This window comes from Macaca mulatta, chromosome 3, assembly GCF_049350105.2.
Source record: "Macaca mulatta isolate MMU2019108-1 chromosome 3, T2T-MMU8v2.0, whole genome shotgun sequence".
NCBI lineage: Eukaryota > Metazoa > Chordata > Mammalia > Primates > Cercopithecidae > Macaca > Macaca mulatta.
Genome location: NC_133408.1, coordinates 47,191,935 through 47,262,803, shown reverse-complemented (window position 1 = coordinate 47,262,803; position 70,869 = coordinate 47,191,935). Strand labels below are relative to the sequence as shown.

Here is a 70,869-nt window from a genome sequence, read left to right as displayed (position 1 = left end):
TGTAACCTCCTTCAACTTCAGGAGTAATATCATTCTCTCTGCCCCTGGATATTAAAAACAATATCAAAGTTGCCGTGTACAACCCCTGTGATATTAGGGTAATATCATCCTCTCCTCCCCCGGGTATTAGGAACAGTGTCAGAGGGGAGTGTACACCCCCTGTGATATTGGGAGAAATATCATCCTCTTCCCAACTGGATATTAGGAATAATATCACAGTGGGGGGAGGGTGTACAACTTTGATGATATTGGGAGTAACATCATCCTTCCCCACGCTGGATATTAGGAACAGTATCACTCTGGAGTGTAAACTTGCAGCGATATTGGGAATAATATCATCCTCTCTCAGTCTAAATATTAGGAACAATATCACAGTGGGGGTGCACAAACCCTGCCAGGTTGAGAGTCATATCGTCCTCTCCTGCTTTGAATATTAGGAACAATATCACGAGGGGATGTACACAACCTGAAATTTTGGGAGTAGTATCATTTTCTTCCCTCCTGGATATTAGAAAAAAATATTACAGACAGGAATACACCTTCTGCGATATTGGGAGCAATATCATCCTCATTTCCCCTGGATATTAGGAACAATATCACAGTGGGGGGTGGACACCTCTGTGACATTGGGAGTAACATTATCCTCTGCCCCGCTGGATATTAGAAAAAATATAACAGAGGAAGTGTACACCCCCTGCTATATTGGAAGTGATAACATCCTCTTTCCCCATGGATGTCAGAAACAGTATCACTGCGGGGGCGTGTGTACATCCCCTGCGACATTGGGAGTAATATCATGCTCTCCCCTTCTCGGTATTAGGAACAATATCAAAAGGAAGTGTGTACACCCTTTGTGATATTGGGAGTCATATCATCCTTTTTGCCCCTGTATATTAGGAACAATATCACGGGGGGGTGTACACAATATCATGGGGGGGTGTACACACCCTGTGATATGGGAAGTAATATTATCCTCTCCCCCTCTGGATATTACAAACAGTATCACAGGGGGGGTGTTCACCCCCTGCGATATTGGAAGTAATATCATCCTATCCCCCCTGGATATTAGGAAGAATATCACAGGGAGTGTACACCGCCTGCGATATTGGAAGTAGTATCATACCCTCCCACCCTTGATTTTACGAACAGTATCACAGGGTTGTGTACACTCCCTGCGATATTGGGTGTAATATATCCTCTCCCCCCCTGGATATTATGAACAAAATCACAGGGGAGTGTACACACAGGATGTTTACGATATTGAAATTAATGTTATCCTCTCCCCGCTGGATATTTTGAACAATATCACAGGTGGGTGTACACCTCCTGCGATATTTGGATTAATGTCATCCTCTCCTCCCCTGGATATTACAAACGATATTACAGAGGGGTGTGCACATCCTGCGATATGGGAAGTAATATCATCCTCTCCCTTTCTGGATACTACGAACAATATCACAGAGAGGCGATAGCATCCTCTTCACCCCCCCTGGATATTACGAACAATATCACAAGGGAATGTATACCTTGTTGCGATATGTGGAATAATATCATCCTCTCCCCTTCTGGATGTTTCGAACAATATTACAAGGGGGGTGTACACCCCCTGCCATATGGGGAGTAATGTCATCTTCTCCCTCCCCCGGATATTACGAACAATATCACAGGAGGATGTATTCCCACCGCAATATGGGGAGTAATACCTTCCTTTCCCTTCCTGAATATTACGGACAATATCCCAGGGGTGTGTGCACCCTCTGTGATGTGGGGAGTAATGTCATTTTTTCCCCTTCTGGATATTACAAACAATATCATAGAGGGGTTACACACCCTGCGACATGGGAAGTAATATCCTCTCTCTCTCTGGATGTTACAAATAATATCACAGAAGGGCGTACACCCCATGCTATGTAAGGAGTAATATCATCCTCTCTTCCATTAAATATTATGAACAGTATCACAGGGGGGTGTACACCTCCTGCAATATGGGGATCAATATCATCTCTCCCCCTGGATATTACAAACAACATCACAAGAGGGTGTTACAGGGTGCGATACGGGGAGTAATATTACCTTCCTCCTCCCCTGGATATCACAAATAGTATCACAGGGAAGGGTACACCCCCTGCGATATGGGAAGTAATATTATCCCCTCCCCACAGGATATTACAAATAATATCACAGGAGCCTGTACCCCCTTTGTGATATGGAAAGTAATATTATCTTCTCCCTTTCTGGATATTACGATAATATCACAGAGGGATGTACACCTTCTGTAACATGGGGAGTAATATCATCCTCTTTTCTCCTGGATATAATGAACAATATCAAGGGGAGTCTACACACTTTGCGATATGAGGAGTAATATTATTTCACCCTCTCCTGGATATTACGAACACTATCATAGTCGGGTGTACACCCCCTGTGATATAAGCAGTTTTATCATCCTCTCTCCCCCTGGATATTATGAACAATATCAAAGGGGATGTACATCCCCTGCGATATTGGGAGTAAAATCGTTCTCTCCCCTCCTGGATATTACTAACAATATCACAGACGGTGTACACACAGGGTGTTTACCATATTGGGAATAATATCATCTCCCTTCCTGGAGATTACGAACAAAATCACAAGGGGGTGTAGACTCCTTGCGATATTGGGAGTAATATCATCTCCTCGCTCCTGGATATCATGAACAATATCGCAGGGGATGTACACCCCCTGAGATATTGGGAGTAATATTATCCTCTTCCCTCCTGGATATTACGAACAATATTAAAGAAGAGTGTACACCCTCTGCGATATTGGGAGCAATATCACCCTCTCCCTTTCTGAATATATTGAACAATATCACAGAGAATAACATCATCCTCTTCCCTCCTGGATATTATGAATAATATCACAGGAAGGTGTACAGTCCTTGCAATATGGGATATGGGGAGTAATATCCTCTTTCCCCTGGATATTACCAACAATATCACAGGGGGTTTACCCCATCTGCGATATAAGACGTAATGTCATCCTCTCCCTTCCAGGATATTATGAACAATATCACAGGGGGGTGTGCCTCCTCTGCCATATAAGGAGTAGTGTCATCCTCTCATTCCCTGGATACTAGAAACAATATCACAGGGGATGTACATACCTTGCGATATGGGGAGTAATATTATCCTCTCCCCCCCCCCCAAATATTATGAACTTTATCATGGGAGGGGGGTGTGTACACCCTCTGCCATATGGGAAATAATATCGTCCTGACCCTCATTGGAAATATTGGAGAATATGACATGTGGGTGTGCACGTCCTGCAATATGGGCAGTAATGTCATCCTCTACCCTTCTGGATATTACAAACAATATCACGGGGTGGTGTATACTCCCTGCGATATGGGGAGTAAAATTATCCTCCCCCCCAGAATATTACAAACAATATCACAGAGGGGTGTACACCTCCTGCGATACTGGGAGTAACATCATCCTCTCCCCCAGTGGATATTATGAACAATATCACACGGGGGTGTGCACCCCCTGTGATGTTGGGAGTAATATCATTTACTCTTCTGTTGAATATTACAAACAATATAACATGGGGTGTACAAAGTGACATGCTATTTTAAAGTGACTGAGAAATTATTAAAGGAGATCATTTTCCTCTCTGCTCCTGAAAACTATAAAGGATATCACAGGGGAGTGTACACTCCCTGTGATATTGGGAGTCATATGATCATCTCTGCCCCTTAATATTATGGACAATATCACTGGGGCTATTACGAACAATTTTACAAACCATATCACACCCCCTGTAATATTGCTCGTAATATTCACGGGAAGAGAGGATGATATTACTCCCAGTGTTGCAGGGGGTGTACATTCACCTGTGATATTGTTTGTACTAGTTAGGGAAGGAGAAGATGATCCTACTCCCAATATCGCAGGGGATGAACCACCTCCCGCAATATTGTTCGTAATATTCAGGAGCGAGAGAATAATATTCCTTTTTTCTCTTAATATTACGAACAATATCACAGGGGCATGTACACCCCCCGCGATATTGGGAGTAATATTATTGTTTCCCCCCATGGATATTTTGAAAAATATCACATGAGGGGTGTACACTCCCTGCGATATTGGGAGTAATATAACCTTCTTTCCCCGTGGATATTATGAAAACTATCACGGCGGGGTGTATACCCCACTGCAATATTGGAAGTAGTATCATCCTCTTTCCCCCTGGAGATTAGGAACAATATCACAGGGGAGTGTACACCTCCTGAGATATTGGGAGTAATATAATCCTCTCTTCTGTTGAATATTATGAACAATATAACATGGGGTATACAAAGTGACATGCTATTCTAAGGTGACTGAGAAATTATTAAAGGAGATCATTTTTGGCAATGAGACTTTTTGGGTTGGGGCCTCCTCAATTTGCACTTGGATGTGGTCCAGCCTGTGGGAGAATCTGTTGGTGGTCCTCCTTTGGTGGAGCAAGCAGTGACCGTCGAAGGACCCACATCTGGTTCTCTGGACTCCTTTATCATCCCTGATGCCTAGTCTATGCTCATGGCCCAGCCCTATCCCCAGGTCACCTCCCTTGTCAGGCTCCTGTGTTCCCCACACCCACAAGCTGTTTCATGCTGACCTGATTAGAAACACTTTTTTTTTTTTTTTTTTTTTTTAGATGGAGTCTTGCTCTGTCACCCAGGCTGGAGTGCGGTGGCGTGATCTCGGCTCACTGAAACCTCCATCTTCTGAGTTCAAGTAATTCTCCTGCCTCAGCTTTGTGAGTAGCTGAGATACGGGTGCCTGCCACCACGCCCAGCTAATTTCTTTATTTTTAGTAGAGTTGGGGTTTCGTCATGTTGGCCAGGCTGGTCTCAAACTCCTGACCTCAGGTGATCCACCAGCCTCAGCCTCCCAAAGTGCTGGGATTACAGTAGTGACCCACCTTCCCTGGCAGAAACACTCTTTTGACCTCCTCTTGGCAAGCTCTTAGGTCTTCACATCTCCGATGCATCATTCCCTGCAGGGGTTTTTCTCTGGATGTCTCAGTGGCTCTGTGCCCCTCTCCCCCTCTCTGACACCTGTCCAGGACTTTGGTTTTCTGAGGTTTCCTCCCCCTTGTCCACCCCACTCCTCTCTGTTGTTACAGATGAGGCCAGATCCCACTTTTCAGTGTTCTTTAGCCCTGACCTGCTCACATGAGCTTTTGGTTTCCTTATTGACCTATGCTGTTTATTCTTTATCCTTTGATTTGTTGAGGGTGTCTCCTATTCTAAATTGAAAAATACAGTTGCGGTATTTTTCCCTCTTGATTGAGCTTTATTTCCTGGGGCTGTCTGTGTTCAGATAGGACTTTTTGCTCCAGAAAAGGAAATGTGGATTTCATTAGGCTAAAGAAGTAATTTCTCAGCTTTGATTTCCAAGTTGGAGCCAAAGTATTACGAAAACAAACAAACAAACAAACAAAAACAGAGGGTTGGGTGGGGAGGATAGCCTTCAAATTTAGGCTTTCCAAAAAGATGAGATGTTTGACTCATGATTCTGAAGGCTGGGAATGATTCCTTAAGGAACCTAACTTGGAGGATGGACTTTGGAATAATCCAGAGTGGGAGGCTGAGGACAGGATGTAAAGAAAGTTCTTGTCACACGGGAACGAAAAGCACAGACACAGGCAGGTGAAGCTTCATGAGAAGGTCAAGGTGAGAGCTCTGCTGTGTCTTTTGGGGTTGAAACCTGTGCATGGCGGTTGGTGACTCATTTGAGGAAACTCACTCCCTGGGACTTGGAGGGGATCTGAGAACCCCAAGGCCAATTCCTGTATCCTCGAGCTGTGCCCTGGAGAGCTGAGGGCTCTCAAATAAGCTCTGGCTGTGTGGGCCAAGACCAACATGGTGTGGAGACGTGGAGCGGCTGGAGTGGAGGGCTGGGTCTCCCAGGGAGCCAAGGGGTCTGGGGAAACAGGCACAGAAGAGGCTTGGTTTTGTGTAAAAGAGTTTTCAGGCCACGCGCTGTAGCTCACACCTGTATTCCAGCACTTTGGGAGGCTGAGGTGTGTGGATCACCTGAGGTCAGGAGTTCAAGACCAGCCTGGCCAACATGGTGAAATTCCATCTCTACTAAACATACAAAAATCAGCCAGGTGTGGTGGCATGCACCTGTAATCCCAGCTACTTGGGAGGCTGAGGCAGAGGTTGCAGTGAGCCGAGATCGTGCCACCACACTCCAGCCTGGGTGACAGAGCAAGACTCCATCTCAAAATAAATAAGTAAATAAAAAAGAGTTTGTAGAATTCTGAGTAGCTCTGTGCCCCATTGCTCCCCCTCCACACCTGGTCAAGACTTGGATCTTCTGAGGTTTCCTCCTCTTCTTCTACCCCGACCTGTCTCTCCTGTTGTGAGGCCAGAGCTCACGTGCAAATCTTCCTTTGCCCTGGCCTGCTCATGTTTCCTTTTGCTTTTCAAAAAAAAAAAAAAAATTGAAATGTTCCTCCTGTCATGCGCTATTCTTTATTTGCTCAAAGTATTAGGACTGGGTGATTTCCTCCTGAGGGATTTGGCTTATCTTCTCTGACTAAATGGAATAAACCTGTTCAAGTCAGTATTTCTACATATTGCTCATCTAATATTGTATAGGAAAAATAAGAATATGGGGCTAGGCATAGTCAGCTCATGCCTATAATGCCAGTACTTTGGAAGGCCAAGGTGAGAGGATCACTTGAGTCCAGGAGTTTGAGACCAGCCTGGACAACATAGTGAAACTCCCGTCTCTACAAAAGCAAACCAACAAAAAAAGAACTGGGCATGGTGTGGTGCATTCCTGTAGTCCCTGCTACTCAGTAGGCTAAGGTGGAAGGATTGCTTGAACCCAGGAGCTCGAGGTTGTAGTGAGCTATGATCACACCATTGCACTGCACTGCAGCCTGGAATGGCATGAATTTCCTGTTTAGAGTTTTTGTGAACCAAATACTACACAACTGTAGTCATGATCTCCTTGGCTGGAGAGAGGCTGGCTGTCACCCAGGGCCACAGGGTGATTAGGTAGAATGAAAGGAGAGTCACCAACTCAAGACAGTAGCACAGTGTCCTTGTGGTTTTGGCTGGTGTAGTCTAAAATCTGAATTACACAAAGTGTATTCGATCTTGCATCACATCAGGAAAAAGCCCAGTAATCTATTTCATCACGGGGTGTGGAGAAGTTACTAGAACCATTTCTAGACACAGACTTTGGTTCTCTAGAGGCCAGCAAGTTAGCTTCACTGAGCTTTGGGGCCCACAGTGGGAAAAGATGTCTCGCTGAGGCTTAGTGTTGACTTCCCTCTTGTGGAGCAAAGGTGTAGGAACTAAGGGCTCTATGCTAATTAAAAGATGAGGCCAAGTGCAATGTAGTAGGGTTATACCTGTAGTAGGGTCTTGCTATGTTGCCCAGGCTGGTCTTGAACTCCTGGGTTCAAGCCATCCTCCCACCTCAGCCTCCTGAATCCCTGGGATTAAAAATGTGACCCACTGTGCCCAGCCCCCCTTTTAATAGAATTGATGTTTAATCCACAGCTCTCCTGTCAGCCCACAATTCTTGAATTTTGGCCTCTTTTATCTCCACTTGAATGTAAATATACTTCAAAATTCCCACCCAGAATCTTTGGAATCTAATTCCTTCAATCCCTTTATTTTAGAGTCATTTTTAGGGTAAATGAATCTACCTGGTTCTCAACTTGACACCCTCTCTAAATGTGAATGAGTTCAAATCATATTCGTTCCTAAGGAATCACACTCAAGCATAGTACAAATCTGTGGGATATGCCATTACAACTCTAGAAATCATGTTCTTAAGATAAAAGCCTTTAAGAAAAGCCGTTTTGATATATCATGTAAGCGTGACAATGGAATACTAAATCAACATAGCTAAGATTTTCCTTATGTCCTATGCTTTTAAATGATCAGTCCTACAGTCCTGGAACCAACTTTTTGGTTATCAATACCTCCATTTTTTATAACTATCTCAGGTATCATATTCCTTCTTCTTTTTTTTTTGAGATGAGCCTTGCACTGTTGCCCAGCCTGGAGTGCAGTGGTGCAATCTCGGCTCACTGCAAGCTCTACCTCCTTGGTTCACTCCGTTCTCCTGCCTCAGCCTCCGGAGTAACTGGGACTACAGGCGCCCACCACGACCCCCAGCTAATTTTTTGTATTTTCAGTAGTGCCGGGGTTTCACTGTGCTGGCCAGGATGGTTTGGATCTCCTGACCTTGTGATTGACCTGCCTTGGCTCCCAAAGTGCTGGGATTAACACACTCAGCCCTATCCCTGGTTATTCTTATTTAATACAATTTGCAAACTACTAGGAAGAAAGGATTTTGAAAACAAAACTCTTTTTTAAAACTTTTAGTTTAGGTTTGGGGTACATGTGAAGATTTGTTACATAGCTAAACATGTGTCATGGTGGTTTGTTGTATATATTATTTCATCACCCAGGTATTAAGCCCATAGTTGTCTTTTCTGCTCCTCTCCCTCTTCCCACCCTCACCCTCAAGTAGACCCCAGTGTCTGTTGTTTCCTTCTTTGTGTTCATAAGTTCTCATTATTTAGCTTCCACTTATAAGTGAGAACATGTGGTATTTGGTGTTCTGTTGCTGCATTAGTTTGCTAAGGATTATAGACTCCAGCTTCATCCATATGCCCTCAAAAGACATAATCTTGTTCTTTTTTATGGCTGCATAATATTTCATGGTGTATATGTACCACATTTTCTTTCTTTCTTTTTTTTTTTTTTTTTGGAGACGGAGTCTGGCTCTGTCGCCCAGGCTGGAGTGCAGTGGCCAGATCTCAGCTCACTGCAAGCTCCGCCTCCCGGGTTTACGCCATTCTCCTGCCTCAGCCTCCTGAGTAGCTGGGACTACAGGCGCCCGCCACCTCGCCCGGCTAGTTTTTTGTATTTTTTTAGTAGAGACGGGATTGCACTGTGTTAGCCAGGATGGTCTTGATCTCCTGACCTCGTGATCCGCCCGTCTCGGCCTCCCAAAGTGCTGGGATTACAGGCTTGAGCCACCGCGCCCGGCCGTACCACATTTTCTTTATCCAATCTGACATTGATGGGCATTTAAGTTGGTTCCATGTCTTCACTATTGTAAATAGTGCTGCAATGAACATTCGTGTAGATGTGTCTTTTTTGTTTTTTTTTTGAGGTGGAGTCTAGCTCTGTCACCCAGGCTGGAGTGCAGTGGTGCAATCTCGGCTCACTAAAACCTCTGCCTGCCGGGTTTAAATGATTCTCCTGCCTGGGCCTCCTGAGTAGCTGTGATTACAGGTGTGAGCCACTGTGCCCAGCTAATTTTTGTATTTTTAGTAGAGATGGGGTTTCACCATGTTGGCCAGGCTGGTCTTGAACTCCTGACCTCAGGTGATCTGCCTGCCTTGGCCTCCCAGAGTGCTGGGATGACAGGCATGAGCCACCACGCTCGGGCGGAGGTGTCTTTATGGTAGAATGCTTTATATTCCTCTGGGTATATACCCAGTAATGGGACTGCTGGGTCGAATAGTAGTTCTGCTTTTAGCTCTTTGAGGAATCGTCATACTGCTTCCCACAATGATTGAACTAATTTACACTCCCAGCAACAATATGCAAATGTTCCCTTTTCTCTGCAACCTTGCCAGCATCTGTCATTTTTTGGCTTTTTTTTTTTTTTTTTTTTTTTGAGACAGAGTCTCGCTCTGTAGCCCAGGCTGGAGTGCAGTGGCCGGATCTCAGCTCACTGCAAGCTCCGCCTCCCGGGTTTACGCCATTCTCCTGCCTCAGCCTCCCGAGTAGCTGGGACTACAGGCGCCCGCCACCTCGCCCGGCTAGTTTTTTGTATTTTTTAGTAGAGACGGGGTTTCACCGTTTTAGCCAGGATGGTCTCGATCTGACCTCGTGATCCACCCGTCTCGGCCTCCCAAAGTGCTGGGATTACAGGCTTGAGCCACCGCACCTGGCCTTTTTTGACTTTTTAGTAATAGCCACTCTGACTGGCATGAGATGGTATCTCACTGTGGTTTTGATTTGCATTTCCCTAATGACCAGTGATGTCGAGTTTTTTCATATGCTTGTTGGCCGCATATATGTCTTCTTTTGAGAAGTGTCTGTTCCTGTCCGGGTTGTTTGTTTTTCTCTTGTAAATTTGTTTAAGTTCCTTGTAGATGCTAGCTATTAGACCTTTGTCAGATGCATAGTTTGCAAATAAAACAAAACTCTCAATGTCTTCACTTACCAGACATTTAGGCTTAGGTTGGTGTTTGAGTCTTAGGAGTAATACCGTATTTTGCCACAAGAAAGAGCCTATGAGTGGGCTGGAAGAGAAAAATCAGATTTGCAGTCACTGAAGTCAGTAAACAGTTCTTTGGATATCTTGTAAATAGTAAGAGAACCAGACATGGCAACACTCATAAGTGTTCCAAAACCAAGTAAAAAATATTTTAAAGCTCTAACTTTTTGCAACCGTTCTTCCCATCTAAGAGTTCATCTGCCCAGTCTAATGATTGTAGAATGATTACCTTTTTTTTTTTTTTTTTTTTTTTTTGAGACGGAGTCTCGCTCTGTCACCCAGGCTGGAGTACAGTGGCGCAATCTCTGCTCACTGCAAGCTCTGCCTCCCGGGTTTACGCCATTCTCCTGCCTCAGCCTCCCGAGTAGCTGGGACTACAGGCGCCCACCACCATGCCCACCTAATTTTTTGTATTTTTAGTAGAGATGGGGTTTCACCATGTTAGCCAGGATGGTCTCGATCTCCTGACCTCGTGATCTGCCCGTCTCAGCCTCCTACAGAGCTGGGATTACAGGTGTGAGCCACTGCGCCCAGCCAGAATGATTACTTCTAATCCTTTCTTGTGTGGTTTTTTTTTTTTTTTTTTTCTTTTTTTTCAGATGGAGTTTCCCTGTTGTTGCCCAGACTGCAGTGCAGCAGTGCCATCTTGGCTCACTGCAACCTCTGCTTCCTGGGTTCAAGCCATTCTCTTGCCTCAGCCTCCCAAGTAGCTGCAATTTCAGGTATGTGCCACCACGCCCGGCAAATTTTGTATTTTTAGTAGAGGCGGGGGTTTTTCCATGTTGGTCAGGCTGGTCTCGGACTTCAGACCTCAGGTGATCTACCCGCCTCGGCCTCCTAAAGTGCTGGGATTACAGGTGTGAGCCACCATGCCTGGCCATCTTTTATCTTACTTTTAGCATCCTTATCCCAAATTCCTGGTGTTCCCATCTCTACTATCCATTTTAAATAATTCTCCATTGTTGTCCTCTCCTTGAATCCCACTTTCTGAGATCAGTGCAACCTTCATTTAGGGCTTCAACCTCCTCCATCTGATTATTTAAAAGAGTAACTCCTAACAAGGATTTTACCTAATATAGTAAGCATTATGATTAATGACGCTGACTGTACAAAAAATAATTTAAAAATATTAGTTGGGTGTGGTGGCTCATGCCTGTAGTCCCAGATACTCAGGCTGAGGTGGGAGGATTGCTTGAGCCCAGGAGTTGGAGACCACAGTGAGCTGTATTGCATCATTGCATTCCAGCCTGGGCTTGAGTGAGACCCTGTTTCTAAAACAATTAAGGTAAAATAAAAGAGATAACATGTACCTGGCACACAGTACTTAATAAACCCCATCTACTGTAAATACCCAGTGCCCATCATCCCTGTAACTCATAACTTCTTTCCCAGTTCCCCGTGCTTTAATTACTCCTGCTTAGGAGACAGCCCAGGATACCTTCTTATCTCTCTTCCTGGAGCCAGATTCTCAGCATTTTGTCCTCTAATTCCACCCTTTACTCCTTATTGCATGCCTTGGTATCCACGCTTTGCCTGGTCTGAGGAACCAGTGTCTAGTCTTACCCTGTGTCTGGCAGTCCATATGGCCTGTACATATCACTTAGTCTGAGTCAGTTTCCGCATGGGTCAGCTGGGTTAGTAGCTCCTTAGGGTTCCATGTAGCTCTCACAGACTATGGCAAGTAAAACAACAATTTGTGAGTAGCTAGCATGGACTGCAAACTATGAACTCTATTTACCAAGCAAGTTCTAAATGCCGAACGTTGTCTTCGGCAAAGGGGTTTCAGGGCAGTTCGAGAGCCACACCTTCCCTGTCCTCAGGAAACCCATATAGGCTGGTTTTGCTACACTGAATTCTCACAACTCATTGATGCAATGCAGCCTAGATAATTAAGTTAATTGCTCATTGTCAAACAGGTAGTGAGAAGCAGGGCTACCATTCTGATTCTTTCTTTTTTTCTTTTTTTTTTTGAGACAAGGTTTTGCTCTGTCACTCAGGCTGGAGTGCAGTGGTGACATCATAGCTCACTGCAGTCTCACTCCTGGGCTCAAGTGATCTTCTCGCCTCAGCCTCCTAAATAGCAGGGACTACAGGTGTACACCACCATGCCCAGCTAAGTTTTAAATTTTTGTAGAGATGGAGTCTTGCTTTGTTGCCCAGGCTGGTCTGGAACTCCTGGCCTCAAGCATCCTTCTGCCTCGTCTTCCCAAAGCACTGCAATTACAGGCATGAGCCACCATGTCTGGCCCTAAGTCTGATACCTTCTAAGAGGGATCATCCTCAGATGAGTCGGTGTGGAGGTGAGAGGTCGGGGTGCCTGGATAAGAAGTGACTCTGCTATCACTTCCTGTGTGAGCTGAGGCCTGGAGAGAAGATGAGGGAATGATGGGGAAGGAGGAAGCAGATGTGTTGTAGGGTGGGGGAATGGGGAAATGTCTGTGCATTTCTACTTTTACCTTTGATTTCTCCTTTAGGGCTTTGATATTTTCTTCCTGAGAATCCTCCTTTTCACACCTGCTTGGGGCTGCCCCATGAGCTTGTGAAAACAGCATGTTTCTACCTTCCAATCACAGTCCTCAGTGCACTGGCCCTCTCTCTCCTTGGCAGAGTCTACGATGTCTTTCAAAGTCACCATGAAGATTTCTTTCTTTTCTATTTAATTTTAATTTTATGTTTTTTGAGATGGAGTTTCGTTCTTGTTGCTCAGGCTGGAGCGCAATGGCACGGTCTCAGCTCACTGCAACCTCCGCCTCCGGGGTTCAAGCTATTCTCGTGTCTCAGCCTCCCGAGTAGCTGGGATCACAGGCGCCCGCCACTGCACCTGGCTAATTTTGTATTTTTAGTAGAGACAGAGTTTCTCCATGTTGGTCAGGATAGTCTTGAACTCCTGACCTCAGGTGAGCCACCCGCCTTGGCCTCCCAAAGTGCTGGGATTACAGACATGAGCCACTGTGCCCAGCTTTATTTTAAGTTCCTGGGTACAAGTGTAGGATGTACAGGTTTGCTACATAGGTAAACGTGTGCCATGATGCTTTGCTGCACCTATCAACCCATCACCTAGGTGTTAAACCCTGCATGAATTAGCTCTTTCTCCTAATGCTCTCTCCCAACCTCTGCTCTCGCCTGACAGGCCCCAGTGTGTGTTGTTCCCCTCCCTGTGTCCATGTGTCCTCATTGTTCGGCTCCCAGTTATAAGTGAGAACATGCAGTGTTTGGTTTTCTATTCCTGCATTAGTTTTCTGGAGATAATGGCTTACAGCTTCATCCATGTCCTTGCAAAGGACATGGACTCATTCTTTATTATGGCTACATAGTATTCCATCGTGTATATGTAGCATATTTTCTTTATTCAGCATATCCTTGAAGGGCACTTGGGTTGATTCTATGTCTTTGCTATTGTGAGTAGTGCTGCAATGAACATATATGTGCATGTATCTTTATAACAGAATTATTTATATTCCTTTGAGGTATATACCCAGTAATGGGATTGCTGGGTCAAATGGAATTTCTGGTTCTAAATCTTTGAGAAATCACCACACTGTCTTTTACAACGGTTGAATTAATTCACATTCCCACAAGATTTCTTTCCTGACTTTCTGAACTTGGATCTTCTCCTATCCTCCATCCCTACCACCTGGCTCCAGGATCCCAGAGGCTCAGGCTTTCTGCATTCAAAACCATAGTGGAAGAAGGCCTGATTGTTGGGGTGGGTATTGGCCTGAAACCTGGGGAGGACTTCACTGGGCCTAAACATTCTGGTGTAGAGACAGTCACTAAGTAAGGACTTGAAAATGTAGAGGACTCTAAGGTGGCGGTCAACTGCAGAGTCCCACTGTGGGGCAGCAAGGAGTCAAGAAGGAGGACCTGGCAATTGGGGTCAAGAGCTGCCCACACTCTCTTCACATCCAGCCTTTTTCTCCTATCAGCCTTCTAGTGTTGCATGCTCACATGGGCAGAAAGACTTGCCTTTATATGCTAGAAAGTACATGGAGGAGTCCGAGTGTGGTGGCTCACTCCTGTAATCCCAGCACTTCGGGAAGCTGAGGTGGGTGGATCACCTGAGGTCAGGAGTTCAAGACCAGCCTGGCCAATGTGGTGAAACCCCATCTCTACTAAAATACAAAAATTAGCTGGGCGTGGTGGCAGGCACCTGTAATCCCAGCTACTTGGGAGGCTGAGGTAGGAGAATCACCTGAACCTGGGAGGCAGAGGTTGCAGTAAGCTGAGATTGTACCACTGCACTCCAGCCTGGGTGACAGAGCTAGACCCCGTCTCCAAAAAAAAAAAAAAAAAAAAGAAAGTACAGGAAGGAAAATTTGTTAGAAAATTCAGACAGCCTGGGCAACATAGTGAGACCACGGCACTAGAAAAGAATAAAAAAAAAAAAAAAAAAAAAATTAGCCAAGCATGGTGGTGTGTGCCTTATTTAAAACCTGTGTACTCTTAAGACCTCACCAGTTTATAGTTTTGTTTGTTCCAGATTTCTGGGTAATGATGGGCCCAAGGCTGGCTTTGCTCCCTTTTCTAGGTCACACAGTATCCCAGGCCCTGTGCTGATATATCTGACTCTGCGGAAGATGCTTTGTTTTTAGTTCTGAGCCTTTCTTCTGCTGATTCCTTCTCAACCTGGGTTCCTTGTGTCGCGCACTCTCCCCCAAACCAGGTAGATGCACCTAGCTGCGGAAAAGAGGGAGAGAGAAGAAAGATCCCTTCTATCATTGATACAGGAGCTAGAAAGAAATTATTTAGGCAGATAGTGAGGGTAAGAGAGTCTGCGGTAAGATTACCCTTTAACAAAAAGCAGCTCCCAAATAATTTCTTTTCTGACAAAAAGCAGACTGAAAAATCAAGCTGCAGGCATAGATAAGCAAGCTAAAATCTTGCATAGGTAAATGCCAGCAGCTGTGCCAATAGAAAAAGGATACCTGGAAGCCAGGTATATTCAACGCGGAGGTTCCCTCTTCCTTTTCCTTTGTCGCCACGTGTACAGTAAAAAAGCAGGCAACATGGCGCTGGCCAAGTGGAGATCTCACCCGCATAATAAAATATTAGTGTGAGATGGCCAACTTCTTGGCGCGCTATGCAAATGAAACACCTGGTCCGACCAATCTCTCGGGCCCTATGTAAATCAGACACTGCTTCCTCGAGCTTGTCTATAAAACCCTTGTGCATTTCACCACAAAACCGGAAGACCCACTCGGGAGTCCCTCTCTCTCTGCAGGAGAGAGAGCTTTTCTCTTTTCTCTTTCTTTTGCCTATTAAACCTCCAGTCTTAAACTCCTCCTTGTGTGTCTCCGCCTTCTTGATTTCCTAGGCGTGAGGCAACGAATCTTGGGTATTACCCCAGACAAATGACGCCACTTCATCATCGTTCTTGAGGCACAGAGGTGCTGAGCTTCCACATTTCTCTCCACTCCCTACTCTTGGGTGATCCCTTCACCCTGGGTGCCCTGTTGCCCTAGGCCTTGGCACGTGTTGTCGATGTATGGCTGTGGGAGGAGGCTGGTCTTGTGTGGTGGGAAGGAGAGGAACAAGGAGGGCATTGTTGGTAGAATAAAGAAGTGGAATGAGAGCTCCCTTTACCCTTGGGGGCTTCTTTTCTGGCATTAATCTTCAGAAAATAATTGTGAAAGAAAAGTTTGTCTTTGCGCTTTAGGGTGCTGTCAGAAGCTTAGAAATAATTAGGCAGAATCCCCATCCCCCCAATCCCCATTACCAACTCTAGTCTCCTCCCCTGATACCCACACTGACCTGGGGTTAGGGACATTTATAAATGGAGCCATTGAGCAATCAGGAGAAACTCATGCAACTGAAAAATGTCCCCTATTTCCTGGGTCCTAGGCAGCTCCCCACTTTCCACTCCCGCTTCAGAATTTAGACAAGGACTTTGGTCACTCTGGCTAGACCATCTGTGTAACCCAGAATGGTGGGGTCACAGCTCTTGGTTTCCAAGGATATGATCACGTGTTGTGAGCAAAAATGTGCTGAGCACACCTGACTCTGACTCTGTGGCTCCTTCTTTTTTTTTTTTTTTTGAGACGGAGTCTTGCTCTGTCGCCCAGGCTGGAGTGCAGTGGTGCGATCTCGGCTCGCTGCAAGCTCCGCCTCCCAGGTTCACGCCATTGTCCTGCCTCAGCCTCCCGAGTAGCTGGGACTACAGGCGCCCTCCACTACGCCCGGCTATTTTTTTGTACTTTTTTAGTAGAGACGGGGTTTCACTGCGTTAGCCAGGATGGTCTCGATCTCCTGACCTCGTGATCCGCCCGCCTCGGCCTCCCAAAGTGCTGGGATTACAGGCGTGAGCCACCGCACCAGGCCTGTGGCTCCTTCTTGAGAAGTGATTTTGCAGAGCGGAGAAGGGTTGACTCTGGAAATGTTTCATTTGTCTACTGGCAACTATTGTCTATTACCACTCTTCATACATTATAAGAACCTTACAGTATACTCCCATTTCTTCCATCCTGGCTTTTATATAATTGTTACCATATATCTTACCTCAATATATGCTATGAACCCCATAATACATTGTTATCTTTTTGCTTTAAGCAATTATCTTTAAAGCAATTTAAATAATAACAAAAATTATCTTTATAATTACCCTCATAAACACTTTTGTGAAGTGCCTTTTCACGATTTTCATCTATATTCTCTTAGGTTTATCCTTGTTATTGATTTGTAGTTCTTTATATATCCCTGAAAACAAGGCTTGTTTTTTCATGTTCTTTATAATTTTTTTTTTTTTAGTGAAGTGTAACATACAAAAATCTGCACACAAAGTGTAAAATGTGATGTTTTGACACACACACACATATATATATGCACTGAAACCATGACTATTAATTCCATTATGATCAAAGAATATATTTTGTATCATTTAAATCCTTTTACATGTATCAAGACTTGTTTTATGGTGTAGAATATGATCTATCTTGGTAGATGTTCTGTGTGCCCTTGACAACAATGTGTTGTTGCGTAGAATGTTGTATTGTCAATTTTGTTGATTAGGTCAATTTGGCTTATAGTGTTGTTCAAGCCTTCTATTTGTTTACTGATTTTCTGTCTACTTGTCCTATCAATTTTTGAGAGATGGGTTTTGGCTCCTTAACTATTTTGTGAATTTGTCTATTTCTCCATGTAGTTCTATTAGTTTTTGCTGTATGTATTTTAAAGCTCTGTTATTAGGTGTGTAAACATTTAGGATTTGATAAAAGGACTCATTTGTAACAATCAAATATCTTCTTTATCTCTGGTAATATTTTTTGCTCTGAAATCTACTTTGATATTAATATCGTCACTGTAGGTTACTTTTGATTAGTGTTAGCATGGTCTATTTTTCCATTATTTTACTTTTAACCTTGTACCTTTATAATTAAAGTGAGTTATCTTTGGGCAGTATATAGTTAGGTCTTGCTTTGAAAGTGAATACGTTAATCTCTGCCTATAAATTGGAACGGTTAGATCATTTATATTTAATGTGATGAGTTGTATGGTTAGGTTTAAACCTCTCAACGTTCCTATTTGCTTTCTATTTGTGCCATCTGCTTGATCTGTTCCCTCTTTCCTCTTTTTCTACCTTCTATTGGATTGAGCATATATTTTTATATAATTCTATTTTTATCTCCGTGTTTGCCTTATTAACTATAGCCCTTTTTGGGTTATATTAGGGCTTATGGTTTATATCTTCATGTTATTAGTCTACTTCAATTGATATTATACCACTCTTCACACATTATAAGAACCTTACAGTATACTCCCATTTCTTCCGTCCCAGCTTTTATATAATTGTTACCATATATCTTACCTCAATATATGCTATGAACCCCATAATACATTGTTATCTTTTTGCTTTAAGCAAGCAATTATCTTTAAAACAATTTAAATAACAAAAATAATCTTTATATTTACCCTCATAGTTACCACTTCTGGTGTTCTTTATTCTCTAACGTAGATCCAGGTTTCTATGTGGTATCAAATTCTTCTAGCTCAAAGGACTTCCTTTACCATATATCATGGTGCATATATTTTTTTCATTCACTCTGGAGATGAACTCTTCCAACTGTTATATATCTTAAAGAGTTTTAATTTTGCCTCAACTTTTGGAAAAAAAATATTTTTGAGATAGGGTCTCCTTCTGTCACCCAGGCTGGAATGCAGTGGTGTGATCATAGCTCACTGCAACCTCCACCTCCCAGGCTCAAGATGTCCTCCCACCTCAGCCTCCCAAGCAGCTGGGACTACAGGCATGTGCCACCACACCTGTATTTTTATTTATTTATTTTTTTTGTGGAGACAGTGTTTCACCATGTTGCCCAGGCTGGTCTTGAATTCCTGAGCTCAAGCAATCTGCCCACCTCAGCCTCCCAAAGTGCTAGGATTACAGGTGTATGTCACCGTGCCTGGCCTGAAGAATGTTTTTGCTGGGTATATAATTCTACATTGGCAATTTATTCCTTTGATTACTTTAAACATGTTTTTCCACTGTCTTCTAGCTTGTATTGTTTCCAACAAGAAAGCTACTGTCATTCTTATCTACTGTTGGTGCCCTGCCTAGATGTCCTTCTCTGGGCTGGCATGCCCACTCACAAGCTGTTGTTAATGTTGGCTACTATTGGCTCATGAACTCTCTCCTTTTCTAAAGGGATGGTTTCACCTGGGGTAATATGATTCTTCCTCTCCCCCATGGCATCCCAATGCCAATGACTGAATGATATTGGCGTACAAAAGACCAGCCCTTTTACCTCAAGTGGATAAAATCTGTGGTATGATTTATGCTTCAGGGCCCCCTGTGGATAAGATCAAGTTCAAACCTTACCTGAGATCACATCTTTCCACAGTTTTTTTTTTTTTTTTTTTTTTAACATTACCTTTTCTGCTTCCTATATATTTCCTTAGAGATTTTTACTGGTGAGTCCAGCCTAAAAAAATCACATGTATTCAAATCTCTTTTAAGTTCTGCTTCTAAGGAATCAAACCTAAGACAGCGGGCACCAGGAGTGGTCCTAGGAAGCAAAATATGAGGATGGGATTCTAGGGCTGGGTCACCTGTCAGTCCTCTAGCAATGGGGACAGCCATGTTGACGGCAGGAATAGTTTCTGACTTGCTTTAGCAGTGCAACTGTTAAGACTTTTACTCGGAATAACCTGGCTAGGACACGGGTGGAATTAGATTCACTGGCTGATGCAGTGTGTCTGGCATTTAAGAGATATAAGACAAATTGCAAGGATAAGGACTATGGAGCCTGACTTGGTGGCTCATGCTTGTAATCCTAGCACTTTGGGAGGCTGAGGCGGGCGGATCACCTGAGGTCAGGAGTTCAAGACCAGCCTGGCCAACATGGTGAAACCCTGTCTCTACTAAAAAGTAAAAAATTAGCCGGGTATGGTGGCGGGCACCTGGAATCCCAGCTATTCGAGAGGCCAGGGCAGGAGAATCACTTGGACCTGGGAGGCGGAGGTTGCAGTGAGCTGAGATGGCGCCATTGCACTCCAGCCTGGGTGACAAGAGCGAGACTCTGTCTCAAAAATAAAATAAAATAAAATGAAATAAAATAAACATAAAATAAAATAAAATGAAGGACTATGGAATTAGGTGGTTATTATTGAGCTTCAGTGATGCCTTAAAGAGAAAAAAATGAAAGGCTCAGAACAACAAGTAATCAATTTAAAGCAAAATATAAGAGTTACAATGCCTCCTTGGCAACATTTAAAGAGATCCTTATCTCTTGTTGCCTGAAGGCAGAGAGGCCAGGCTGAATATTTAACTTTAAGAGTGGCATAACTACAGAGAAGTTCACATTTTTCAGCCTAGGGAAGTTTCTAGTACCAAAACCAGGATCCCAATAGGAAAGAATAAGATCCTGAGACTTGGGATGGTGATATTAGGTAGATGCCCTTTGAGGTCCTTGGATCATCAGATTATTCTGGACCATTTGGACCTGCAGATGTGGCTCACACTTTTTATTGGAAGATAGAGGCCCACTCTTGCTTGAAAACCATACAAAAGTCTTACACTAGACAAATCCATTGTAAGAAAATGCTGGCTCCCCTCAGGATATGTTGTACCTCCCCCTTTGACCACTAGACCCATAACAAAAATCAAATCGTAGCATGGCCCAATTGGGGAAGTACTTGACTTACTAGGGAGAGAGATGGATTAGATACTAAAGGAGCTGCAAGACTTGGACAACATGTGTCATCAGGAGCAAGGAAAGTAAATCAGAGAGAAGATTCTGAAGATCCCGGATCAAAGGGAAGGGACTAAAAATAGAAAGCTGGATGTAGGAGTTTGTCAATATAGGGCATTCTTATGGGACACAGGATTTAACACCCTAGCAAGTTTATTCTTAAGAGGTTGATATGAAATGATACCGGGGTGGCTTTTTGAAAGCTGGAAAAAAATAAGAGCTTCTATTAATAAAGTTGAGATGTCAGAACTCATATGGAAAATTGTGAGTAAAGGGTTCACAGTTGTTAGAGAAATGGATGTGGGAGAATTGATCCATAACAAAAGACTGGAAAATCCACCACCAGACTCTATTCCTTGGGAAGTTCTGGATAATACTCATTTTCACCAAAGCAATAATGAATGTGCTGGTGATGAGGAGTTTAATAGCTATAAGAATCTCAGTAGTGTTCATCCTCTGTAGACGAAGGCTGACAGCAGATGCTCTTATATACTGGATATACTGGTTCCCTAATAGCAATAGGAATGATAGGATCCTAAATCAGCAGAAGCTATTTGGCAGCACTTAATAATCAGAAGCAAAGTAGTTATAATTATTATAATAATCAGGAAGGTTGAAATTATGGCCAAAGGGCCTTGACCTTCAGGGATCTGTGGAGATGGCTAATGGAAAATAGTGTTTCCATGGAGAAGATATACAGTTGCAAATGCATCACATTTGCTAAAATGATTGATCAATATATTTAAGAATATCAACAAACTCCAAGTAGGATAAACTCAAAGACATTCACACTTAGGTACGTGATGATCAAACTGTCAAAAGCTAAAGACCAGATAAAACAACAACAACAACAACTTAAGAGAGAATCTTGAAAGTGGCAAGAGAAAAGCAACTCATTCAGGATAGAGGATCCTCAATAAGTTTAACAGCTGATGTCTCCTCAAAACCATGGAGGCCAGAAGACAGTGGAATGATATACTCAAAATGCAGAAAGAAATCGGCTGTCAGTCAAAGATTCTACATCCAGCAAAAGTATCCTTCAAAAATGAAGGATGAATTGAGACAATTCTAGATAATAAAAACTGAGAGAATTTATTGTTAGCATAACTGCCTTACAGAAAATACTAAGAGAAGTCCTACAGACTGAAATGAAAGAATACTAGTAAGAGTCCATATGAAGACATAAAGAACAGTGGCAAAGGTAATGATATAGGTAAACATAAAAGACATATACAAAACTGAAAGCTTTCCTCCTAAAAGAAAGAACAAGAGAAGGATGTGTGATCTTATCATGCCTATTCAACAACACCTAGCTAGTACTGGTGGTTCTGTTTAAAGCAATTAGGCAAGAAAAAAGACATCGAGATTAGAAAGGAAGAAATAAAACTTTGTTTGAAAATGACATAATCTTGTGTAGAGAAAATCCTAAGAAACCCACAGTAACTAACTAAAATTAGTAAATTAGTTCAGCCACATCACAGGATACAAGATTAATATACTAAAATCAATTCTATTTCCATACACTAGCAATAAATAATACAAAAAGAGATTAAGAAAACGATTGAGTTTACAATAGCATAAAGAAGAACAAAATACTTAGAAATAAATGTAATCGGCCGGGCCCGGTGGCTCACGCCTGTAATCCCAGCACTTTGAGAGGCCGAGGCGGGCGGATGACGAGGTCAGGAGATCGAGACCATCCTGGCTAACACGGTGAAACCCTGTCTCTACTAAAAATACAAAAAAATTAGCTGGGCATGGTGGTGGGTGCCTGTAGTCCCAGCTATTTGGAGGCTGAGGCAGGAGAATGGCGTGAACCCGGGAGGCAGAGCTTGCAGTGAGCTGAGATTGCGCCACTGCACTCCAGCCTGGGCGACAGAGCAAGACTCCATCTCAAAAAAAAAAAAAAAAAAGAAATAAATGTAATCAAAGAAGTGCCAGGCTTCTACACAGAAAACTTCAGGACATTGCTGAAAGAAATTAAAGAAAATCTAAATAATATATATTCCATGCTTATGGATTAGAAGATTTAATGTTGTTAACATGGTGGTGCTCTCAAATTGATAAAAGATTCATTGCAATCCTTATAAAAATTCCAGCTTCCTTTTTTGAAGAAATTGACAAACGGATCCTAAAATTCAAACAGAATTACAAAAGACTCAAACTAAATTAAAAATATTGAAAAAGAAGAGCAATATACATAAACATAAATTCAATCTGTGGAATAGAATTGAAAGCTGGGAAGCAAATTCTTAAATTTATGGCCAATTTATTTTTCATAAGAGTGTCAAGATAATTCAGTTGGGAAAGAACAGTCATTTCAACAAATTGTGCTGGGACAACTGGATATGCATATGCGAAAGAATGAGATTACCTCACAACATACACAGAAATTAACTCAAGGCTGGGCATGGTGGCTCACACTTGTAATCCCAGCACTTTGGGAGGTCAAGGTGGGCAGATCGCTTGAGGCCAGGAGTTCTAGACAAGCCTGAGTAATGTGGAGAAACCCTGTCTCTATGAAAACTACAAAACTTAGCTGGGCATGATGGTGCATGCCTGTAGTCTCAGTTATTTGGGGGACTGAGATGGGAGGATCACTTGAGCCTGGAAATCAAAGCTGCAGTGAGCCGTGTTCATACCACTGCTCTCCAGCTGGGTGACAAAGTGAGACCCTCTCTCAAAAAAAAAAAAAAAAAAAAAAAAATCCATTATTTATTAAGCATTGAATAATGTTAGTCAAACAGGATGTTAAACTGGACATTTTGATTGGGATTTTGAGATGTAATGTTTAGGAAATAAAACTCATATCACATTCCAAAGTGATTTGCTGGTCTGAGATGCAACATTTCAAAGGAAAAGCAAATAAATAAATAAATAATGGTTAAGCTACTCTTAAAACCTACACTCACATCAAAGTTGTATAAAATGGCAGAGTTCTTGGAAATCACAGGGAGAGAGAATTAACTTTGGAGAGAAGATATCTTTGTTTGTTTTTTTTAAAATTTATTTTCTTTTTTTAGGCTCGTGGAGTGAAGCAGTGGGAGTAGAGAAGGAACAAAGAAATTTGTAACTGGTTGTGATAAATTGGTTGAAAACACCACTGCACTCTGACCAGCCAAGAGAGAAGATATTTTTGGAGAGAGGTGTGCTATGCGTTCTCCCCAAGAGCAAGGGCTGAGGGTGCTGCTCTTTGAATCTTAAGACCACCAGCAGATGAACAGAAGATGTTGGAATTGGCCTGCATGCCCAGGTTATACAGTGTGATACAGCCAGGCGCGGTGGCTCAGCCTGTAATCCCAGCACTTTGGGAAGCTGAGGCGAGTAGGTTACTTGAGGCCAAGAGTTTGAGACCAGCCTGGCCAACATAGTGAAACCCCATCTTTACTAAAAATACAAGAATTAGCCAGGCATGGTGGCATGTGCCTATAGTCCCAGCTACTCAGGAGGCTGGGACAGGAGAATCGCTTGAACCTGGGAGGTGGAGGTCACAGTGAGCTGAGATTGTGCCACTGCACTCCAGCTTGGGTGACAGAGCAAGTTTCTGTTTCCAAAAAAAAAAAAAAACAACAAACAGTGTGATATGATCACTTTACACCAAACTAGTCTGTGACAAGTGGATAAAATTAGTAGTTCATTGCTATTTTACTATTTCTTTGATTCCTACCTGGACTAAACATTTACAGGCTTTGCATGACCTTTTCTATGAATGGTCTTTTCATGTCTTTGCTAAGTTTACATATCAGTGCACTTACAATTATCTTATAATTTGTATAAGCTCTCAACATAATTTTAGTAAGATGCTTTTTTGATATATGCTATTTTGTGCTGATTTTTTCCTTTGCTTTAGAGAGAGGTGCCAAGAAGTTTTCTCTTTGGACCTTAGTTTCTCTTAGGATGCTGTGCAGGCTGCTCCATTCTGGGAATCATGAGAAATCATAGGAAGGTTGCAAGGTTTCCCAGAGGCACTTAGGCTAGCCCCCCTTCAGTCAAGAAGCTTCACTGGCTGGAGAATGTTCTCAAGACCCCCTCTTTGAATCCCTGGAGAGCACTAGAGAATTAGGACATCTCAGTTGCTGCAGGGACCACAGTCCTGCAGAGCCAATGGCTGGCAGCAGATATTTTGGACAAGAAGGTACCAGAGTCCTGAGAGGGTCTGAGGAAAGGAAGGCCATCTGGGAATAGGATTTTGGGTGGTGGACGTCTGCTTCAGTCCTGGGTTATGAGGATGCTTTGCACCCAGGAAGTGGTTGTTCTCATGAATGGAGAGGACTGTTGTGACTGAGCCTCATGCCTTAGCGAGGGGCAGTATCTGGAACTGAGGTGACATGGTTTGGCTGTGTCCCCACCCAAATCTCATCATGAATTCCCACATGTAGTGGGAGGGACCTGGTGGGAAGTAATTGAATCATGGGGGCAGGTCTTTCCTGTGCTGTTCTTGTGATAGTGAGTAAGTCTCATGAGATCTGATGGTTTCATAAGAGCACAAGCTCTCTCTTTGCCTGCTGCCATCCACGTGAGACATGACTTGCTGCTCCTCCTTGCCTTCCCCATGATTGTGAGGCTTCCTCAGCCATGTGGAACTGTAAGTCTTCTTTTTTTTTTTTTTTTTTTTGAGATGGAGTCTCGCTTTGTCGCCCAGGCTGGAGTGCAGTGGCGCGATCTCGGCTCACTGCAAGCTCCGCCTCCCGGGTTCACACCATTCTCCTACCTCAGCCTCCAAGTAGCTGGGACTACAGGCGCCCGCCACCGCGCCCGGCTAATTTTTTGTATTTTTAGTAGAGACGGGGTTTCACTGTGTTAGCCAGGATGGTCTCGATCTCCTGACCTCGTGATCTGCCCGCCTTGGCCTCCCAAAGTGCTAGGATTACAGGCGTGAGCCACCGCACCCGGCCTCACTGAACGTCTTTCTTTCGTAAATTGCCCAGTCTCAGGTATGTCTTCATTAGCAGCGTGAAAACGGACTAATACATGAGGTTACCTCTGGCATCTCCTCTGTGAAGAGTCCAGCATTGACCCTGATGGTTGTCACCTTGAACACAGGAGACCAGTCCCTCCCTGCACACTCCCTCAGCCCTGTGAGTTACTCTCCTCACTTTGCTGCTTCCCATTCTTGGCGGTATCTCTGGAGAGAATCCTGGCTCTAGCAATGGGGCTAGGAATGGCCATGGGGACAGGCGTCGCGGTTCTTCCTGGGCCTGATGGAGAGGGGTCTGGGTTCTCTGGATTCCTGAAGGGATGTGGAGCAGATTCTCATCATGCTGTGGCGGGGAGCCTGTGCTATTCTGCCAGCCAAGAGGAGAGGACATCCTGAGATCACCGCAAATTCTGGGATGCGGGCTGCCTGAGGAAATGAAGCAAACACACACAAATACACAAAGACATACAAATACACACACACACTTACACATACGTGCACACACACATCCTTCTGTGGGTGAACTCGTGCTTTGGGTACTTTGGGCATGAGAGCAGGGGCGTTTTATTCTATCTGTCATTGCCTGCACGCCCCAAGGCTGGAAACACACTGGTCATTTCTTCCCCTTCAGATAATCTGAAAATCCCTGTTTCAGTTCATTTCGAAAATACCCCTCACCCTCAACAACAGAGGGTTATTCTGCAGAACTCATTCTTTAACAGCAGGCCCGCTGCTGCTCCAGCTGCAATTCTTTACCCCTTCATGAAGGCTGCCAGGAATGAAAAGGGGAGGAAAAAGAAGTGGGTGGTGGCAGGGGGCTGGGCCAGGGAAGAGTGGGACCCTGCAGGCTCCAGCCTGAGGACTCCTCTCTCCGCCTCTCTCCCCTGTTGTGAATGCTTCTGCTGAAAGCCGCTGGGTGAGTGCAGGGACAGAGAGCCGCAGGGCTGGCTCAGCGCCTGGTGGTGGTGGTGGGGGGGCTGCTCTGGGTTCTCTAGAGGCATCTCCAACTCTGATGTGCACACGATCATACCTGGGGATATTATCAAAATTCAGATATGACTTAGGAGGCCTGGCATATGGCCCGAGATTCTGCATGCCTGGTGATGCCAGCGTTGCTGCTCTGTGGCCACACTGGATAAAAGCATCTAGAAGGGTTTCCAGGTCAGATGGGGTGGGCATTCCCTCCCTCATACCTTGGCTCTTCAACATGGATTCTGCCACCAACAGAATCCTGGACATTTTCTCCCAAGAGATGATAAGAAAAATTCATACCAAAATCATGATGGAATTTCAAAACTCTGTTCGGATATTAGAAAATTTCTCCAAACTCTGGCCTTTCCTTCCTCTCCCAACTCTTGAGCTCACAGGTGTTGCTTCGCTGACTAAAATCCTGACAGAGCTCCGATTCTACTACCTCCCAGACAACTTTATTTGCAAGCTGTTTCTCTACTCTTAGAAACAGGGGTGTCCCTTCAGCCGAGCTTTTCCAACAATGCTGAGCTGAGGGCTTTGGTACATCTCCCCCTCCTTCTCAGCCTCAGCTCTCTAGGCCCTGAAGTTTGACCTGGGGGCCCTGTCCACTGTGGGGCAAAGCTGCAGATTTGTTGGTGACAGGAGGATGTAGACCTTAGAAAAAGAGAAAGGTGAGCTGGGGACACCTGGACCAGATCGGAGAGACCACAGGGTCCCAGAAAAGCAGGGGGTAAGGGGGTAGAAGGCTATCATATAGGGAGGTCCCTTTGATATGCAGACTTTGGGAGAGAAAGGACACTTTTGTCTGAAGCCTCCAGGAGGCCCTGAAAGCATGGGACATAAGCATTGTTTTGGCGATAACAGCTGCAGGTGAAGGCAGGTGAATGACAAGGAAGGGTGCTTAGGGTTAGACATGAGAGCTCCAAACCAAGGGGCCCTAGGCAAGACCTTTTGTTCTACTCTTGCCCCTCTCTCCTTTCCAAAATCCCAAAGCTCTGTGGTGAGCTCTGGAGACTTCAGCTTGGTTCTGAGAGACTCTGAGAGGATTTAGGTGTCTCTTCACGGGCCTGGGGTGGGCACGGGAGAGACAGAAAGAAAGGAGACACTAGATAGGGCCTCTGGAAATGATTTGAATCTCTGGCCCTTGAAATATGTCAGAGCCACCCTGTGTTAAATTCCAGGTCTGCTGGAAATGTGCTAGAAATGTGTTTAGAGGGTAGTGGACCTGCACTTCGAAATAAAACAAGGCTGACAGCAAGACTTGAGAATTTACCTAATGATCATCTAGTCTGATAACTCTCAAGAGAGGAAGGACAGAAACCCTCAGAGCCCTGGGGATGCTTTCCCTAAATCCAGGGACCCCCTAGACTTACAAGGCAGGGCAGGGCTGCAGGTATCCTCACAGATGGGGCCGATTGAGGGAGGATGCGTGACCAACCTAGATGAACTCAAACTGTGACTCTTAATGGCTCAAAATATAGTGTCTTGCAGTTGGTAGATGATGACATATTTCTCTGGTCAATTGAGACCCTTAGAATTGTCCCTGGGATGCATCTCAACCCATCCTTCTGACTGAGACCACAGGGCAAGTCCGAATTACAGGGAAGATAATTTGGGGAACAAATCCTTGAAGAAGCAGGAAAGGTGAGACCCAAGGACACAAATTTGGAAGGGATGGTAGAGTTGGGTAACTGTAGGTCCACTTCTTTCTTGCGATGTTAGACAAGGAAGTAAATATTAAGACAAGAGAAAGCAGTATATGTGGGGTTTCACATCAGTGTCTCTATTTTCTCTTTGGAGTAAGAGGTTTTCATGGTGTCTTAGTCTGTTTGGGCGGCTATAACAAAATACTTTATAGAGTGGGTAATTCATAAACAAGAGATATTTATTTCTCAGAGTTCTGGAGGCCGAGAAGTCCATGATCCAGGCACCAGCAGATTCAGTGTCTGGCAAGGGCTTGCTCCTCTTAGATAGCACCTCCTGTGTATCCTCACACAGTGGGAAGGGGTGGAGGGCCTCCCTGGAGCATCTTTTATAAGAGCACTAATCCCATTCATGAAGGTTCTTCCTTCAAGGCTTAATCACCTCTTGCTATGGTTTGATATGGTTTGTTTGTTCCCACCAAATCTCATGTTGAAATTTAATCCCTATAGTTTGATGGTGTTGGGAGGCGGGGTCTGGGGGGGTGTTTGGGTCCTGGGGGCAGATTCCTCATGAATGACTTGGCGCCATTCTTGTGGCAGTGAGTGGGTTATTGCTCCTGTGAAACTGGATTCATTCTCGAGGGAATGGATTAGTTTCCTCAAGAGTGGGTTGTTGTAAAGCCAGGATGTCCCTCGGGTTTGGTCCCTCTTCCCGTTTGACCTTCCCTGCCATGTTTTGACATAGTATAGAAGCCCTCCACAGAAGCTAAGCAGATGTACAGCCTGCAGAACTGTGAGCCAAATAAACCTCTTTATAAATCACCCAGCCTCAGGTACTCCTTTGTGGCAACACAAAATGGACTAAGACACCTGGTAAAGGCTCCATCTCTTAATACCATCATAGTGAGTACAGCAGTTCCACCTTATCTGTGGGAGATATGTTCCAAGACGTCCAGTGGATGCCTGAAATTGTGGATAGTACCAAATATATATACTATGGTTTTTTTCCCCATATGTACATCTCTATGATAAAGTTTAATTACAAATTAGCACAGTAAGAGATTAACAACAATAACTACTAATAAAATAGAACAATTGTGGCCAGGCGTGGTGGTTCACACCTGTAATCCCAGCACTTTGGGAGGCCAAGGCAGGTGGATCATAAGGTCAGGAGATCGAGACCATCCTGGCCAACATGGTGAAACCCTGTTTCTACTAAAATACAAAAAATTAGTCCAGCGTGGTGGTATGTCCCTATAGTCTTAGACACTTAGGAGGCTGAGGCAGCAGAATCGCTTGAACCCGGGAGGTAGAGATTGCAGTGAGCCGAGATTGCACCACTGCACTCTAGCCTGGTGACAGAGCGAGACTCTGTCTCAAAAAAAAAAAAAAATTGTAACAATATGCTGGCATCACTACTCTTGCTCTTTGGGGCTATTCTTAAGTAAAATAATGGTTACTTGAACACAAGTACTGATAGACGATCTGATAACCAAAATGGCGATTAAGTCACAAACCTGCAAGGAGCGTCTACAGCGTGGATAACCTGGACAAAGGGATGATTTGTGAATCCTGGGTGGGATGGTGTGAGATTTCATCGTGCTACTCAGAACAGCACACAATTTAAAACGTTAATTTTGTATTTCTGGAATTTTCCATTTAATATTTTTGGACCTCGGTTGACTGTAGGTAACTGAAACTGTAGAAAGTGAAACCGCAGATAAGGGGGGGACTACTGTACTAGGTTCTAACATATGAATCTTGATCATCATTCAGACCATACCACATGGTCTTCTGGGTGTGAGGGTAAGCAGATGAGTGAGAATTTAGGCTAAATGGGGACGGTTTGAAACAGCCGCTGGGCATTGAGGAAGGCAGCTGATTAGGACAAATATGGAGATGGTGAACTTGGGCTTGTAGCCTTGTGGTATTTTGGCTGGGGAACAGAGGGATTTCTGAAACCTATTCTTGATCATGGTCACCTGTCACCATGAGGGAGATATATGCCCAAGGAACAATGGCAAGTGGGGGTCAAAATCTGAATTTCTATCTTGTCAGTTCTGTCTCTGGCCCCAAATCCTATAGTATAGAATTCTGGTAAATTCTGCTGGGTTACCTTCCAAATGTTCTCTCCTTCCTCAGCTTGTAAGGCCTAAGAGCCTCAGACTAAAGCGAGCCTCGATGCTTGCTCTGTTCATTTCATCCATCACATCTAGCCCCATAACCTAACTACCTCTCAACTTTACCACTGTGTTGGGAGGAGAGGACATCCAGACACACCTGTGATAATCCAAGGGCATGGAGACAGAGAAAAGAAGACAGCAAGAGAATGCACATTCCCTCTCAGCATCAGCACTGATTTGCTTAAGATGATGCTGTTAGTAGCACCAGGCCTGGCAGCCATCAGCTAGGGAAGCAATAGCTTTCAAAGGAAAATTAACGAAACATCCCAGTCTACTCTCTTAACGTTTAGCCTTTGGGAAAGGGAGAGAGGGAGGGAAGGAGGGAAAGAGAGAGATGAAGATGTATCCTGATCTCTCCAACCTGAGAATTCCTCTCCACTCCAGCAGTACAGAAGGGGAGGGCAGAAGAGACAGCCACACCACACACACTCACTATTATTATTTCATAGATGATTTCATTAAGTAGTAAAGAGGTGCGATCAGAGTCTTGGTGTTTAATCAGTCAGATACTTGGAGAGGAATAAAAAATCTTGCCTTCAGTGATCCTTGGATTAGAAGTAACAAGGTGGACTGGCGCTCCCCCTGCAGGACAGTGAGCAACACTGATTCCTTGTCCTCTGCTCCAAAACAGGATGTGTGGCAGGTTCCTGTGGCGGCTGCTGGCGGAGGAGAGCCGGCACTCTACCCCCGTGGGGCGCCTCCTGCTTCCCGTGCTCCTGGGATTCCGCCTTGTGCTGCTGGCTGCCAGTGGGCCTGGAGTCTATGGCGATGAGCAGAGTGAATTCGTGTGTCACACTCAGCAACCGGGCTGCAAGGCCGCCTGCTTTGATGCCTTCCACCCCCTCTCCCCGCTGCGTTTCTGGGTCTTCCAGGTCATCTTGGTGGCTGTACCCAGCGCCCTCTACATGGGTTTCACTCTGTATCACGTGATCTGGCACTGGGAATTATCAGGAAATGGGAAGGAGGAGGAGACCCTGATCCAGGGAGGGGAGGGCAACACAGATGTCCCAGGGGCTGGAAGCCTCAGGCTGCTCTGGGCTTATGTGGCTCAGCTCGGGGCTCGGCTTGTCCTGGAGGGGACAGCCCTGGGGTTGCAGTACCACTTGTATGGGTTCCAGATGCCCAGCTCCTTTGCATGTCGCCGAGAGCCTTGCCTTGGTAGTATAACCTGCCATCTGTCTCGCCCCTCTGAGAAGACCATTTTCCTGAAGACTATGTTTGGAGTCAGTGGGTTCTGTCTCTTGTTTACTTTTCTGGAACTTGTGCTTCTGGGTTTGGGGAGATGGTGGAGGACCTGGAAGCACAAACCTTCCTCTTCTAAATACTTCCCAACTTCAGAGAGCACCAGAAGACACAAGGAAGCAACTGATAGCCTCCCAGTGGTGGAAACCAAAGAGCAGTTTCAAGAGGCAGGTGAGAAGGACACCCTCTCTTCCTGTCACTGATGTCTGTGTCCTGATGATCTCCTCCCGGGGCAGGTCCCTCACCTTTCTGGGAAGTACAACTTCTGCATGTTACAAAGTAGGTAACCAGGTTCTAGGCACATGTGTTCTGACCGCCACTCCCAACCTTTTTCTTTGTTCTCTCTTGCTCTCAAAATCTATCCCAATGTCCATCCCCATCAGCTTGATGGTTCCTTCCAGTGAACAAGGAACCATCCGTTTTCCCTCCTGAACTTCCATTTAGGTCTCTCTCCACTTAGGAAAAATCTCAGCTTCTTCTCGATTCTCTACTTTGTGGAGTTATAAAGACACCCAGCTTGCCTGAAGGAAACCCTATGATTGAATCTTCTTCCCAACATCCAGTGAGTGGGGATTCACGTCTGTGACAAATTAGAGGCTGTTGAAGGATCTCTAAGGGCCCCGTGGGCCACGTAGTCTAAAGCATTTCCTGACTGTGCCTTTTCACTGGAATTTTCTGGTGTCAGCATCACAATTTTTATGGGCTTGGTTCAAGAGTCAGCCAGCAGAAGCCTCCCTGAACTGTGTCTCTCCTCTGCCCTGCTTAATAAATATTGATGAGTATTCCTCATCAATATTTGATGTTGCTTCCTGTTGACATTCCTGTTGCTGAAGATAATATCCCTTCCTGTCTCGGTGGCTTCATTTACCTCTTTTCTGTTTTTCCACATTCTCTGCTCCCCTTATCATCAAAGTTTTGTAAATGAATGCCCCTCAGACCTGCAGCATATGTCATAAGCCAGAAACTCTGGGCTTCAAGCATATATAAGTCAGTGTCCTTTTATATCTACAGATTTATTCAAATGACCAGCCATATCCTTAAGGAAGATTACTGTGAATTCAGGGGCTTAGGCCCCTTTGATCACTGATAGTTTGATTTCTGCTCAATTCTCATTCTTCATTTCTGCAGTTCTCATTGCAGCTGTTAGAATTGTCTCCAGCACAGCAGCAACTCATATGCTGGACCAGGTTCCTACTTTTTAAGTTCATAACCCTCAATGCCACACAGAAAAGGCAGTAGAGTTCTACTGCTGATTTGGGAGTAACAGCAGGGGAGGCTGACATCACAGTGTGATTCGGCAGATAATTGCAATCTGAGTATCAGCCTTCTCGAGTCTCTTAAGTCGTTTCTGTTGGACAGTGTTCTATCCTTTTTTTTTCTTTTTCTTCTTCTTCTTTTTTTTAAACAGAACGCTGCCCCCTTTTCTTAGTTTTCTCTTGCCCTGAAATTCTCAACAAAAGCAGTTATCTAGTTTTTTTTTTTTTTTCCTCTTTCTGAATCCCAAGTTATTCCTAAGTAAGTTAGGGGTTCCCAAGGGATGCTTTGGCAATAACTAGGAAAATTTTTTTTTCTTCCTGCTACACAACTTCTTCAGAAGAATCCCTCATCCACTGTAGCCACAGCCCAGCCAAAGTGACCAAGGAAAAACACAAATGGTATCATTTGGAATTCTTCCTTATACCACCCCTTTTAAAACAGCTTTATTGAGATATAATTCATACACCATATAATTTATCCACTTAAAGTGAGGCAGAATAGGATCTGGAGGCAAGGAACCTAAGGCTATTTCACACCGACTTCCTAGGACAAAACCGAAAGGAAAACCCTAACTTTCCATGCCTAAGTAACAAAAGGACCAGAGGCTACTCCCTTTGCACCCCCCCTCCACAACCTTTTCTGGTGGAAGGAATCACAGCAGATGGGAAATTGCCTGTCCCCAACAAATCAGGCTGTTTGCAGATAAATCTTCCTTTGCAACTTTGTAATTTCACCCTAGCCTATGATTGGTTGCTTTCTGCAAAGCATGAACTGGCCAATGGGAAACTTCTAGTGGGTATTTGGAGCCAAGAAGATCCTGTAACCGGGCCCTTGAGCCGCTGCTCGGGTTGCTCCCACACTGTGGAGTGTACTTTGGTTTTCAATAAATCCCTGCTTCATTCTTTCTTTGCTTTGCTAGGCATTTTGTCCAATTCCTTGTTCAAAATGCCAAGAACCTGGGCAACTTGCAGTTATGACCCTCTACCGGAGACAAAAGTATACAATTAAATAATCTTCAGTATATTCAGAGTTGTATATCCATCAGCACTACCAATTTAATAACATTTTCATCAACTTAAAAAAACCCTAACCCCTCATGTTACTCTCAACCTCTTGTCACCCAAAATATGCAACCATCATATGGTTTTGTCTCTATTGGTTTTCCTACTCTTTCATACAAATGGAATCATGCAATATGTGGTCTTTCATGTCTGGCTTCTTTCACTGAGCATAACTTGAGGTTTATTCATGTTGTGGCATGTTTCGGTATTACATTCCTTTATATGGTTGAATGTTATTCCATTGTTAGAACATACCACATTTTGTTTAAGGATAGGCCACATTTTGTTTATACACTCTTCAGTTTCTGGACATTTGGGTTGTTTCCATTTTTTGGCTCTTATGACCACCGTTGCTGTGAACATATGTGTACCAATTTTTTTTTTTTTTGGATGGAGTCTCACTCTGTCACCCAGACTGGAGTGCAGTGGTGTGATCTTGGCTCACTGCAACCTCCACTTCCTGGGTTCAAGCGATTCTCCTGCTTCAGCCTCTTGAGTAGCTGGGACTACAGGCGTACACCACCACACCCAGCTGATTTTTGTATTTGTTGTAGAGACAGGGTTTTGCCATGTTGGCCAGGTTGGTCTCAAACTCCTGACCTCAGGTGATCTGCCTGCCTCAGCCTCCCAAAGTGCTTGGACAACAGTCCTGAACCACCACACCTGGACTCAGTTTTAGTGTTGTGTGAACACATGTTTTCAGTTCTCTTGGATAAATACCCAGGAATAGAATGTTTGGGTCATAAGGAAACTCCACGTTTCAACTTTTGAGGAACTGACAAACTGTTTTCCACAGCAGCTGCACTATTTTTACATTCCTATCAGCAATGTGGGTACACTTTTTATTTATCTATTAAATTCTAGCCATCCTAGTGGGTGTGAAGTGGTATCTCATTGTAGTTTTGATTTGCACTTGCCTAATGGCTAATGACATTGAACATTTTCCATGTGCTTAGTGGTTATTTGTATATCTTCTTTGGAGAAATGTCTATTCAAATCCTTTCCCCATTTATAAATAGGGCTTGTTTTTTGATATTTTTGTTGTTGCATTGTAAGAGCTCTTTATATATTGTGGGTATTAGATACTTATTGTATGTATGATTTCCAAATATTTTCTCCCATTCTATGATTGTCTTTCACTTTCTTGATAGTGATGCACAAAAGTTTTAAATTTTGATGAAGTCTAACATCCATTTTTTCTTTTGTTGCTTATGATTTTTGTGTACTACCTAAGAAACGATTGCCTAATTCACAGCCATAAAGATTTATGCCTATGTTTCCATAAGAGTTTTATAGTTTCAGCTTTTACATTTAGGTCTCTGGTTGGTTTTCAGTTAGTTTTTGTGTATGGTGTAAGATAAATGTCAAACTTTATCTTTTGCATGTGGATATTCAGTTGTCTCAGCATTATTTCTTTTTTAAAAACTTTTTTTATTTTAATGGGCACATAGTAGGTTATATATTTATGGGGTATACAAGGTATTTTGATACAGGTATGCAATGTGTAATAATCACATCAGGTTAAATGGGGTATCTATCACCTCAAGCCTTTAGCCTCTGTTATAAACAATCCAATTATACTAGCTATTTTATAATGTGCAATTATTTTTGACTATAATCACCCTGTTGTGCTATCAACTACTAATTCTTATTCATTCTTTCTATTTTTTGTACCCATTAACCATCTCCACTTTCCCCCCCTACCCTTCCCATCCTTGGTAATCATCAAAGAAGATATATAGATAATAAGAAAGCATATGAAAAGATGTTTAACATCATTTATCATTAGAGAAATGCGAATTATTGACGTTAGGGTTAGGGAAGAGAAATACAAGATAATACTGGAGAATTTTGTAGCGGTAGAAAAGAAAGAAAGTGCTACTCCCTTTTCCCCACAAAATGACAGGAGTTCGTCAAAGGGACACAGGTGTCAACTGAAAAAGCTCCCAGTGGCCTACACAGGAATAATCTCAGCAGTAAAATAAACAACATAGTATTGGATTATAACCCAAAGTATAAAACAAGAATCAATGAGTTCATAATATAAATAATAAATAGGAGATAACTGACAAATTTCTCATACAGAAGAATGTAGATACTCCACCGCAAGGAGGTGAAATATAACTACTCACTTTTTTTTTTTTTCATTTGAGATGCAGTTTTGCTCTTGTCACCCAGGCTGGAGTGCAATGGCAGGATCACTGCAATCTCTGCCTCCCAGGTTCAAGCAGTTTTCCTGCCTCAGCCTCCTGAGTAGCTGGGATTACAGGTGTGTGCCACCATGCCTGGCTAATTTTTGTGTTTTTAGTAGAGACGGGGTTTCACCACGTTGGCCAGGCTGGTCTCGAACTCCTGACCTCAGGTGATCCACCCATCTCAGCCTCCCAAAGTGCTGGGATTACAGGTGTGAGCCACCGTGCCCACCAGCTACTCCCTTTTTAGGCATGGGCTGCACATAGTGACTTCCTGCTAAACAGTAAAATAGGGGGAAAGGGGGAAGAATAACTTTACAGGCGAGAAACCCGTCAAATACTACCTCAGCTGGGTGATCAAGGTGATTGCTTAACATCAACAGTGATAAGCAATATTGACAGCATGTACCCTGGATATGATGTGATGATGGTTTTTGTTATTTTCCTGTTCTAAAATTTCCATGGGGCTATTCTTTATATTTTCTATTACTTCTCTGAGACTTTTTAACTTTCCATTTGAATAGCTGCTTTATAGCCTTGATAATTTCAACATGTGTGGCAACTTACATTCTGCATCTGTTACTTTTTTATCCAACGTGAGTTGGGATTTTCATGGTTCTTCACATGCCAATTAATTTCGATTGTATCCTGGACATTTTGAATGTCATTAGGATGCTCTGGGTCTTGGTTAAGTTTGGTGGAGGATCTTGATATTTATGTTTTAAAAGGTAATTAACCCATTTGGGTTCAAGTCATAAGTTTTGACCAGCCTTCTGAGGGTTGTGGTTCCAATGTCAGTTCAGTTTTCAAAGCCTTTGTAGTACTCTTCCGACAGGTCCCACATGAGTGCCACCTAAAGTATAACCCAGGGTCCTTGGGTTTTTGGGTATGCATGGTGAAAAAGTTACCCACTTGTAACTGTTATATCTTGAATTTTTGTTTTAAAAAGTTCCAGGAAGAAGCTCAGCCCAGGAAAAACAAAGACCAGTTGGACCCAGAGATGCCTGAGTTGGAGATGAACTTTGGCCAACTTTCCTCATCACGATACTAAAAATCCTGCCCAAGGAGGAGCTTAACCATTTTCTATACATGTGACATATGTAGAAGCATGACCGACAACTGGGACTGCACTGCCTTGACTCCACCTGTACATACAGTGACTCAGCTAACCAGACTAATAAAAGCCATGTTTGCACCGTTGCTCAGGGAGGCAATGCTTTGGGGAATTATTCCCAGTGTCCTCCTTACTTATTGCAAGTAATAAAATCCCCCTGGGAAATCCTCCTTGGTTGTGATCATTGGACTGTCACCTGCCAAGCAATTTAACCCATTCATTGTGTGGGTAATGAAAGGCCAGTCTGGGACATGAGAACTGGGCCCATAGTTTAGTTCTCAAAGTCTTTGGCATGCAATTTAGGATGAGATTCATCATACCTAAAAAGGGAGATAGTCTCAACAGAATTCTAAAATTACTTAAACATCAGAGGCAGTGTAGAGAAGGCGTACTTGGTGGTATGGTAGGTTTTCTGACAGGAAACAAAAGATGGAGGTAAAATGGAACCAGTCCTTTCTTTCTGAGAATACTGCAACATTGACCATAGCATGAAGCCAAGGCTATACGGTGAATAAGCTCCTCCTTGGGCAGGATTTTTAGTATAGTGATGAGGAAAGTTGACCAAAGTTCCTCTCTCTGAGGTAAGAAATGTAATAAAGGAAACTTTCAGAAATAATAGATCATCTGGAGATGTTGGGCTGTGTATTTGGTAAGTTATAACTACCAGGTATCAATACAATAAGCTTAGTTTGAATACAATAAGCTTAGTTTCTTTTTAAAGAATTTATCCTGCTCAGTGTGTTCTCTGAGATCCTTGGATTGGTTTGGTGTCTCACAGATTTTGGAAATTCTCAGCCATTATTTCTTGATTTGATATTGACATTTTCCCATCAGTCTTGGATGCTGTGTTCTGTTTCTGTGACTCTTTTGTGTGTGTGTGTGTTTCAGGAATTTCTATTTACCTACCTTCAAGTTTGATGTTTTCCTCAACTGTGTTGAGTCTCCTAATGGGCCTATGGAAGGAATTCTTCAACTCTATATAATTCTTTCTTTTTTTTTTTTTGAGATGGAGTCTTGCTCTGTAGCCCAGGCTGGAGTGCAGTGGTGCAATCTTGGCTCACTGCAAGCTCCACCTCTCGGGTTCATGCCATTCTCCTGCCTCAGCCTCCCAAGTAGCTGGGACTACAGGCGCCCATCAACACGGCTGGCTAATTTTTTTGTATTTTTAGTAAAGACGGGGTTTCACCGTGTTAACCAGGATGGTCTTGATCTCCTGACCTAGTGATCTGCCTGTCTCAGCCTCCCAAAGTGCTAGGATTACAGGCATGAGCCACCGTGCCCGGCCTTATATTATTTTTATAGTTTCCATTTTATTTTTCCTTATAATTTCCATCTATTTGCTAAAATCACCCATCTGAGCTTGCATTTTGTTTAACTTTCCCCTTAGGGCCTTCATCACATTAATCATAGTTATTTAAAATTATCTGACAGTTCTAATGTCTATGTCTTATGAGTCTGGTTCTAATGATTGTTTTATCTCTTTGAACTGTGTTTTTTTCTTGCTTTTCCGTATGTGTCTTTTCTTTTCTTTTTTTTTTTTTTTTGAGACGGAGTCTTGCTCTGTCACCCAGGCTGGAGTGCAGTGGCCGGATCTCAGCTCACTGCAAGCTCCGCCTCCCGGGTTCACGCCATTCTCCTGCCTCAGCCTCCCGAGTAGCTGGGACTACAGGCGCCCGCCACCTCGCCCGGCTAGTTTTTTTTTTTTGTATTTTTTTAGTAGAGACGGGGTTTCACCGTGTTAGCCAGGATGGTCTCGATCTCCTGACCTCGTGATCCGCCCGTCTCGGCCTCCCAAAGTGCTGGGATTACAGGCTTGAGCCACCGCGCCCGGCCCGTATGTGTCTTTTCTTCTTTCTGTTAAAAGTTGGACATGTTATATATTTTTTTGCTTATTTTTTCAATTCCCTCTTCATAGTATGAAGTAAAAAAAATTTTTTTTTATGCTTGGAGATGAGTGTGTCTTTCCTTCTGCTAGGACTTTGGTGCTCTTGAGTGCATAGCGGTGGTTTGGTGGTATCAATCTAGTCAGAAATTGGGCTAGGTTTACAGTTTGTTGTTGTGGTTATCCTCAGTGCACAAGAGACTTCAAATTTCTCCAGAGATAGCTTATGTGTAGGGTGTGGGCTTTATTTTGAAAGTATGTTTTAAGGAGGGCTGTATTTATGTCAACTCGACACAGAGTGGACAGTGGTAATTTTGTAATATCTCAACTTTGCTAAGCTAAACTATGTTTCCCAGAATTTCCTTTCCTTTTGTTTCTGGTTAGAATAGCCCAGAAAAGACATGGTTGTGTAAGTCCTGAAGGGCAGAACCGAAGCATCCCTCCAGTTTTATAGTTGAAACGGTGGTGCAGGGACACTAGGTGCTACTGCAGCTCATGCACTTTGTCACCAATCAGCTGGTTCTCCTTGTTGGGATGGGGCAGAAGCCTTCCCCTGAGTCATCTTCAGCTTTTTTGATTCCTGAGCCATGTGTGTGTCTAGTCCTGTGGCAAAGAGTGTCAGCTCCTCTAGCAAGGATACTCGTATCTTTAAAGTTGGAGACAGTGAAAGAATGACCAACTCGTGTCTTAGGTTACAATTCATTCTTGCTCTTCCCTACTTTATGTTCATCTTCCCTTCTTAATTGCTTGCCCTGCGAACATGAAGAAACATAGTGATTCCACTTCTCTGATTGAACCTTGGCTGGTACACAGACTTATAGACATTTTGTGATGGAGAAAAATTGTGAATTAGGGAGACTCACTAAAGAAGGAAGGTAATCTCTGGTATGGCAAGAATTAAGACATAAGGATTTTAAGGAATTTACCTGAAAATATTTAAATGACCACAGTAAGGGGAATAAATACTTTGCAGGAATGCTGAAACTTTTCATGCAATACTTAGGTAGACATACAGACACACAGATGCCATAAACACTCATGGTAAATATCAGTAACTGTTAAGAGCATTCCTTTCTGCTTGGTCCCTATTAAAGAACCAGATTCCTTCTCCACAGAGTATTCCAATTTACAAAGAAAATCCATTCATTAGTTGTCTAATTTAAATTGTTTTAGAAATATTCAGTAGAACTTTTAGCAATAACCCTAAAACAGATATCTCAAGAACCCCTTTTTCTAATAAGAAAAATTATTATGGGAAAGGCAGTATTTGATATTGGGACATAAGAAGAATGAAAAATCTGTTAAATAAGCAAAAGCCCATTAGCCTGAGGCTGTCTTGGTACTTGAGTTCTTATATAACAAAATACAACGTGACTTAGTATGTAAACGAACTGAAGTCTGACTTACTCTCTCTCTCTATATATATGTATTTTTTTTTTTTTTTTTTGAGACAGAGTCTTGCTCTGTTGCCCAGGCTGGAGTGCAGTGGCGCAATCTCGGCTCACTGCAAGCTCTGCCTCCTGGGTCCACACCATTCTCCTGCTTCAGCCTCCAGAGTAGCTGGGACTACAGGCACCTGCCACCATGCCTGGCTAATTTTTTGCATTTTTAGTAGAGACAGGGTTTCACCGTGTTAGCCAGGATGGTCTCGATCTCCTGACTTTGTGATCCGCCTGCCTCCGCCTCCCAAAGTGCTGGGATTACAGGCGTGAGCCACCACGCCCGACCAACTTACTATATTTTTATAGCAAATAGCTGGGTTTCAGCCAATCACAGCCAACCTTCAGCCAATGACAGACAACCAACTGATCAGACCATACCCCAATAAGGCAAATGCCTCATCATATCATTGCGAAATAAGGCAGACACCTAGATGTTAACTAATCAGGTGATTTCTCTATTTTGCTTCCTACAAAAGCTAGTAGCTCATACTGCTGGGCAGAGCTCTCTGAACCTCTTTTGGTTCTGAGAGCTGCCCAATTCATGAATTGTTCTTTGTGCAAATAACTTCTACTAAATTTGTCAGTCCAGAGTTTTTATTTTTTTTTTAAACAAATATCATTCACAAGAAAAGGAAGAAAGTGGGAAGAATAAAAAGCAAAGCACCTCAGAAACACAAGATCAAAAATCCACTTAAGGGATATAGATAATTCCCTGAAACAGGCAAGCATATTATTTGTTGAAAGCCTCCATGGATGTTCTTTGGGATAGCAAAATGGTTGCTACTTTTCAAATTGGATACCAAAAAGGCAATCTCTGAATCCAAATCATCCCCACGTTAGCCAAACTCCAGGCCTACCAACACAGATCCTTCAAGTCTTCCTGGCATTCCAGGCCCCTAGGCTGCAGCTCGCCCAGAACTCCTGGGACTCTAGAAGTTAAATCAGTCTAACTAGGAGACAAACACAGACCTGAACGCTCAAACTTGGAAAGAAAGGCCAAGATTAGAGGCACCTCCCCGGTTGGCTCCACCAGGGGTCACAACGTCCAGCCCTAATGTCTTGCCCAAGTCCTCTCTAGCCTTCCACGGGCATTTCAGGGTCTCTATACCTGTTTGGAGGAGCCGCTCAACGGTTCCGTCCGGCCCCGCGCCTAGGCCTGGGCCAACCCTCGCGCGCTTCCGGCGCGGATACCCAGCAGCTTCCGGTCTTGCGCGCTCAGGCCGGGCAATGTGCGCGTTCCTTTTGGGTCCTGAACCCCGGAAGAGACACTGCGCAGTACCCTCTTACGTGAGGCGGTGGCGGTTTTTCGGAAGTCGTCTGGTCTCTCCGCGGCAGTTCGCAGCTTGCTGGCCTCTCCCTCGCCTCACGTCGGACTGCGGCTCCGCGGCAGGGAAGCAGCATGGAAGCTGAGGACCTCCAGGAGGAGTTGACCTGCCCCATCTGCCTGGAGTATTTCCAGGACCCGGTGTCCATCGAGTGCGGCCACAACTTTTGCCGCGGCTGCCTGCACCGCAGTTGGGCGCCGGGCGGAGGCCCGTTCCCCTGCCCCGAATGCCGGCACCCATCAGCGCCCGCTGCGCTGCGACCCAACTGGGCCCTGGCCAGGCTGACGGAGAAGACGCGGCGCCGGCGCCTGGGCCCCGTGCCCCCGGGCCTTTGCAGCCGCCACTGGGAGCCGCTGCGGCTCTTCTGCGAGGACGACCAGCGACCCGTGTGCCTGGTATGCAGGGAGTCCCAGGAGCACCAGACCCACGCCATGGCGCCCATCGACGAGGCCTTCGAGAGCTACCGGGTGAGCTGGCTGTCGCGGTGACGATGACGGGGCTGCCAGTATTGCCCAATAAAGTTTACTTAATTCTCCTGAAAGAGCCACGAAGTGGCCGTCATTCCTATTGGATGGCATGAAAAGCCCCTGAAACTCAGAGAAGTTAAGCAACACACAAATTTCAGAGCTGGGGTTAAAACTGGAATGAGAGGAGGGGAGGTGCGAGCCCCTCAGCAATCATTGTGCAGAATTTTCAAGAAACTGGCCCTTGGGGAGCTCCTAATAAAGAAAAACATACTGAGAGGGTGTATGCCGCTGCTGTCCAATAGAAACCACATATGTAATTTAAAATCTTTCTAGTAAGATAAGGAAACGAGGTGACATTAATTTTAATAATATATTTTATTTAATCTGATTACCCCAAATATTCAAAGTTGGGATGAAAATTATCAATGAGTTTTTTTTTTTTTTTTGAGACGGAGTCTCAACTTTGTTGCCCAGGCTGGAGCACAGTGGTGCGATCTTGGCTCACTGCTGCATCCGCCTCCGGGTTTCAAGCAATTCTCCTGTCTCAGCCTCCCGAGTAGCTGGGATTAGAGGCACACACCACCACACCCGGTTAATTTTTGTTTTTTTAGTAGAGAGGGGTTTCACCATGTTGGCCAGGCTGATCTCGAACTCCTGACCTCAAGTGATCCGCCCGGCTTGGCCTCTCATAGTGCTGAGATTATAGGTGTAAGCCACTGTGCCCGGCCTCAATGAGATATTTTATACTCCTTTTTCATAATAGGCCTGAAATTGGTGTGTATTTTACGTTTTCAACACATAGCAGTTTGGAATATCCACATTTCAAGTGCTTGTATGGCTAAATGGATACTGCATTGGACAGTGCCTGTCTGTATCTGTGAATGTGATAGACAACTGATGATTTGGGAAAAGCCTGGCTTGTAATGATGAGCCTGGCTTGTTACTAGCTTCGTTCATCAGTTGGGAAAATCATGTAACATTTGAATTTGGGGATTATCTGTCCTATCTATCTCATGGGTTAAGAATCTTCAGTTAAATAAGTCACTTTACCTTACTCTGCTTCAGCCATACTGGCTTTCTTGCTTTTGTTTCAAGTCTGTTCTCTTTCTCTACCCACATCTATCCTTTAGATCCTTTTAGCTTTTAGCTCGAAGACCTTCCCTGATCATCCTTTCCAGAGTAGCCCCACCCCCTCCCATTACTGATGGTGTAACTCCAGTGGTCTCCAGCAGAATTGATATGCAGTAAGTACATGAACACACGAATTTATTTATTTATTTTATTATTATTGTTTTTGAGACGGAGTTTCGCTCTTGTTACCCAGGCTGGAGTGCAGTGGTGTGATCTCAACTCACTGCAACCTCTGCCTCCCAGGTTCAAGTGATTCTCCTGCCTCAGCCTCCCGAGTAGCTGGGATTACAGGCACCCGCCACCATGCCCGGCTAATTTTGTATTTTTAGTAAAGATAGGGTTTCACTATGTTGGTCAGGCTGGTCTCAAACTCCTGACCTCAGGTGATCCACCCACCTTGGCCTCCCGAAGTGCTGGGATTATAGGCGTGAGCCACCTTGCCTGGCCAGACACATGAATTTAATGACATAGTGAAAATGTTTGGAAACTGTAAAATACTGTACAGTTGTACCAGCTGATTATGAACAGGAAACATGCAAAGCTGGACTAGAAAGTGTACCTTCATTCCTTTACTCAGTGACCTTTATTGATGCTTACTATTTGCCAAACATTGTTTTAGCATCTGGACATAAATGGATGAGAAAGACATGGGCCTTATAAAGAACTTAAGCGTGTAGAACATTAATTTCAGTGTGTGTGAGAGTTGCTGAAGTATTTACCAAGTATACAGAAGGTCTGAGGTCAGAGTGATCACTGAGGAGTGAGGAAAGGCTCCATTGAGGAGTTGAATGTGTTAGCTCTTGAAGGATGAGTAGAGGTAGGAGAGAGGGTATTTCAGGCCAAAGAAACACCATATTCCAAATGTGGCGGAGTGGAATAGCATGTGATGTGTGAGAGGACGAGGTTGCTCAGTACTTCTGGAGCATGGAGCATGGGAGGGAGGATGGTGGGCCACCAGCTTGAAGAAAAAGGCAGGGCCTTATCACGAAGGATCTTGTTTGCTATAGTAAAAAGATTGAACTTTCTCTTTCAGGCAATGGGAAGTTATTAAAGGGTTTTAAGGCAGGGAATGATATGATCAGTTTTTTTGTTTTAGTCAGATAACTTTGACATCCACGAAGACTAATTAGGCTGCTGTTGTACCATTTTAAGCAGGAGGTAATAAGGACCTGAATTAGTTTGGGGCAGGGATGATGGAGAGGGAGGGATGGAGTGATTATGAGCTGGAGTTGAATGACTTGGTGATCAGTTAGACTTGGTGGGTGTGAGAGAGAGAGGAGTCTTGGATGGTAGTCCAGGTTTCTGCTTCAGATGGCAGGTAGATGACTGTCAGGTTAACCGAGTTCAGGTACACAGGAGGAAGCATAGTCTTAGGACAGAAGATCCCATGCTCGTTGTGGAATGTACTGAGTGTAAAATAACTGTGACAGGAAGTCCAAGGAAGAGGGACAGGAGGTGGGGTGCCTTGGAGGCTAGAGATAATATTTTAGAATCCTCAGCCTATTCTTGAAGTCATGGAAGAAGTAAGAAGATGAGATTCTCCTAGGGGGACCACATAGAGGGTAAAAAAAAAGGCACAAAGAGAAGCTTGGGAAACACCAATGGTTAGTAGCCAGCAAAAGACATAGAGAGGACCCATCAGATAAATGGAAGGGAAAATATACTTGTGGGTGGTGGCTGAGGGAAATATAAGTGTATGGGTATGAAAGGGGAACACAGCCCTTAAATCTTCCATCTTCAGCAATAATAGCTATCAGTGTTCATTACTTCTTATGTACCACCCACAGTTCTAAGCATTTTTCATATTGTAATTCTTTAATCCTCATAGACATCCTGTTAGGTGGATTCTGTTATCCCCTTTTTGAAGATGAGGCAACTATGCCACAGAGATGTGAGGTTACATGCCCCCAAGGTCACAGAGCTAGGAAATGGCTACGCTTGAACTGAGGTCCTCTAACCCCCTAATCCTTTACACTTTTCACTCTGCCACAACTAATCTGAGAAGTCTTCTTAGAAGAGATGGGATTTCAGGATTAAATACAAGGCCCAACAGGACAGGAGTGGATGGGTAAGGGTTACACTGGGATGAGCTGAATGTCACAAGATTGACTGGGTAGGTGTTCAGGAGCCAGGTCACTGGGCAGAATTCCCTAATACCCGCCCATCTCTCTATCGTCCTCTGCTTAGTCACTGCCCTATTCAACCACCTTTCATTCCATCCCCACCCCAAGTTAGTTAGAAAAACATACACTGCCCCTGGATAAAGCTGCCCTATTTCCAAGCATCCCATTCTCAGCATATACTCAGATGGATGGACTATGTTTTAAAAGTTGGACAGCTGGAAGTTCCCTAAATCCATGGAAAATATCCCCATCCTATACCCGTTTTGGTGAGGGGAGAAAAAGAGAAAGAGAAATAGCTTCATAAATCTCTGGATGCAAATGGTTTGCATGGAAAAGGCCTCTAAGCGCAGCTCTTTTTTCCTTCATGCCTGACTCTAGGAGCTAATCCTTCCATTCTGTTAATTAATTTAAGATGTTTCTTGAGCACTGGTTTTGTGTCAGATGCTGTGGCACTGCACCAGAGGCAGCGCTGGGAATCCAGTGGTGAGCAAGACAGGTAAAGGCTTTCCATGGAGCTCACAGTCCAGTTGGGCTGAGGGTGGGAGGTAGACGACAGACAGACAAATAAATGAAATAATCACAGATGGTGATGGCCTGCTGGGAAAGAAAAAGAAAGTGCCATCCCAGGCCAGGCGCGGTGGCTCACGCCTGTAATCCCAGCACTTTGGGAGGCTGAGGCACAAGGATCACTTGAGGTCAGGAGTTTGAGACCAGCCTGGCCAACATGATGAAGCCCTGTCTTTACTAAAAATACAAAAATCAGCTAGGTGCGGCGGTGGTTGCTTGTAATCCCAGCTAGTCGGGAGGCTGAGGCAGGAGAATTGCTTGAATCCGGGAGGCAGATGTTGCAGTGAGCTGAGATCATGTCACTGCACTTCAGCCTGGGTAACAAAGCAAGACTCCATCTCAAAAAAAAAAAAAAAAAAAAAAACAAACAAAAACAGAAAGAAAGTGCTATGCCAGAGGGTTTCAATCAGGTGAGCAGTCTTCTCTTAGGAGGTGACATTGCAGCTGAAACTTGCTGGATGCGGAGTCTGCCGTCTGAGGAACCGTGGGAAGAGGCCCTGAGGCTGGGGAGAGCTGGATATGTTTATGGGACAGGGAGAAGGTCTTTGCGCCTGGAGGACCAGGAGCAAGGGGAAAGGTGGCATGAGATGTGACACGAGATGTAGGCAGTGGTCAGCTTATGTTGGGCCACAATGAAGTGTTCAAATTTTCTTGGTGAAGAGGAAAGCCAGTGAAGAATCTTGAGCAGGAGAGTGACAATATCTGATTATTTTTTAGAAAAGTTATTCTAAGACCAGGTGTGGTGGCTCATGCCTGTGATCCCAGCACTTTGGGAGGCAGAGGCAGGAGGATCATTTGAGTCCAGGAGTTCAAGACCAGCCTAGGCAACTGTGAGATCCCATCTCTACAAAAAATAGAAAAATTAGCTGGATGTGGTGATGCACATCTGTTAGTCCCAGCTACTCGGGAGGCTGAGGCTAGAGGATCGCTTGCACTCAGGAGTTTGAGGCTGCAGTGAGCTATAATGGTGTCACTGCAGCTGCCTTGTGGATATTGTATGAGAGAAGGACATGACTAAGTAGGGAGAGCAGTCGGGAGGTTATTGTAATTCAGACAAAAGACGATGGTGACTAAACTAGTGGTGGCAGTGGGGTTGGCACGCAGGTAGAGTTGAGGTGTATTTCCGAGGTAGACCTACCAGCTTGGATCGATTGCAAAAGTTACAGTGACTGAAATTCATAGAACTCAGGAGCTGGGATGGTATTTAAGAGACATTTAGTCCAATTGTCTTCATTTCATAGGTAAGGAAGCTTTGATCCAGGAAATAAGTGAGGCTGACTTGCTCACAGACGTACAGCTGGTTTGAAGGTCTAGAGTGAAACTAAGATCTTTGGAAGTTTAATGTTGTCTGAGCTACATGATCACAAGTCAGTAAATGTCTTCATTCTATAAAAGTATGCTCTTTTATTATACTTGTGTTTTCATATAGGTACAATTTTCTGGTGCTAAATGAAGAGAAAATGGTTTTTAAAAAAATATTATTTTTATTTATTTATTTATTTTTCTGAGATAGAGTCTCACTCTGTTGCCCAGGCTGGAGTGCAGTGGCGCGATCTCGGCTCATTGCAACCTCCACCTCCTGGATTCAAGCGATTTTCCTGCCTCAGCTTCCTGAGTAGCTGGGATTACAGGCGTGTGCCACCATGCCCGGCTAATTTTTTTTTGTATTTTTAATAGAGATGGGGTTTCACCATGTTGGTCAGGCTGCTCTGGAACTCCTGACCTCGTGATCTGCCCACCTTGGCCTCCCAAAGTGCTGGGATTCCAGGCGTGAGTCACCGCGCCTGGCTGAGAAAGTGATTTTTTAAATTTCTGGTATTTCTAACCCAGATTGAAATGCTTGGTGTTGCACTCCTGCCACCTCCTGGCAGTTTCTGTTGTTGCAGGGAAGGTGTTTTGTAATTTCCCCCGAGGTTGTCAAGTTAACTCTCTCATATGAGAGAATTCATGCATAATGACTTGTTAAGTCTTTTTAAGACATAGAAAATCTCTATTTAGTAGATTATTATTTTTTCATTATCAAGCAAAAGTGAAAACTTTCAAAAAAGCTTGGTCCTATTTGAAGGAGCTAATGTATATATCATTACAAACCTCATATACATCAAATTTGACAGTGACCACAAAGTGGCAGTTTTAATTGAATAAAGAAGTGAAATTATATGAGTGAGTAGCAGGGTTATGTGCCTATTAAAGCTAACCACTAGAGATAGTAAATGGTTTATATAATGTTAAGAAACATCATGGTAGAAACAAAATAGCACAGATGGTATTGTGCCATTTAGCAGAACTGTATAAATCCCTTTTATAATTTAATTTTATGTTTTCCTATTTCATTTTACCATGAAAATTTCAAGCATACATCAAAGTTGGAAGAATTTTGTAATAACACCAGTGTACCCACATCTATATTCTACCATTAACATTTGACTGTTTTATCACACCGCTGTCCATTTTTCTGTATCTCTGAATACATCAATTCTTATCTTGTTTTGATGCCTTTAAAATTCAATTGCAAACAAAATACTTTAGCAGGTATATCATTAATCAGATTTAACATTTGTTTATGTTTTTCTTTTTTTTTTTTAATATGTGGAGTCTCATTCTGTTATGTAGGCTGGAGTGCAGTGGTATGATCTCGGCTCACTGCAGCCTTTGCCTCTGGGTTCAAGCGATTCTCATGCCTCAGCCTCCCAAGTAGCTGGATTACAGGCTTGTGCCACCACACCTGGCTATTTCTTTTGTATTTTAGTAAAGACAGGATTTTACCATGTTGGCCAGGCTGATCTCGAACTCTTGGCCTCAAGCGATCCACCTGCCTTGGCCTCCCAAAATGCTGGGGTGAGTCACTGCGCCTGGTCTATGGTATTTTTTGAGGTAAAATTTAATACAATGAAAAACACAAATCTTAGTTGTACATTTGCTGAGTTTTGACAAATGCCCTTCTCAAGATAAAGGATATTACCATCCAGAGAATTCCTTCATGCCCTTTCCCAGTTATTCTCTTCCCCCTTCCCCTACCAGGGCAACCACCATTCTGATTTTTTTTTCAAACACAAATTAGGTTTTGCCTGTTCCGGAACTTCATATAAATGGAATTCCATTGTCTCTATTCTTGTGTAGGATCCTTTTGCTCAGCATATTGATTTTGAGATTCATCCATTTTGTATAGGTTGGTGCAAATGCAATTGCGGTTTTTGCTATTATTTATCCACCTTCCTATCAGTGAATACCTGGGCTGTTTCCAGCTTCTAGCTATTGTGAATAAAGCTGCAATGAATATTTGCAGTGAATATTCTTGTACAGGTCTATTTATGGGTACATGTTTTCCTTTTTCCTGGGTCTAGGAGTAGAATTGCTGTATCCTAGGATTAATGTACGTTTAGTTTTACACCAAACCTTTTTCCAAAATGGTGGTAGCATTTCATTTGCCTACTGATGTTGTGTAAGAGTTCCAGTTGCTCCATATCCTTGCCAACTTTGATGTTATCAGCCTTGTCAGTTATTTAACTTGATTTTAATCATTGTCCCTTGTAAATGATTGGATGAAAAGTTATACCTATGAGTAAGAGTTAGTTTTCTAGGGAACAATTTAAAAAGTTGTACAGATTATTTTTTAGTTCTCGTCATTTCTTGTTTTTTCTTTTAGTTTTATTTACATTTTTTAAATTTTATTTTAACATATATTCAGACTTACAGAAAGTTGTCCCAGGCCACCCTCCAGCATTTGACACTATTCCCTAGTTTTGTAGTTTAAATGATCTCTTCCTTCGGCATAGGAGAAACCATTCTCTCTTGGTTTTTCACCAACTGCTCACCTTAGCTTCTTTGCAGGATTTTATTCTCTGCATACGGCTTAAATGCAGTTGTTGCCTTGATCCTCTTACTCTATAGAATCTTACTGGCTGATTTTACGCTCACTCGAGGCTCTAGCTGCCACCTGGGCTTTAATCCCGAAATCTGCTTCTGCAGCATACATCTCCTTCCCAACTCTAATTGCTAACATATCCACTTGGATGTCCCATAGGCATCTCAGACTCGATTTATTTAGGTGAAATTTATTTTCCTTCCTCCCATTTACACACTGCTCATCTTCCTATATTTTCTAATTTGATAAATAACTTACAGTCCATCCAGTTACTTAAACCAGAACCGAGGGGCTAAATCTGGACCTTTTCCTCCTGCAGCCATTTGGTCATCAGTTCCTGTGGGTTTTTCTCTTGTGTGTTTCTCTAACCTTTCTGCTTCCATCTCTGCACTCGCAGCTGGCATTCTGCTATTATTGGGTGCTGCCCCTCAGCCCAATTTGTCAATGTTGATTGACTTGCTTTAGTTTTTAATAACTTACTTGGGTTTTTGAATTACAAAAATGGCATATGCCACTTGTAGAAATTAAAGCAAAAATGTATGAAATTTCTAGTACCCCACCTCCAAATTTGTAAGCGATTCTTTTTCCTCGGAAATCACCAATGTTAATACTTGGGTATAAATCCTTCCAGATTTCCCTTGCCTTCACATACAAATCCACACACATAAATAAACACATATGCGCATACACACATTTATTCTTTTCAAAACAGAATTATACGATACATATTGTCTTACGGCTTGCTTTCAACTTATTGTGTATTTCATGTCAATATATAGACAGCTACCTGAAATTGATGCAAAGTATCAATATAGCATAATTTATTTAATAATTCCTAATTAGTGGACAATGAATAATGCTATAGTGACCATTTCTTTACATATTGGTTATTTTTGCTAGTGTTGTGTTGCATAGATTATTAGAAGTAGCATTATACACATTTAAAATTTTGTTAAATACTGCCAGTTGTCTATCAAAAAATGGCACCTTTTTGACCTCCTGTGGTGCCAGACGCCTTCTCCCTGCCAGTAGTAGACATTTGCTAATCTAACAGCTTTTAGTTTTGCCAACTTACCAGGAAAACTCAATATAGTGTTGTGATGATTTCAGACCAGAATAATTCTTACCATAGGCCTGTGTGACCATCTTCAGTATTTTTTCAATCTCATTCTCTGTTTTGATTAGGTGACTTTTAGCTCTTAAAAAATGAAGTTGCCAGGCATGGTGGCTCATGCCTGTAATCCCAGCACTTTGGGAGGCTGAGGTGAGAGGATCTGTTGAGCCCAGGAGTTCGAGACCAACCTGGGCAACATAGGGAGACTTTGTCTCTACGAAACATAAAAAAATTAGTTGGACCTGATGGAGCATGCCTGTAGTCCCAGCTATTTGGGAGGCTGAGGTGGGTGGATCACTTGAGCTCAGGAGGCTGAGGCTGCAGTAAGCCATGATCAGGCCACTGCAGTCCCACCTGGGTGACAAAGTGAGACTTTGTCTCCAAAAAAAAAAAAAAAAAGAAAAAAGAAGAAGATGATGGTTGAAGAGATGTTTTCTTACCCGTGTGTGTTTCTGCCGGCAGGAGAAACTTCTTAAGTCTCAGCGTAATCTCGTGTCCAAAATGAAGAAAGTCATGCATTTACAGGATGTAGAAGTGAAGAACGCTACACAGTGGAAGGTAATAGCAGAAGTGGTTGGATATTTCTTGCTCCTGAGGTCCTTTTGGTCTGGGACATTTCTCGCTCCTGAGGTCCTTTTGGTCATGGGGTTATGCAGTTCACATAGGGTCTTGGATGCCTCAGAAGCTCTGTTTCCTCCATATAGTGACTGAAAGAAGAACTTTCTGGGTGTCAGTTCAGTTGTCAGGCCCCTTATAGATTCAGGGATAGGAGAGGAAGTAGCTGTCCCTGCTGCTAGTGGCTTTTGGTGATATGAGTTCCACACACTTCATCCCCATCTCTCTACTTTAAGGTAGCACCCCTCTCCTTCCTACTTTTTCCTAAATATACTCCCTAGGTTGGAGTTGGTTTGGGCCCATGGCATTGTGGAAGGAGGCAGATGAATGGACTTTGCTTTCGGGGAGGCTAATTGTAGTTGGGAGGTACGCATGTGCACACACACACACACTCATACTCCTAAAGATTTAACAAAACTCAATGAGTGTTCTGAGGGCTAAACTAAGTAGTAGATGTGCAAGTTTGTTTTAGTTTAAAACTTGTCAGTAGTAGAGACTGAAATGTTAGGAAGAATGAATGAATACTATAATGACTAGTATAGAGCTATCAAGTAAGTATAAATAAAGGAGTAATGGAAATTTTAGGGGAGTGGACAGGAGCTTTTCAAGAGGGGTTGCTTAGGATTGACTGTGGATTACTGGGGAATTGTGTAAGGAATTTAGTAGCTGGGGTCAGGCAGGAAAAAAGAGTGAACAAATCTCATGTGGCCTTAGGATAAGATAAAGAGTCAGCGAATGAGAATCAGCACAGAGTTTTCAAAGCTGCACAACTTCCTGGTTGAAGAAGAGGACCTGTTTCTTCAGAGACTGAACAAAGAAGAAGAAGAGTCAAAGAAGAAGCTGAATGAGAACACATTAAAACTCAATCAAATGATCGCTTCATTGAAGAAGCTCATCTTAGAGGTGGGGGAGAAGAGCCAGGCCCCCACCCTGGAGCTGCTTCAGGTGAGACAGTTACAGGCGGGGATAATCTCGTCTTCACTAACTGAACTCCCTCTTGTCTTTAGAGCTGAATATCCTTCCTGGTGAGTGGGTTTCATAGACATGTCTTATCTCTTGCTAGTTCTGTGCTGTCACACAACCAAAATGCCAAAGATTCACCATTCAAAGGAAATTAATGTGAAACTTAGGTAGGCTGAGCTCAGGTCATATGAGCTCAGTTGATTCACATGGTCTCACAGTTCATCTAGGATCTGAGACTTAGCACATGTAAGACTTTTTCATTCATCTTATGTGTACATTTATAATTCTTTATTTAAATGATAAAGCAAGCATAAAACTCCCAAGTACATAATCGTATCAACAGTGAAGAGACGCTTATGTTTCTCGCTTGTTTTTAATCATTACAATCACAGCTTGATAAAACTTTTTTCTTATCCCTATATTTTGAGTGGTACTTTCATTTAAATAATTTCCAATGTCTAGCAACCTTTAAAAGATTGTAATTCTAACTCAGCACTTAAGTCTGGGTCTTTAGGCCAGTTTGTTATCAAAAGCCCCTCCTTTGAGTTGATCTTTACCTTTATATCCTCTGTAGTTCTGAAGAGTCCTTATAGCTTCTTTTAGTTTTTGGCTAGGGTCCTACATTTGTGACTTTGTTTTTTCTTTTTGCTGAAATAATTCATGCTGAGTCTTGGATGCCTCAGAACCTCTCTCTCCTCCATTTCATGTGAGTGAAGATGAAAGGATCTCTAAAAGGTGTTCTCAAGAACATTTTCTGTCTACCATTACTATTTTTTTTTTCATAAGGAAGAGACAACATTCTCTTCTACTCTTAAGGAATTCAGAAACCTGGACCGACCCTCTAGTTATTATCAATAAGAAATTGCTAGCTAGGTTTTATATGATAGATATAACCTAACATTTAATATTAAGTGTAATGACTTCCAAGAATTATGTAAAAGTTTTACAACATGCTTAAGCAATGAAGTTCCTAGTACATATCCGAATGTGTGTCATAAAAGAATCTCTGAAATAACACATTTAAAATACAGGCTTAACGTCTAATTAGAATCTGAAACCTCTAAGATACGTGTGAACCAGCAGAATGCTTACAAAAAGTTGTATCAGCAAACAGAAATGCAGAGTTAGGGAAACGATTAAAAAAGATGAAACTGGGGCTGGGTGCAGTGGCTCACGCCCGTAATCCCAACACTTTGGGAGGTTGAAGTGGGCGGATCACCTGAGGTCAGGAGTTTGAGACCAGACTGGCCAACATGGCGAAACCCTCTCTACTGAAAATTAGCTGGGGGCGGTGGCACATGCCTGTAATCTTAGCTACTTGGGAGGCTGAGGTAGGAGAATCGCTTGAACCCGGGAGACAGAGATTGCAGTGAGCTGATATCGTGCCTCTGCACTCCAGCTTGGGCCACAGAGCGAGACTCCATACCAAAAAAACAAAACAAAACAAACAGATGAAACTGGAACATAGAATCTCAGAGCCTGAGAGAACTTACTGTACTTATCTATCTATCCATCCATCCATTTAAAAAATTGATTTCCTTCACTTTTACCCCATGACCCACTTCTAATATACATCTTCCACATTTTACCTGTTTCTTTCTCCAGTGATGACTACCCGGGTTGCCTCCAACACCATCACCACTACAAATAATGCTGCAGTGAAACCATTAATATCTGCTCTTTATTGTTTATTTTTATTTATTTTATTTAGGTTTTGAGACAGGGTCTTGCTTTGTTGCTCAGACTGGAGTGCAGTGGTGTGCTCATAGCTCACTGCACCCTCGAGCTGCTGGGCTCAAGTAATTTTTCCGCCTTGATCTCCCAAAGTGTTGGAGGATTACAGGTGTGATCCACTGCCCCCAGCTGTTTTTTTTAAATTGGTCCTTGGGTTTCTTCTCTAGCTGTTTTCTCAACTTCTTGAGTTGGAATGCTTGGCTCATTTATATTTACCCTTTTGTTTGCTGGTAAATTTAAGTTATGCTCTTACCTTTAAGTATTGCTCTGTATTCCACAGATTTTGACAAGTTGTCATATTTATTGTCATAATAAACATTAAAACACATTTTAAGGCCAGGTGCAGTGGCTCACACCTGTAATCCCAGCATTTTGGGAAGCTGAGGTGGGAGGATATCTTGAGCTCAGGAGTTTGCACTAGCCTGGGCAGCTTAGCAAGACCTTGCCTCTATTTAAAAAAAAAAAAAAAAAAAAGTATGACACCCGTGGAGAAAAATGTATAAATCATAAGCTTGACAGATTATCACAAAGTGAGCACTCATGTAACTACTATCCAAGTGAAAAAAATAGAACATACATAGCATTCTAGAAGCTTCCTCATGTCACCAGTCGGTACTTCTTCCCTTCTCCTCAAAGGGTAGCCTCCCTCTGGACTTCTCAGACTCTTGTTTTTTTTTTTACCTTTTTTTTTTTTTTTTTTTTTTTTTTTGAGATGGAGTGTTGCTGTGTTGCCAAGGCTGGAGTGCAGTGGAGCGATCTCGGCTCACTGCAACCTCTGCCTCCCGGGTTCAAGTGATTCTGCTGGGATTTGCAGGCTTGTGCCACCACACCTGGCTAATTTTTGTATTTTTGGTAGAGACGGGGTTTTGCCACGTTGGCCAGACTGGTCTCGAACTCCTGACCTCGAGGGATCTGCCTGCCTTGGCTTCGCAAAGTGCTGGGATTGCATGTGTGAGCCACCACGGCTGGCACTTGTGCTTATTTTTGAGTGAGTATGTTTCAGGATGCTCTATTTTGTACTGGCTTCTTTTGCTCACATTACGTTTGTGAGATGAATCCATGCAGTAGGTATTTGTTTTCATTGCTATACACCAGTGTTTTGAATCAGGGTGATTTTGCTCCCTCCGAGGGCAAAATCTGATATTATATAGAGACATTTTTGGTTGTCACTACTCAAGGGTGGTTACTACCAGCATCTCTTGTGTGTAGGATGCTGCCAAACATTCTGTAATGCACAGGACATGCCTGCCTTCAACTCCCAGCAAAGACTTATCCATCCCAAAATGTCAGTAGTGCCTGCTGTGTAGTACTGTCGTATTCCATTTTATTAATATACCAAAGCATATTATTCATTTTTCTTTTGAGGAAAATTTGGATGATTTATGTTTCTGTTGTTATTAAAACACAGGAATATGTGAGAACATATCTTTTTGGGTGCACATTTGTATACATTTCTATTAGTTGTATACCTGTAAGAACAATTCCTGGTCATAGGACATATATGTGTGTTCAGCTTTAGTAGATGATTCCAAACCATTTTCAAACTGGTAGAAAGTGATTGTTCCGGTTTACACTATTGTTACCAGTGTGTAAAGTTAGAGTTCCAGTTGCTCTGTATCCTCACCAATACTTAGATTTGTCAGTTCTTTAATTTTAGCCACCCTGAAAGGTGCAAAATGGCATCTTCTGCCCTCAGTCGGCACCCCTTTCCTCTTCCTAAAGGTATATGGATATATGTGTGTGTGTGTGTGTGTGTGTGTGTGTGTGTGTATATATATATATATATAAAGCTATTTTCTTTCTTTTTTCTTTTTTTTTTTCTTTTTTAGACAGGGTCTTGCTTGCTCTGTAACCCAGACTGGAGTGCAGTGGTACCATCTTGGCTTACTGCAACTTCCACCCCCCAGGTTCAAGCATTTCTTGTGCTTCAGCCTCCCGAGTAGCTGGGATTACAGACACCCGCCATCACGCCTATCTAATTTTTGTATTTTTAGTAGAGATGGGGTTTCATCTTGTTGGCCAGACTGGTCTTGAACTCCTGACCTCAAGTGATACCCCCACCTCAGCCTCCCAAAGTGCTGGGATTACAGGCATGAGCCACTGCACCCATCTAGATAAAGCTATTTTCCTGATAACTAGTGAGATTGAGCACTTTTCCTGTGGTAATTAACCATTTTCTTTTTTTTAAATGAACAATTTAGGTTTACAAAAAAGTTAAGAAGATGGGACAGAGTTCCCACATACCCCTTCCCCCAGTTTCCCCTATCGTCAACATCTAGCGTTAATACGGTTCATTTGTTACAATTAATGAACCAGTGATACAGTTTACTAACTAGAGTTCATAGGTTATTTCCATTTCCTCAGTTTTTACCTAGTGTTCATTTTCCAGAACCGTGCCTAGGATACCAGATGACATTTGGTTGCCATTGTCTCTCCTTAGGTGCCTCTTGGTTGTGACATTTGCTGAGACTTTTCTGGTTTTTGATGATCTTGACAGTTTTGAGGAGTGCTGGTCAGGTATTTTGTAGGATGCCTCCCTATTGGAATTTGTCTGTTTTTCTCTTGATTAGGCTGAGTTACAAGTTTTTGGAGGAGCTCTATTTTTTAAGTACATGTTGCCATTGGTTACCTGATATGTTACTTAGAATTTTTGCATCTATGTCTTTAAGTAAAATGGGTCTATATATATTTTTTTCTAGTATTTCATTTCATGGCTTAAGGAACAAGGTTATAATAGTCTCTGAAAAATCAGTTGGGAAAATTTCTATTTTTCTCTTTTCTGCTACAACTTAGGGTATTTTCAGTTCCATAAAGTTTAGCAAAATTCACCTGTAGAAAATATTCTTTGGATTTGGACATGATAAAATATCCCTTGCGATTATAATTTAAAAGCCATCTTGTAAAACAACGGGAAGGAGAAAAGTGGAAGCTCAAAGCTAGAGCTGCTGAGGACCTACCAAAAGGCAGGCAAAGGAGCAGGCTCTGTGATTGAGACTAGTTGGGGAGGCCGGCGGGAAGCCAGGAGCCAGTTCATGTTATGGTGCCAAAGGAGAAAGAGTAGGGGCACGGGCAGCATTGTCGAATAGTGCAGAGGGGCCACGTGAAAGAAAGGACCAGATTCTGTCAATCCGTTGGCTTTGGCAGCAGGAGATCATATGTGACATGAACAAAAGCAACTGTCAGAAAATACCTGCTCACACAGTTGTGTCCTAGGTCTCCAGGAGAAGGTTCGTAACTTGCTTATGTCTTCCTTCTTTTCACAGAATCCAAAAGAAGTGTTGACCAGGTATGTGCTCCTGTTCTCTTATGGGGACCTGGGTGGCATGGTAAAGATACAGGCTGAGCAGAAGGGAAACAAGGCCTAGGCTCCATAGGTCAGTCTGGGCACACCCTAAGAGGGGATCTGAGGAAAAATTCTCCCGATTGCTTCTGCGAGGAGGAATGGGAACAAAAGCCATCTGAACTTTGGGCTAAGAACGTTTGACTGGGAGTGGGGGTCCTGGCTACCCTAGTTGTCCCCTAAGAGCAGTCTTCTCTACCTTCTTAGGAGTGAGATCCAGGATATGAATTATTCTCTTGAAGCTGTAAAGGTGAAGACAGTGTGCCAGATACCATTGATGAAGGAAATGCTAAAGCAGTTCCAAGGTGAGCAGAATTTCTAGGAGGACTTGGGGCTCCTTAGAAATCTTTCAAGTAAGAGAATAAAGAGAGAAGTCTGAAGAGGAAAGAGGAAACAACATGCAGCGAACAGAGTGTCAGGAAAGGTGGTTAATAAGTGGGTATACACTTCATTCAAGAAACATTTATTTAACACACCGTTATGAGGTGCTAGTGATACAAAAAGAAAGAGACCTGTTCACTTCTTCATGAGTTCATGAGCACATTGGAGACACACACACACGGCACTCACTGTGATATAGTAGGAGCCAGTGTTTGCTGGCGGGAGGAGTAAAATGTTACAGAAGTCCAGAGGAAGGGCTCTGTTGGGGGTGAGATGGGAAAGTTTTCACAGCAGAGGTGACAGTTTTGAGATTTGAGGGATTAGTAGGAGTTTGGCAGGTGGAAAATGGGGATGACTGTTTCAAGCAGAGGCAGCAGCATGAGCTAAGGTGTGGAGAAAATGGAGGGGTGGGTATCCAATGAGGCTAAAGAGCAAGGAAAGGTTGAGGTTGAGAAGAGTGTAAGACAGACTGAAAATAAACCCATTGGATCTCCAGGGACACACCAAGGTGTGCATGTACATGCTCTTGAAGCTGTGCTGGCGATTCTCATGTGCACATGTTTGATTAAGAACCATGTTGTAGGCCGGGCATGGTGGTGCATGCCTGTAATCCCAGCACTTTGGGAGGTCAAAGCAGGTGGATCATTTGAGGTCAGGAGTTGGAGACCAGCCTGGCCAACAGTCAAATATTATCATGCATGCAAAAAGACAGGAAAGCAGTAACCCATAATAGAGGAAAATAATCAACTGAAACTGACCTAGAATTGACACAGATGTTAGAATAAGAATGGAAGGACATTAAAACATTTATTATGAGTGTATTCTGTAAAGAGGTATATAGAGACCAGATCAAAGTTTTAAAGATGAAAAATGTGGTGATTAAGGTGAAAAATGCACTGGATGGGATTAATAGTTGATTAAATATTACAAAAGAAAAAATTGGTGAACTTGAAGACAGCAATGGAAACTACAAAAAATGAAACATACACGGAATAAAAGAATTTACAAAAACACAAAGAGCATCAGTGACCTGTGGGACAACTTTATGCAGCCTTATTATCTATGGTGATTGGAGTCCCTGAAAGAGAGGAGTGGGAATGGGGATGGAATAGGAAAAATACTTTAAAAAATAATGACCAAAGATTTTCTGAATATAATAAAAACTAAGTCCACAGATCCAAGATGCTCAACAAACCCTAAGTATGAGAAATATGAAGAAAAATACGCCAAGGCTCATCATAACTTGCTTGAAACCAGTGGTAAAAAGAAAATCTTAAATGCGACCAGGAGAAAGGACAGTTACTTGCAGTGGAACAAAGGCAAAGTTGACATTACACTTCTCATTGGAAACAATGCAAGTGAGCAAACTCTTTAAAGTCCTGAAAGAAAAAACTGTTAACCTAGAGTTCTAGAACTGGCCAAAAATATCCTTCAGAAACAAAGGTGCAATAAATAAGTTTTGAGATAAACTAAAGCTTAAAAGAAAGAGTTTACAGCCGACTGACACTTCAAGAAATGTTAAAGGAAGTCCTTCAGACAGAAGGAAAATGCCAGATGGAAATCTCTCTACACAAAGGAATAAAAGAGCACCAGAAATGGTAATGACATGAATAAATATACATTATTGTCATTATTTATTCCTTTAAAAAGGAATTGCGATGGTAAGTTTATATGTCAACTTGACTGGGCCACAGAGTGCCCAGATATTGGTCAAAAATTATTTTGGGTGTTTTTGTGAGAGTTATTTTGGATAAGATTAGCATTTAAGTCAGTAGGCCTGTGTAGATGGCCCTTCATAATGTGGGTGAGCCTCATCTAATCAGTTGAAGGCTTGAATAGAAAAAAAGACTGACCTTTCCCTGAGCAAGATGGAGTTCTACAGCATACTGCCTTGGACTTCACCTGCAGCATTGGCTCTTCCTGCCTAATGGCCTTCAAACTGGAACACTGGCTCTATCTGGGTCTTGAGCCTGCCAACTCACACAGCAGATTTGGACTTGTCAGTAGCAATGATCGCATAAGCTGGTTCCTTATATTAAATCTCATGCACTGGCTGGGTGTGGTGGCTCATATCTGTAATCCCAGTGCTTTGGGAGGCTGAGTTAGGAGGATTGCTTGAGGCCAGGAGTTCGAGGCCAGCCTGGGCAACATAGACCGTGTCTCTACAAAAAATAAAATAATTAGCTGAGTGCCTGTAGTCCCAGTTACTTGGGAGGCCACAGCAGGAGGATGGCTTAAGCCCAGGAGGTTGAGGCCGCAGTGAGCTGTGATTGCACCACTGCACTCCTGGGCGACAGCGAGACCCCATCTCAAAACCCAGAAAACTCATAGGTGCACACATGCACGTGTGCACACACACACCCACCCACCACACACAGACACACACAGACATATATATCCTTTTGGTTTTGTTCCTTTGGAGAACCCTGATTAATAATAATTGAGTATTTCAATAGACAAAAAATGATGTATTTTGGAGTTTATAACATATTTAAAAGTAAAATGCATGACAGTGGTGTGAAGATTGGGAGAGGAGAGATGAAAGTGTACTATGATACAGTTCTTATATGTGAAGTGGTGTAATATCACTTGAAGGGAGACTAATAAAAAGGTGTATACTGGTGCCAGTCTCCTACTGACTTCATTAAGGATGGCACCATGTCTGAAAGGCCGAAGGAGATCTGGAATAGTGAATGAGACATGGGGTTTATTGAAGACCTACATGCAGGGCAGTCCAGGAATGGCTGGCTGGACAGGAAAACAAACCACTACTATTTGTAAAAAGCATGCAGGTGATACATAGCGTTTTCATTTAGCAGTCTCCACCTGGGACCCTCCATTTTACCAAAAAGAAGGAGCCTCGATTCCCTGTATAGCCTCTGCTTCCAAGGAATGGACCAGGAGTTCACATGGCCTTTATACATAAGGAGTGCATTTCTGGATTGGCCACTCCTGGATTCCTTACCTCAGAACTCTGAACACACAGTCTTCTTAGACCGTGGGATTATTCTCAGGGGGTGCTGGAGTTACTGCTGTCAGGTGTGTCTGCCATACACTGCAGTCCAGCATACCCTCGAATGGCCCCCACATTCTTATCACGTCATTCTCTGCAGCTTCCCCCGGGGCAAGGTATGTGCAGGAGCATTGCTGCCAGATGCTGCAGCAGCATTAGAAACTACAGCAACAAAAGACAATGACAAGCATAGTCCAATCATCCTCTACAGAAAGCTTTTCCAAGCACTTGGAAGTTGATAAGATAGAGATTCTATAGCTGAAATATGGGTTTCTAGGGTTCACATAGCCCCGGTTATAATGTGAGAGTAGTAGGGATATATACACAACATTTGATTTTAATTAATGTGCAACTTCCACCCGGGGCAGCAGTTAAGGTATCCAGGACCATGCGATTTTACACAGTTGCCCAGTGAGAAGAGTAATGGCATGGCGCAGGTATCCTTGAAGGCTGCAGCCATATGTTTAGTGAGGTCTCCAACTTGCAGCTCTGTGCCTATTGTTGCCACTTGGGGGCAAAAATGACCAAGGGGTAGAACCACCAGAATGCACACTTCTGGAAGCGCCTGGCTTTTACACTCTCCCAGTTCGTAGGAATGGTGTCTCAATGGGACACAGTGTGTCCAGCAGGTGAGGACGACCCCAGGTGCACCTACCAGCGTAATTATAGGATAAGTAAGGCCAGCTGTGGTTGCCATCTACCTGTAGCCATCCCCAAGGGGAGATCATGGGCCCCCACATGGAGACAGTCACTGTGCCACCCAAGCCACATGTTATTGGCTATTTGAAGGGACTGGTTGCATTGCTGTGGGGGTAGCCATCCATATTATGGGTTTAGCTTGTGACATGTTATTATCATGCCTTTCAGTACGTAAGGGTGCGTGACGTACTACCTGTGTCTGCACTCTTGTCACTCACCCTTGTCCATCGTGTTCAGCATACCCTACAGCTGGGGTAGCATTAACCTTCTCCCATACTAGGTGGAAAATATGTCATCTTGTCTCATTGATGGTGGGAAACTCACTGCATAATGTGGTGGTGGTGCTGAAGGGAAGTGGGTGAGGCTCATCATGCCGACTATAGACATGACTCCAGGTGCTCAAGTTAGCAGCGTGGATGTGCCATGGCAGGTCCATTGTGGAGGAGAGGGGCAGCTCTCTGCAGACCCAATAGTCTGTTGTGTTCTGGAAAGAGGTCACCGTGTGCACCCAGCTGGTGAAGCGGTTTGCTGCACCCTATCTATGGGCAACAGGTGAGATGTTTAGTGGGTACAAGAAAGGGGAAGCCATTTAGTAAGACACAGGAAGTTGTGTCATTCTGAGAGCACCACCCCGGCAATGGCCTGGCGCCTGGTTTATAATACCAAGTGAATTGGGCCCTCTCTGATGCTTTGCAAGTGGCCAGAGTAAGACAGTGGGGGATATTATAATGTTCTATAAGAGGATGATTGTCCCCTTGCACAAGGAAGACTGGGATTCGTTATTTTAGAAGTACAGGGGGTTGGGGAGTAGGATGTAAAATAGGTGTGACCTGTATATTCTATTCTCGGCCCTTCCCCCATGGAGTGCAAGAACAGACCTGAGAAATCTTTTCTTCTTTTTTTTAGTTGCCATATAATAATTGTACATATTTATGAGGTACAGTGTGATGTTTCAATACTTGTATACAATGCATAATGATTGAATCAGGGTAATTAGCATATTCATCACCTCAAACATTTACCATTATCTGCGTCGGGAACATTCAAAATCCATTTCTACTAACTGGGAGAGTGTAAAATCCCAGGGAGAGTGGATTAACTCTCTCCCACTCTGTCTGAACTTATTTCCCAGCTTCACCAATTTCAGAGCGGTATAATCCTGCATCGTGGTGTTCTGCCTTCTTTCAGGTGCAGGCAAGTCTTCTAGGGCTACCTGCTGTGGGTGTGGTTGGTCTCCTTTTATATTGGTGGTGACCATCAGACATGCTGAGAGGATGGGAACCTCTATGGACTCATCCCAGTCCTCATCCTCCTCGCCACTAGATCTCTTCATGGGGTCCCAGGACTTAGGGCCTCAGGACAATTTAGTCATGATAGTTCTAAGTCCATGTGGTAGTCAGTGACCCTTCAAACAGGCTACTCAACAAACCAGTGTCTCCATTTTGTCATCCTGTTCCCACAGGTGGGACAATAAGTTCTCCAACACTTCAGCCTGAGCTAGTATCTCTCTAGTTGCAGCTCATCTTGTAACTGATGAACCCTTGCCTGTGCCGCAAGGTCAGCCTTGGGGGCTGCTCTAAGCAGTCAGGAGTGGCCAGCCAACTGCAGCTGCCACAGCTTGGGCATTTGACTTTCCCTTAGTTGGATCTACCCCCTGCAGCAGTTCTTCCAGATCTTTTGGCATTTCGGGGATATCCCCATACTTACCTGGTGGGCCCCACCCATCAAGGATAGTGGCTATCAGGCCCCCCATACACGTAGACAGCCAGCCCAGGATTTCCCTTGTGGATTTCCCCTCCCCTGATCCCATTGTCTTGGCACTCAAGTGGAATTTTCTCCGACCTCCTGCTGGGCTAATTGTGCTAGACCCCTATTGATTTCAGTAGGGATGGCACTGTGTCTGAGAGGTGGAAGAAACCTGGAGCCAGTGAATGAGACACAGGGTTTATTGAGGACTTACATGCTGGGTGGTCCAGGAGCAGTGGGCTGGACACGAAAACCAATTACTACTGTTTGTAAAAAGCATGCAGATTATATAGCATTTTCACTTAGCAGCCTCCTCCTAACAACCTCCATTTAACCCGGAACAAAGGGCCTTGATCCTCTGTACAGCCTGCATTCCAAGAATGGGCCAGAGGTTCAGATGTTCAGATGTCCTTCCTAGATAAGGAGCAGATCTCTGGGTTGGCCACTCCCACTTTCCTTAGCTTGGAAGTCTGAACACACATTCTACTTAGACCATAGGGTCATTCTCAGGGTATGCTTGAGTTATTGCTGTCAGGTGCATCTGCCATATGACACTATAAACCTTAAACCACTAAAATAAGAGAATTGTAGCTAATCAATAAAGGAAAAAAAGTGGAATTATAAAAAGTGATTAATAAAAAATAACGCAGAAAAAGAAGAAAAGAGCATATAGGGCAAATAGAAAACAGCAAAATAATAGACACAAGTCTTATACTAATAATCACATTAACTATAAATGGTCCGAATGCTCTAATCAAAAGGCAGAAGTTGGTTGGATTGGCTAAAAAAAAAAGCAAGACCCAACTGTATATTGGAAAAGAAACACACTAAATATGAAGAACCATATATGTTTAAAGCAAAAGAATGGAAAAAGATATGTTAGTAGATCTGGAGTGGGTATATTAGTGTCAAAAATTTCTGAGCAAAGGATATTACCAGAGATAAAGAATGTTATATCCTAATGATAAAGGGGTCAGTTTGTCAAGAGGAGGTAAATTCTAAACATTTATGCACTTAACAGTGCTTCAACTATATTAAGCAAAAACTAATAAAGTTGCAAGGAGGAATAGACAAATTCACAATTACTTTTGGAGTTTTCAGTAACTTCTTTTAGTAATTTTTAGAGTAGGCAGTAAATCAGCAGGGATATAGTAGACTTGAATACCATTATCAATCAACTTGATCCCATTATTTATAGAACAGTCTACCCAACAGATATGTACTACATATTTTTTTCAGTGTACGTGAAACATTTTCCAAGATAGACTAAGCTGGCTGTAAAGCAAGTGTCAAATTCAAAGGATTCAATTCATACGGAGTATGTTCTCTGATCACAATGGAATTGATAGAAATCAGTATCAAAATATCCTTGGAATCCCCCCAAATGTCAAGAATCTAAATAATAGACTTTTTAGTAACCCTTGAATTAAGAAATCAAAAGACAAATTAGGGAGTAGTTTGAATGGAATGAAAAGGAAAAGACCACATACCAGAATTTGTGGGATGCAGCTAAAGCAGTACTTAAAAAAAAGTGTATAGTGCTATATTGGAAAGAAGAAACTTCTCAAATCAGTGACCTCAGGTTCCACCTTAAGACACTAGAGAAAGAGGAACAAGTAAAGCCCAAAGTAAACAGAAGAATGGAAATAATAAAAAATCAGAGCAGAAGTCATTGTAGTAAAATACAGAAAGCCAAAAGAAACCAATGAAACCAAAAGCTGGTCCTTTGAGAATTTCAGTAAAATTGATATACCTTTAATCAAAATGATCAGAAAAAAAGAAAACACACTCATGTCAGAAACGAGAAATGTGACATCATTACAGATTCTACAGATATTAAAAAGATAATAGAATATTAGGAGCAACTTTTGCCAATAAACTTGACAACACAGATGAAATGGACGAAGTCCTTAAAAGACACAAATTACAAAAGCTGACTCATGAAGATAGAGATAACTGGAATTATCTTATTTCTATGAAAGAAATTGCTATTAGAAACCTTCCAAATGGCGTTTGTTTTTTCTTTTCTTTCTCTCTCTCGCCTTCTTTCTTTCTTTTTTCTTTGTTTTTGACAGTCTTGCTCTGTCACCCAGTCTGGGGTGCAGTGGTGCAATCTCAGCTTACTGCAACCTCCACCTCCCAGGTTCAAGTGATTTGCCTGCCTCAGCCTTCTGAGTAGCTGGGACTACAGGTGCATGCCAGCATGCCTGGCTAATTTTTGTATTTTTTTTTTTTTTGGTAGAGATGGAGCTTCACCATGTTGGTCAGGCTGGTCTTGAACTCCTGACCTCATAATCTGCTGCCTCGGCCTCCCAAAGTGTTGGGATTATAGGCGTGAGCCACTGCGCCTGGCCCCAGCTGGCTTTCTTGGTGAAACATTTCACCAAATATTTAAGAAATAAATGCCAATTCTTCAAGAACTCTTACTGAAAATTGATGAAGAGGGAATATTTCCCAATTATTTCTGTGAGGCCTGTATTACTGTGATACCAAAATCCGACAAAGACGTTACAAGGGAAAAGAATTATAGATCAATGTCTCTCATGAACACAGATACCTAAATTCTAAGAAAACTTTAGCAAATTGAATCCAACAATATATTAAAAGGATAATATGTATTAATCACAACTAATTTATATATCCTTTGGCATACAAAAAGGATAATGTATAATAATCACAATATATGAGATTTATCCCAGAAAAGCATAGTTGGTTTAATATTTGAAAATCGATGTAATTTATATCATTAAAGTAAAAAAAAAAAAAAAGGAAAACCATGTGATTGTCTCAGTTGAAGCAGGAAAAGCATTTGTCAAACTCTAGCATACATTCCTGATTTTTAAAAAAAGTCCTCAAACTCAAGAGACATGGAGAGTTGGAGGGAAGGGAATTTGGAGGCAGGGAGGCCAGGGAGGACGTTGTTAACACATTGAGTGATGCTGGAGATTGGAGTAAAAGCAGTGGCAATGGGAGTGGAGGGGAGGAAAAGAACCTGAGTGACAAATTTCAAAGGTAGAATTGATAGGACTTGGTGACTGACTAGCTATTGAGGGTTAGAGGAAAAAGAGTCGCAAATAAAGATTTCACAGCATGGTGTTCAGGTGGAGGTGACTCTGACACCTTAGAGAACATAGAAGGCAAGATGTCTGCATGTGAAGTGGATTAGTCCTGAGATTATAGAAGGGGGAGTAAGTAAGATAATTAGCTCAGTTTTGAATGATTGGGGAGATTTGTAGAGATGTCCCATAAACAACTGGAACCCCTGAAGAGACCTCGTTTTTCTGTCCTATGTGACACCTGTGTGTATCTAGCCAAAGAACCAGCTAGTCAGCAGCTTTGGTTCTAGTTTTGATTCAACATGTGAGAATTTGTTAATATCTCTCCAAATTTTAGGCTGATTGTGAAAACTTGGATCATGAAATAATTAGATCCCCAGTTTCTAGAGGTTAGTCTTTTTTTTTTTTTTTTTTTTTTTTTAAGATAGAATCTTGCTCTGTCACCCAGGCTGGAGTACAGTGGCATGATCTCAGCTCACTGCAACCTCCGCCTCCTGGGTTCAAGTGAGTCTCCTGCCTCAGCTTCCCGAGTAGCTGGGATTACAGGTGCCCACCATCACACCGGGCCAGTTTTTTGTTGTTGTTGTTGTTGTTGTTGTTTTTTGATATTTTCAATAGAGACGGTTTCGCCATGTTGGCCAGACTGATCTCAAACTCGTGACCTCAAGGAATCTCCCCGCCTCAGCCTCCCAAAGTGCTGGGATTACAGACATGAGTCACTGCGCCCGGCCTAGGGCTTAGTCTTTTAGAGCAGAAGGGAAATGAGGACTTCAGGTTGCTAAAGGCCATGCTGTGGCCTGCTAGGCCTGGCTGAGGATCAGTTGGGCAGCAGTGAGAGTCATGAGTGCTTGTTAGGAGGAGCAAGATGAAACTGATGCTGGAAGAGATGGGCATTTCTGGGGAAGGGTTGATGATAAGCTGCTGCGCTACTTATCTCAGCTCTCATTTTCCCCACAGTGGCTGTAAACCTAGCTGAAGACACAGCTCATCCCAAACTCGTCTTCTCCCAGGAAGGGAGATACGTGAAAAATACAGCATCAGCCAGTTCTTGGCCAGTGTTTTCTACAGCATGGAACTACTTCGCTGGATGGAGAAATCCTCAGAAGACCGCTTATGTAGAGAGATTTCAGCACTTACCCTGTGTTCTGGGAAAAAACGTTTTCACCTCAGGGAAACATTACTGGGAAGTTGAGAGAAGAGATAGTCTGGAGGTTGCCGTTGGGGTGTGTCGGGAGGATGTCATGGGAATTACTGATCGTTCAACAATGTCCCCAGATGTGGGCATCTGGGCGATTTATTGGAGTGCTGCTGGCTATTGGCCCTTGACAGGCTTCCCTGGAACTCCCACCCAGCAAGAGCCAGCTCTCCACCGAGTGGGAGTTTACCTGGATCGTGGGACTGGGAATGTCTCCTTCTACAGCGCTGTGGACGGAGTGCACCTGCACACCTTTGCTTGTTCTTCTGTCTCACGCCTCCGGCCATTTTTTTGGTTGAGTCCATTAGCATCTTTAGTCATTCCACCAGTGACTGACAGGAAATGAGGCTTTTCTTCCCCTGACCAAAACTCCTTCCCTGTAGTCCAGCTCAGGGACATACATCCCCGGGCCCTCTTCTGCCCTTCATGTCTCTATCCTGGATCATCCATCTTCTGGGTCTCCCTAATGGAACCATTTGGTATCTGCCCTTTGTGTGCTTCACAAGAGGCAGTCCCATGGGAGGTGGTTCTGGCCAATGGAGATGGGACAGGAAATTTTCCAAGGTGCTTTTGGGAAATCTTTTTGTAGGTTTTAAAGAGATGTGCGGGGAAGACATATGGATGTTAGCAGCCATATTGGAACTCAGAACACAGGAATGGTGGAAAGGTAGAAGAAACATAGTTTTTGTTGCCAATGTGAAATTGTTGAAATTTCCTTAATCCTGAGCTTCTTATATGGGATAATTATGCCCTTATTGTCTAGGACAATTTTAGTTGTATTTGGTTACTTGCAGCCTGAAGTACCCTAACTGGCACTAAAGGGACATAGTGTGAACATCCCACAGTATAGGCTTATGTCATGTTTGTGAAATTTGACAAAGGCATAGAATCTTTTTCTATCCAGTCAGGCATTGCCTGTTCTTTCCAGTAACTACTGATTCCCCCACTTTTCTGTCTTAGAAAATTGTGGGAATCCCCCCTCACTCTGCCCATGTTGCACTCTCTGTTCCCAACCATGTCTCTGCCCTCAGCTATTAACTGTACTGTGTATTTGTCAAGTTCCTATATTGTATGTACAGGGTTATTCATGTCATCATGAGAATGTTGGAACGCTTGTTAAGTACTTACCTTTTGCTAGCCTCTTCATATGCTGTTGCATATGATTCTCATCACAACTCAGTGAGATGGAAAGTAAAATCCTATTTGTACAAATGAGAAAACCGAACTCTTTAGAGTAACTAGCTCAGTATTGGCTAACTGGTAAATGGCAGTGTTGGGACTAAAATCCAGATTTGTCTGAGATGAAAGCCCATGCTCTTATCTACTCTCTGTTTATTCGGAAGCATTTATTGGATGTTGATCTTTGTTTCAGGTTTTGATTTTGTTACATGTTTTTTATACTGTGTGTATTTTCCTCACTCTACCCTTCTGCTCTAGATTGTCTGGACTCAGGAGATTGTAGCAGTTACTGGATAGTTATTTTTAAGATAATGATTGCTTTTCTCTGTTTATATAAGTCATGTGTACTTACTATAGAAAGTTTGTAAGATACAAAAAGTATAAAAATTAAAGTTATGCACTACTAACATTTTATTTTCTCCCAGATTTTCAATAAAGACTTTCAGGCAGCGATTTAACAAGGATTTTATTTTAACTTATATTTTAGTTTAAGGGGAACACGTGCAGGTTTGTTCTGTAGATCAATTGCATGTCACAGGGGTTTGGTGTACATATTATTTCCTCACCCAGCTAATAAGCATAGTACCCAATAGGTACTTTTTTGATACCCTACCCTCCTCCACCCTCTACCCTCAAGTAGTCCCTGGTGTCTGTTGTTCCCTTTTTTGTGTCCATGGGTACTCAATGTTTAGCTCCCCTTATAAGTGAGAACATGTGATGTTTGGTTTTCTGTTCATGTGTTGGTTTGCTTAGGATAATGGCCTCCAACTCCATCCGTGTTGCTGCAAAGACATGATCTCATTCTTTTTTTATGACTGCATAGTATTCCGTGGTATAGATGTACTACATTTTCTTTATCCAGTCTATCGTTGATGCGCATTTAGGTTGATTCCATGTCTTTGCTAGTGTGAATAGTGCTTCAGTGAATGTATCCATGCATATGTCTCTGTGGTTGAATAATGTCTTCGGGTATTGGGTGTATACAGAATAATGGGCTTGCTGGGTTGAATGGCAGTAGTGAGGATTCTTAAACATCTTCCAGTATCTTCCCTAACTCTTCCTCCCCTCCTTCTCTTCTTACACATCAGCCATCTTGGCTTGTCTTCCTGTTCAGCCTGAGCAGCCCCCTCTTTCAACAGTTTCTACTGAGTTCTCAACTTCCCAGGATATTTGCTGTTATAGGTTGAATTATGTTCCCCAAAAAGATACGTTGAAGAGCTGCCTGTGAATATGACCTTATTTGGGAATAGGATATTTGCAGATGTAAGCAAGATAAGGTCATTTGGATGGGCTCTATTCCAATATGACTGGTGTCCTTATAAAAAGAAGGAAATGTATGCATATGTTCACACACTCATGCCCCCCCACACACAGAAAAATGCCAGATGGAAACAACGTGAAAGAGGCTCTGGAAGATGGAGGCAGAGATTGGACTGGAGTTACGCTGTCACAAGCCAAGGAACCTGGGGCTACCAGAAGCTGGGGGAGGCCAGGAAGAACCTTCCCCTAGAAACTCTGAAGGGAGCATGGTCCCATCAACACCTTGGTTTCTGATTTCTAGCTGCAACAACTGAGGTTAGACAATAAATTTCCATTGTTTTAAGCCACCAAGTTTGTTACGGCCACCTTAGGAAATGGTGACTACGCTTACCCATCAGGACGTCCTTCAATGCCTGCCTTACTAATAGCTAATCTTTTGGAAACTCATCAGTACCTTCCCTCCTCTCTTCCTTCTGGCTATTGAAAGGTTGATTGATTCTACTACAAGTCCTTGCTCTCTGCCTTCAAGTGGGCCCTTTGAGCTGCATGGTAAACTTTTTTATCACTCGACTTGTTTTTACATCTGGTGGCAATGATTCCAAACTTTTCCTTTTAAGCCTTCATGAGTCCCCCTTCATACGATTGCAAAGAACTTGCATCTTCAACAGAGAAAAAAAAATTTCTTTTCCTCTGCCCCTCTTATTCTTCACA

At 43.1% G+C, this 70,869-nt stretch overlaps 2 protein-coding genes and 1 long non-coding RNA gene across 3 annotated transcripts; all 3 read left to right on the top strand.

Moving 5' to 3' along the window:
• Nucleotides 1-26,157: 26,157 nt before the first annotated feature.
• GJC3 (gap junction protein gamma 3) lies at nt 26,158-37,228 on the top strand. Its single transcript, XM_002803220.4, has 3 exons — nt 26,158-26,313; nt 30,827-31,608; nt 36,897-37,228. The coding sequence occupies exons 1-3, from the start codon at nt 26,291-26,293 to the stop codon at nt 36,953-36,955; spliced, it is 864 nt and encodes a 287-aa protein (XP_002803266.3). The 5' UTR covers nt 26,158-26,290; the 3' UTR covers nt 36,956-37,228.
• A 4,427-nt stretch (nt 37,229-41,655) lies between these two features.
• On the top strand, nt 41,656-69,353 carry TRIM4 (tripartite motif containing 4). The gene is given in 8 exon segments (XM_077996240.1): nt 41,656-42,177; nt 44,405-44,423; nt 44,426-44,466; nt 51,440-51,535; nt 52,307-52,537; nt 57,553-57,575; nt 57,837-57,934; nt 67,482-69,353. Coding segments are annotated over 8 exon segments (1,485 nt in total). The 5' UTR covers nt 41,656-41,784; the 3' UTR covers nt 68,066-69,353.
• Nucleotides 60,415-65,101, top strand: LOC144339720 (uncharacterized). Its single transcript, XR_013415077.1, has 2 exons — nt 60,415-61,330; nt 62,793-65,101. It is a non-coding gene; the product is annotated as an uncharacterized LOC144339720 (long non-coding RNA).
• Nucleotides 69,354-70,869: the final 1,516 nt, after the last annotated feature.

Excerpts from the sequence above, each read along its gene's own strand:
- GJC3 (XM_002803220.4), top strand. The coding sequence starts at position 26,291 with ATGCTTCTGCTGAAAGCCGCTGG. Across the intron at positions 26,314-30,826 it reads CTTCTGCTGAAAGCCGCTGG|GATGTGTGGCAGGTTCCTGT; the intron begins GTGAGTGCAGGG and ends GCTCCAAAACAG. Across the intron at positions 31,609-36,896 it reads AGAGCAGTTTCAAGAGGCAG|TTCCAGGAAGAAGCTCAGCC; the intron begins GTGAGAAGGACA and ends TGTTTTAAAAAG.